At 52.7% G+C, this 53,243-nt stretch overlaps 3 protein-coding genes across 4 annotated transcripts; all 3 read right to left on the bottom strand.

Annotated features, from left to right (window-relative positions):
• Positions 1 to 9,110: 9,110 nt before the first annotated feature.
• On the bottom strand, positions 9,111 to 14,860 carry CNGA2 (cyclic nucleotide gated channel subunit alpha 2). The gene is given in 7 exon segments (XM_060001796.1): positions 9,111 to 9,655; positions 9,658 to 10,506; positions 10,806 to 10,906; positions 12,689 to 12,796; positions 13,770 to 13,940; positions 14,478 to 14,549; positions 14,751 to 14,860. Coding segments are annotated over 7 exon segments (1,956 nt in total).
• Positions 14,861 to 25,304: 10,444 nt separating this feature from the next.
• Positions 25,305 to 31,507, bottom strand: FATE1 (fetal and adult testis expressed 1). Its single transcript, XM_069540372.1, is given in 6 exon segments — positions 25,305 to 25,556; positions 26,330 to 26,398; positions 28,027 to 28,186; positions 30,341 to 30,464; positions 31,403 to 31,480; positions 31,483 to 31,507. Coding segments are annotated over 6 exon segments (708 nt in total).
• A 10,557-nt stretch (positions 31,508 to 42,064) lies between these two features.
• Positions 42,065 to 52,004, bottom strand: PRRG3 (proline rich and Gla domain 3). 2 transcript variants are annotated; one of them, XM_060001797.1, is made up of 4 exons: positions 51,821 to 52,004; positions 49,219 to 49,256; positions 47,963 to 48,123; positions 42,065 to 47,567 (listed from the first exon to the last, which is right to left on the bottom strand). In XM_060001797.1, the coding sequence occupies exons 2-4, from the start codon at positions 49,223 to 49,225 to the stop codon at positions 47,040 to 47,042; spliced, it is 696 nt and encodes a 231-aa protein (XP_059857780.1). In that variant the 5' UTR covers positions 49,226 to 49,256; positions 51,821 to 52,004; the 3' UTR covers positions 42,065 to 47,039. The 2 variants fall into 2 exon arrangements, with proteins under 2 accessions (XP_059857780.1, XP_059857781.1); XM_060001798.1 differs by lacking the exon at positions 51,821 to 52,004 and adding an exon at positions 51,552 to 51,625.
• Positions 52,005 to 53,243: the final 1,239 nt, after the last annotated feature.

The raw sequence follows: 53,243 nt of genomic DNA on the forward strand, positions 1-53,243 counted from the left end.
CTGCACAGAACTGGTTTATTTCCTGAAACCACTGCTGTGCTATGTATTCACTGGACACATACTTGTTTCCTAAAGGGCTGTCCTTTTATTTCCTAGGTTTAGTAGGAAACACAGACAAAGCCAAGCACGTTTAAAAAATAGAGAAATACACTGGTTTCCTCATTCTTACAACAAATATTTATTGGCATCTGCTCTGCACCGAGCACTGAACGGGGAGGAGATGGAGCCACAAGAGGTGACTCGATTCAGCAGGGCTGGGGGATCTCTGGAGCCCCCCAAATCAGGGTAGCTTTAGGAAAGGTCAATTTCAACTGGAAAACTGGGGAACTGGTCCCAGCCCTTGCAAAAGAGGGCCCAAGGAGGAGAAAGGACAAGGGCCATGGCTTCAGGGTCCAGTATGAGGAGGCAATGTTCCCAGGCCACTGTAGTGCACCCCAAATAGTTCCACTGTCTGGAGACAGGGCTCCAACTTGGCCTCTCTTTCTAAGCACATTGCATATCCAAGTGCTCCGCGATGAATCGATCGGCAGAGGTGACTCACAGGCAGACAGCCAGCGTGGTCACGGAGCCCTGTCTGCATTCCCAATTTGCCTGCTCGGGTTGTCACTTTGATAATGTTATTTACCAAGCCAGATGCCCCGAATGCCTGTCCCCGGCCCCTACTCGAGCCCTCCAGCCATTGTCTCTGTGCGCCTGTCACATCTTGTCACTGCCTCCCTGAATTCAACAGGTCTGGGCAGCCTGTCTACAGACTTGCCTGCTCACTTTTTCGGCCTCAGGAGCCAGAAAGGTGGCCTAGGGGCCCCAGCCCCACCCTTCTCAGAGCGGGTCCCAGAGGGGAACGTCCCACAGCTACACCCCGCCTGTCTTTCGTCGCGCAAGAAGGGGGAGTGCCAACAATGGCTCTGTAGCGTGGCACTGTGCCGCTGGCAGATGTGCTCAGGGACCTGGGCAGTGAGAGGAGGGGGCGAGGGGCGAGGCTCCGCTGGGGGGATGGGGATGGAGAGACCTAGGGCAGGTGTCCAAGAGCTTCCTCCTGTCATGCCCTGTGCCCACGGCTGCGCTTCTCTCCGCGCCCAAACCTCTTCTCGCCCGGAGACCTTGGGGTGCCCCCGCTCCCTGGAGTCCAGGTGGAGCAAAAGCGTTCCCGCGATGTGGAGGGTTGGCAAGGACTTGGAAAGCGCCGCGGCCCGCTCCACTGGCGGCGCGAGAGCGCCCCCGCTCTGCTTTGTGGCCGGAGGCGGAACAGCAGCTGGGCGAGCGGTCTTGAGCCCGAAGCAGCCTGGCCAGCGGGCACCTCTAAGATGCTGGCCCAAGCAGAGGCTGCCGTTCACCCGACCCCGGCCGCCTGCCCACCTCACTTCGCTGGGCCTCCAAGACCTGGGCCCCAAAGGCTGTCCCCTTCAGCACTGGACGGACCAGCTGTACCCTGGTGGGGCTGGGGCAGTTCCCACCTCCCCAGAAGTAGAGTGCCCCAAAAAGCCAGAACAGAAGGGTCTCCAGAGACCTTACCTGTCATACAGATAGGAAAACAGAGGCTGCAAATTCAAGGCAGGGCTTTGTTCGTGGGCAACGCTAAGAACTTCTGATTATTACCGTGTCACCACTGCTCCCATCCAACACTAGTCCCAAAGCCCCTCTAACCCAGCTTGACCTCTTAAACCAACAAAGAGAGTCGGGCTATGCCCTTGGGACTCAGACCCTCAAGAGTACTACAGATCCCAGGGATACCCACTCCTCCAGCTGGCTTCTGATTCTTCCACTCCGGGAAGAAGTTGGAAGGACTTGGATGTGGCACAAGCCCAGGTTACAAAACTGAGTTGGCATTTAAATGACCTAACAACAAATTGCCCAATTTAATTTGCTTACTCAATTCAATAAAAGAGAAAAAAGAAAACCCATCTAATTAAATACATTGATCCATAGAAACTGGCAACTCTGAAGTTCTGACTGGATGTTAGCGATTGGACAAACTTGAGTGATGCAAGGGTGTAAGTGGAAATAAGACAAATCAATTCTCCTCCCAACCCCAGAAGGGCTGCAAGGGGCCCTGAGAAAATCGTTCCTTACAATAAGTGGGAAACCAAGCCCAAAAGGGGAAGAAACTTGTCCAAGTTCCACCAGGGAGGCAAAGTTAATTCTAGGGTCTGCGGAGCCCAAGAGAGCACTGGGTTCATGCTCCACTCCAGCCACAGACTGGGACCCTTGGCCTTACTCTTCAGTATCTTTCCCCTATTGGCACCTTGAACCTGGACCTGGCATGCCACCTTGCTTGTCCAGACAGCTCTTCTGCATCCTTCAAGACCTTAGGCAACTATCAGTTTCTCCAGGACAAATCTGTCCATGGAGGACAAAACTGCAGCTTGCTCAGACCCCCCTTAGAGCACTGCCCAGTTTGAGTAATGTGAGTACAGCTAGGCGGAAGGTTCTGGAAACGAGCAGAGCCTCTCCAAGCCTGGAGGATCCAAGAAAGGATGATTTGATTGGAAATAACGATAATGTCTTCTTCCTCAACTTCCTCACTGTGCTGTACTGCAGGTCTCCAAAGGTAGAAATTTCCAAGTCCCCAGCAAGTTCCTGGGCTCCCAGGCCAGTGCCCATATCAGGACCTCCACATGACCCTAGTCCCAGCCACAGCACTGAGCCCCTTTGGACCTGTGCTTAGCAAACCTTTTAGCTCGAAATGCATCTTCGTCACCGTTCTGATTGGGGCTAGCTGTAGCAGGCTTGGTGTCGGGCCCTAACTCAGGACTGGCTTGTCCTTCTAGGGAAATGTCTGCCTTGGAAAGAAGCAAAATCACTTAGTCCTTGGCAGCTGTGTCTCTGCCGGGCGGAGGTGACCTGCAGCTGAACCCACAGCCAGTATGGCAAGCCGTTCCTCCCACTGGGACCAGATAGCACCCCATGCCTGCCTACGAGCACTCCCTGTTCAGCTGTGGAGCTCTGCCTTCAGCGGGGCCCTATGGGGCCAAGTCCCCACCCACACCCCCGGGCCCAAGTAGCCTCAGCTATGGGGAGGGCATTATGAATTCCACACAGACCTCTCCCCAAGGAGCAAGGAGGAGAAAAGACACAAATACAGATAAGCAATGGGGACAGGGGCATTACAACTGCTTGTAAGGGATCAGAGAAAGCTTTGGGGGGAAGTGGCATTAGGACTGACTTTGAAGGATGAGAAGGATGTTGCAGCAGAAATTTGAGGGAGGAAGTGGGTGTAAGCTGAATTCCCTCTGGGGCAGCTTCAGGTGGGTTATGAGTCCTATGTGGCCGCAGCATGCCCAGGGCATATGAGGGTTAGCAGAGAGAGAGGAAGGCTGAGGATATGTGATCTAATCCGAGAGAGAGAGAGAGAGAGAGAGAGAGAGAGAGAGAGAGAGAGAGAGGAGGGAGCCAGCCCCGCAGAGAGTTCCAGGCATTCAGCATGTAAATAGCACTGTGATGGCTAATGGCTGCTAGAGGTACTGGCGACAGGAGGGGGACCAGCAATAATGTCTGCCTCGGGGTGTGGACAGTCAAATGGGGTTTGAAACAGACAGTAAACAGGGAAACAAATATACAGAATGATGAGAGAGTGATGAATGCCCTGAAGAAAATCAAACAGGGTGATCAAATGGAACGTGACAGAGCAAGTGGGAGCTGTTTTCAATGTGGATCTCAGCAAGGGCCCCTTCAGAGCCCTGAAGACAAGGGCCCAGCCACAGCAAGGTCCAAAGGCAGAGGAATCAAGGCAGAGGAAAAGCAAGGGGCACAAAAACAGAAAGAAGCTGGGCATGAGTGTGCAAGGAATTAAAAGGAGACTGGAGGGCCTGGGGTAGAGCGAAGCGGGGGGAGACAGGAGTCGGCAAGGCCACAACACACGGGAACTGGAGACCATGTCTTGAGTTTGGATTTTATTATAAGAATAATAGAAAACCACTGGCAGGTTTTAAGCAGAGGAGTGATGTGATAGGATTTTCATTTTTTAAAAACCTCGATGGCTGGGTGGAGAGGATTGCAGGGAGGCGAGGTGGAAACAAGGATACCAGTCTGGAGATGACTGCAGCCATCCAGGAGAGAGCTGGTGGCAGCCTGGACCAGGGTGAGGCCAGTGGAGGCGGGAGAAGTGCATGGATTCTGATTTTATTTTGAAAGTTAAGTAGAGTGTTTCCTGGATGGTTGGATATGGTGGATGAAGCAAAGAGAGGAGTCCAGGATAACTCCAAGAGTTTGGCCTGAGCAACTGGAAAGGTGTACGTGCCATGGCTGACACGGGGAGGGTGGGAGGGAGCCGGTGTTCATGTCAGTTAGGTATTTGGATATCTCGCCATCATCCGTGCTCCACCTTCATGAGCCATTGGAATAGTTACTTACAGAATTCTTTTCTTTAAATCAACCTTAAATCGGCTCTCATTTTTCTTTAGCTCCATGCTGAGGAATAATAACCATAACATCAAGTGTTTTGTGGGTTAGTAGCATTTTTTCTGAATACAGATTAAAATAATAACCACCAGGTCCCCTTGCAGTTCAACCCTGACATTTCCTCCATACCCAGCCAAGTCTGGGCATCTAGCATACACAGACTTGAACTGAGCCATTTGGCTTTGACACGCAGGAACATCTGAGGGCATTTGAAGGGATCACAGCAGGGTATTCGGGAGAGAGACGTGGTCCCACAGCTCAGTGAGGCTCTGTAAGTAGCCACCGAACTGCCTCCATGGGCCCTTCTCAGCCCTCTGCTTGGGGATGGGGGGTTCACAGAGCAGAGCCCACCATCCTTTCCTTAGGTCCAAGCGCCCTCTGGTGGCCGGGTTCCGGTGCACCGGTGCACTGGGGGCTTCCCAGCTCCTGTTTCTGGAAGAGGGGGACCCTCTGCCTTGGCCTCTCCCTGGAGAAAGGGGCAAGAGGTCAGACTAGCTTTAGGCTCCAGACTGAGGGACAGATAGATGGTGCTGAGTCTGGGACTCAGGCGGGGCCAAGGTGGGGCCGGCAGTCTGCAAGCCAGGCAGGAGCCACCCAGGGTCAGACCGAAAGGGGAGGGAAAGTGGTGGGTGGGAGAAAGGGCTCTTGTTTCCTATAGAAGTTCACCAGTGCAGAGAAATGCAACTTGATGACCATATACAAATAGGGCAATTTACCTTCGGTGGGATTTTCAGAGGAAAAGAAAAAATATTCCAACGTAACCATTTTTAAATTAAGAGCAGGGAACATTAGACTGTGCTGAATAAATACTATAACCGGTAATGGAAAATGTACTTCTTATATTACAGCCAGTTACGGGAGAGAAGCGGGGTTGGCGGCCAGTGACAAGAGGGAGAGAGTCATGCTCTTGCCGAGAGAGCAACTGAGGAGGTGGCTGGACAGGCTGACGGGGGGTGCAGAGATAAGCACTGTCTGCTTAGGATGACACCCATGTGCTCACTCAGGCGTCCACGCTGCATCCACACAGGGGTTAACATTGGTGCACGCACACACGCATTCACACACTCACAGATATTCCTGCTGTTACTCCTTCATCCTCTTCTCAATGAACAAACTGTGCTTAGATGAGAAGAGACCAATTGCCAAACAGAGACTGGCAGTCCAGTGTGCAAGGGAGTCTCGCATAGAAGGCTGTGGTGGGGCTGAGAGAAGGAAGAACTGAGTCTTCGAGGAAGAAAAGGCAGAAAAGAGTGATCCATGCAGAGGGAACAGCATGAGGAAAATCCTAGAAGCCTAAGAGAACACAGGCATTCGAGGCACCACAAAAAATTAGCAGTGACTGAACTCGAGGATGTCTGGGGAAAGGGAAGCCAAGGAGAGAGTGGGAGCTGAGAACCCTAAAGTCTGCGTCTCAAACCGGTGGGCTCCCCATGTGACCCAGGTGTGTCACCTGCTTTGCCCTGGGGAAAACCAGATCCAAGATACAATGTTCACCTGACTGATGTGGACTAAAAGTCATGGACCCGTTGGTGCTGGACTGAGGGTGAAACAGGCTCCAGGGAGAAATGCTGCAGATTTCTTGCTGAAACCAAGGCAACATTCTTCAATGCAGTCATCCCTCTGCCTCTGGGCCCAGTGCCATCCTAGGGCTACAAAACTAACATCTACTTGCGGTCCTAGCCCATGGTGGAAACTGACGTCCTTAGCGCAGCCTTAGCCATGAGAGTCTGGGCAAGCAGCTGGCTGGTCTCCAAGGCTTCTACCTCTTAGTGGCTTAGCCTCTCTGGAAGTGAAGGAGATTAAAGCCTTTTCTTCCAGTGCCATACCAAAAGGGAGGGCATACACAGAACACTGGCCTATCACGAATGCTGCCTCCCTACCTCTGCCACTCTCAGGGATCAGGGCCTAGGCATGGGTAATGTTCCAGATCTCTCCAAGTAAGTCTTCCCCTGATTGAGATTTATTACTACAAGCTAGGGAAGAGGCCAAGAAATTACATTAAATTTAAAAAGAAGTCTGGCTAGAAGAATGAATCCCAATAAAAATGAATGGTGACACCAAAACTCAGGCAACAAAAGAAAAAAATAAATAAACTGGACTACAACAAAATTAGAATTTTCTGTGCATCAAAGGACACGATCAGCAGACTGAAAATGCAACCTATGGAATGGGGAGAATTTGCAAATAACATGTCTGTTTTGGGTTAATTTCCAGAATATATAAAGAACTCCTACTACTCAACAACTACAAAAAACAAATAATCCAATTGAAAATTGAGCAAAGAACTAAATAGACATTTCTCTAAAGAAGACAAACAAATGGCCAACAAGCATACAAAGAGATGCTCAACATCAATAATCATCAGGGAAATGAATCTCAAAACTGCAAAGAGATACCACCTCACACCCATTAAGATGACTACTGTCAAAAAAATGCAGTAAACAACAAGTGTTGGTGAGAGTGTGAGGAAATGGAACCCTTGTACACTGTTAGTGGGAATGTAAAATGGTGTAGTCACTGTGGAAAACAGTATGGCGTTTCCTCAAAAAGTCAAAAATAGAATTGCTATATGCTGCAGCAATTCCACTTCTAGGCATATACTCAAAAAAAGTGACAACAGGAACTTGAACAGACATTTGTACGCTCATGTGCATAGCAGCATTATTCATAGTAGCCAAATGATGGAAATAACCCAAGTGTCCATTGTCAGATGAGTAGATGAACAAAATGTGGTCTATCCATACAATGGAATATTATTCAGCCTTAAAAAGGAAGGAAATTCTGACAGCTTTTACAACACGATGAACTTTGAGGACATTATGCTAAGTGAAATCAGACAGTCACAAAAGGACCAATACTGTATGATTCCACTTATATAACATATCTAGAGACAAAAGGTAGGATGGTGATTGCCAGGGCTGGAGGGAGGGAGACTGAGGAGTTGTTACTTAATGGGGACAGAATTTCAGTTTCACAGTTTGAAGAGTTCTGCAGATTGGCTGCACAACAATGTAAATGTACTTAACACTACCAAACTGTGCATTTTAAAAATATTTAAGATAGTAAATTTTATGTGTACTGAACCACAATTAGTAGAGAGATAGAGAGAGAGAGAGAGAACTGGTATGCACAAAGGCATCGGAGTCTGCACCTGCCCACTAATTAGCACTTGTCCTTGGGGTTCCTGATCATCTGGTGGTACCCACTCAAGTATCTGAGCCTTCAGGAGAGCCTCCCCAAATCCACAGACATAGCCGGTGTTTCTGTAAAGACATGGCTTCTGGCAAATGGAAACATAGGAGTTTTGGTGTGTTCACTTATTGCCCCAGTGAATAAACATTCTCCAAATTCCTCCTCTGTGCCAGGCATGTCTCCAAGGCTACAGACAGAGCAGTGAAGGAGACTGCCTTGGCCCTGCCCTCAAAGAGCCCACAGTCTGGAAACTGGATCCATCAAAATGGACCACCCAGTGTGATAAAGAGCCAGGACAGAGACGCCTAGAGAGGGGGTGATTGACGGCCTCGTGTGGGAGCCCGTTCAGTCAAGGGAGCCTTCTCCAACAAGTTGTTACCTGAGCTGAGTCCAGAAGGACCAGTAGGGCTTAGGCAGGCAGCAGAAGACAGCAGAGGGGATTCCAGGCGGAGTGAGTCCTGAGTAAGGGAAAAAGAGAAATATGGGGAAAAGAGAGGGCTTGAGGTAAGAAGGGAGAGAACATTAGCAGCGTGGAGCAATAACCACAAATAGTTCAAAGGAATTTATTAACTCGTAAGTGTTTCTACTGCAGATGTTAACTTGAAGAGTCTTCCACCCACCACCAGCCTCAGGGCCTCTTCAGAAATGCTCTGCATAGAGGTGATGGCCAGAGCTCCTGCCCACCACCTTCTCCAGCATTGCCTGCTGGCCCACTGCTAGTTCCTCACTCCCTGCTCTGGAATGGACTTGAGACCAGGAGCATCATCATCCCCCTGGTCTAGAGAAGACCTCAGGGGTCGCAGTCCTGGTTGGCAGACAGGCAGATGGATCGACAGAGCAGGACTTGGAGTGAGCACCTCCTACCTGCCCCCCTCCATACTTTTGTCTGCCTTGGAAGACAGACACTGAGACCAGTGCTAAGCGTCTGCCGCCAGTGCTTGAACTACATACTCATGCAGGGAAATGGAGATATTCAGAAGACATATTAGAAAAGAACCAAGTGAACTGTATGTAAAATAGATAACCAACAATAACCTGCTGTACAGCACAAGGAACTCTACTCAATACTCTGTAATGGCCTATATGGGAAAAGAATCTAAAAAAGAGTGGATCTATGTATATGCATAACTGACACCTGAAACTAACACAACATTGCAAATCAACTATATTCCAGTAAAAATTTAAAAAGAAATTTTTTAAAAAGGAGAAGAACAAAGTGGGAGGTGACTAGGTACAAAGGAGCCCAGAGAGATGCTGCTCTCCTCTTCCTTCCTTAAACTTGGACAGGCTGAAGCTTCTGGAAGCCGAGCCAAACACGGTCTGCACTCTGCACAAGATGGGCTGTTAGTTGGACTTGGAGAAGGGCTTCTGGATGATTGAGTCAAAAACCTGCTGACATAGAGGCTTCTGGGAGAAATCAAGGGGACATGGGGGTAATGCATATATATGTGGGGACCTACACAACTCTTCTAGCCCCCGGGGTCAAGGCCAAGGCTGCAGAGGCAGCTGGGACCAAGGCATTATGGCTTCTCAGCAGCAGCTGGCTTGGGGCTATTCATTCCATCTGACAGGTAGTCATCCTCATTATTCTGCTTCATCTTGGTTTCCAAAACCATGATGCGCTGCCTGAGCTTCTGCTGGGCCCCTGGGTACTCAGCCAGCAGGCAGGGAAAGCGAGTGTACAAGGTCTCCATGTTGGTTTCCAGCTGTTCTAGCTTCTTCTGCACATCCGCCTCGATGCTGGCTGCCACCTCATTCTCATCCAGCAATCCCTCCTTCATCAAGATCTCCCGGCCTCTCTCCTCCAAGACCCTCTTGGCATCAGGGTACTCCATCACAGCTTCCATAAGATCATCCTTGGACAAGCAGAAGAGATCTGAGTAGCCAAGGCTTCGGATATTGGCTGTGCGTCGATTGCCCGTTTTGCTGCTTTTAATGTTAAGAATACTGATCTCTCCAAAGCAACTCCCAGCCAAGAGCAGGGCATACTGAGTGACACCATCATCAGCCACCACTGCCAATTTTCCTTCCTTGATTATGTACATCTCCTTCCCAATACCCCCTTGTAATCCCCAGGACTGAAGACCTGAGGATGGAGCTTTAATACCAGCTCCACCAGCAGGCCAGCCTCACAATCCTGAAAGATGCACACTTTCTTGAGTGTGGACAGGTGGACATTGATGGCTATCTCAGCCCTCAGCTTGGATGGCAGCTTCTTGAGAACTTCCCGCTCATCCACACTCTTCTTATTGGTCCAGAGGTAGTCAAACCACCTAATGACCTTGGCTTCCATCTCCTTGCTGACCTTTTGGAACTGCATATAGTGTTTGACGGCATCGATCTTGGCCTGGAACTCAGCCCGGGTGGCGTTCATGTTGGAGATCATGGAGCCCACGTTACCCACGATGGTGGCAAAGATGAGGACACCAATCGGGAAATCAAAGATGACAAATAGGTATTCCTCATCTTTTACGGGGGGTGGTGTCACCCCAATGGTGGTGAGGGTCAGTGTAGACCAGTAAAGGCAATAGATGCATTCCCTAGACAGGTAGCCATACTCAGGGTCAATGATGTTGGAGTAAACCCAGGTGTCGACCCCAAAACCAATGGACTTGGAGATGGCGTAGTAGATGCAGGCATTCCAGCAGATGATGACCAAGATGTAGAGGACCAGGTTGCTGATGTGGAAGATGTTGTGGTGGCTGGTGCGTGTCTCAGTGCGGTCAAAGAACTCAAACATCCGGGCAAAGTGTAGCAGGCGGTTGAAGCGCAGCTCAGGTCTGTGGATGCCCACAGCAAAATAGATCAGGTCTGTAGGGATGATGGAAGCCACATCCAGCTTGAACTGCAGGGTGTGGATGTAGTTGTCCCGCAACATCTTGGTATCTTTGACCAGCAGCCCCTGCTCCAGGAAACCTGATGGAGACACAGCCAACATATCACCTCTGCCTTCAGGCCTGTCCCTCCTGGTAGACTAATATTCAGCAAGGAACAAAGTGATCACTCAACTCTCTTTCCCAAGGAGGGGTATAGGAAACTCAGAGCATGGCTGGCCATAAGTACCCTAAGACATCGCCCCCAAATCACCACCAACCTGTGTCCCAGACAAACATTTGAGGCTAACACCATGCCAAGAGGGCTTCCTGAGAATGTGGATCCAAGCCTTTGGTCTCATGGGCCATGGTCCTGCCTGCACATCCCAGTTATCCACTTACCTGTGCGCAATCGGATGAAGAGGTCTGCGATGTAGACCACATCTGAGAAGTAGTCCAGCACCAGCCATACTATGCAGTAATCTTTCTGTAGGTCACAGGCTCTTCAGGAAGACAGGGCTGGGCTTCACCATAAAGCTAGCCAAGGCCCCCTGAAGTCCCCAAACTGTTTGCACACTGTGAGCAGGGCTTGGGATGGCCACCAGAGGCACTGATGAATCACAGTCAGTCTGCTGCCAAGAAGACATTCACAAGCAAGTACTACTCCAACCCTTATTATTATGTAGACATCACTACTGACGATTACTTGTCTGTCTTGCCCGCTGGACTATGAGCTCCAAGAAGACAGAGACCACCACCTCTTCGTCATTACTGCATGCCCCATATCTTAGCCCAGAGCACATCTTAGCCCAGGATTCAAGTGCTCAACAAGAGTGAGTTGACTGAAAAACGAGTTGTTGGAAGAATGCACACAATACACAGCTGAATAGCTTCCATGCTCGGCTCTTCGACACACACCTATTGAGAACCCAACGCAGAGTACTGGCCAACCCAGATGAGAGAGAGAGAGCAGTAGCTGGGCTTAGACTCGAAGCAGTGGGAATGAAGAGAGGTTGGAGATGGCAGGAGAGTTTTAGGAGGAATTGACGAGACTTGGTGACTGGATGGGTAGGTGCCTCGGGAGAGGGCAGAAGAAGGGACAGAACCCTGGATGATGACTCAGTGAGCATACAAGTCAAGGGAGGAGCACTGAGCTCTGATTACTTGGTTACACTTAGAATAAAACCCAGCCCCCTCCCCTGGCACACAAAGCCTGTCTGATGCTTCACCTGCAGTCCTCCAGCCACACTAGGCCATCCTGAAACAGGGGCTTGGCACCTTGTTGTTCCCTCCTCCCAGAATGTTCCCTCCACCAACCTGAAGCATCTAAATAGCCAACTTCCTCTCGTCACTCAGGTCTCAGCCAAGGTACCACCTCCTCAGAGAAGTCCACCCTGAATGCCCTTTCTCTAGTAGCTCCCTGCCTCTGGTTCTTGGACTCATCTCGGGCATTGGTTTGTTCATGTTCACTGTCAGTGTCCCCCACTAGCCTGAGAGCTCCAGAAGCACAGAGACCACGTGTGTCTTTTTCACCACATTGTCCCCAGCCCTGAGCACTAGGCCTAGCACCCAGTAGGTGCTCAGTCAAATCCTTGCTGAATGAATGACTGAGGTAGGGGATGGGGGGGCAACACTGTCAGGAAAAGCTACATGTGGAGAATGACTTCAGAACTGAGACTGCAAGAAGAATCTCCATAGGTTGAAAATGGGGAAAGGGAATTTTCTCTTGAGGAAACAGCATGTCCTGATCCAAGAATAGTGAGTGCTGGGGCTGGGGTATGTCCAGAAGGTGGAGCTAGAGAGAAAGGCCAGGTCCAGAGGGCCTTGAAGGCCACGCTGAGCGCTTGAACTTCATCCTGTGGGCAATGAGGGACCATTGAGAGGTTTGTGAGGAAGGCCTGACATCATCAAATCCCAGTTTCTATCAATCATGCTAGTTGCAAGTGTGGAAGATGCATTAGAGAGGGCAAGAGTGCCTGTAAGGAATGGCTGCAGGGCTTTTGTACTTGTCCCAGGGAGAGAGGGGGCCGGCCTCACCTAGGACAGTATCGGTTTGGATGAGGAAGTAGGAAGAGATTACAGACACCAGGAAAAGGATAGACATGAAGCTTTTGGCAGCATATTAAATCGGGTTGGGGTTGAAGGAGCTGGGGGTTAATAGGGAAGAGGGAGGGGCCACTGGTAAGCAGGGAATCCAGAAAGAGGGCTGGGTTGGGGTGAGCTCTGTGTTCACAACTGGGACTGGGTTGCTTTGGCCACACCCTCCCAGACCACCCCCTGCTCACCTGGCCACCAGAAGGCACCAGCTGTAGAGGACAGGCATGGCGATGACAAATAGCTAGTGGTAGTACCAGTCCCCAGCTGGGTCCAAGACAAATAGTTCACATTTCTTCCTGAGGAGACAGAGGCCAGGCTTGGGAACTGGCTCCCCAGTGTGGCCCCAGCCCAGCTTCCAGTAGCCAAGGGACCCTGAAAAAGCAACACCTAAGGGTATATGTGGTGTGAGGGACGGGTTGTCTTAGGGCCTCATTTTTCAGGAAGCCACAACCTGGCACTGTGCATCTGAGTAGAGCTTGGAGGGCGAAGAGACCCCACATGGGCCCACTGGCTCTTCTGTCCTCTGGAAGTCTCTTGCCCAGAGGGCGCATGAGGGGTAGTGCTTTCACTGAGGCAGGCTTCAGGCCCTGGGAAGGGACGTCCACAGCATGGTAATGAGGGCTCAGGGCCGGTTCCCACATCCCTCCGGGGAAGAGAGAGGAACTCCAAGCAAGGAAGCGTCACGTGCTTCCTGTCCCCGCCCCCGCCCCCACTCCCTGTTTAGTCCCCGGCCTCCAGCTCCCAAATCACTTTCCCAGATGCTGTGTCCTGCCTTGGCAAGAGCTCTTTTCCCCTACTGGCCAGACATCCACAGTCGCCTACTCATTCCTCAAAGAACAGACCCTCCAGCTCCGCCTTCTCTGGCCTCTCCGCTTGTTCTGTCTCGCTCAGTCGTTTCTGGGCCTTCTCCCACCAGGCAGCCCCCCAGCATGGCCTCTTCAGAGACCCACCCCTGTGCTCACATGGGCACCGGTACTGGCATCCCCTCCACAGCATTCCCTATATGCACCCTCCTCTGTAGTTATGGGGCTGGCGCACCATTGGCTGAGCCCTCTCCCTGCCCACATTCAGGTAAGCAGCAAGAGGACAGCCGGCAAGAGGCAGCTAAGGTGAGAAAAGCCAGCAGGGGCTCCTGTGGCAGGTGGGCCACTGGCTGGTAGAGAGGGCATAGGCCCTGGTCAGCCCCTGGCTGTGCTATGAGAAACCCCAGCACACCCTCCAACCGCATGCTTGGGAGTCCTTCCAGTCCCACAGGCCAGACAGCTATACTTGCTGCCCTTGCCCTCGCTGTCCTTGTCGCCTTTGCCATCTCCTTGCTGTGTCGTCACGGTCTGGAGCTCAGGCCCACAGAAACGCTCAAGGAACGAGTCAGGTCTGGGCTCCTCCTCGTGGAAATTCTTGTTGGCCCACTCTCTGATGACCCCCATGAGGCAGGCAATCCTAGAGAGGAGAGAAGAGAACCGCACTGTGGAGGGAGGACCTGCGCCGAGGACAGGGGGATGGTGCTCGGGTGTGACTCCCAACACAGCAGCCTGAGGGGTAAGGGGCTAATCTGGGAAGACTTCCTGTAGGAGGTGCCGTCTCTGTCGATTGTGAAGAACAAACAGGGGGTCTCTGGGGCAAGATGGAGATGATGCTAAGGGAGGACAGGTCAGGAGGAAGGTTGGCTCAAGCTTCCTGCGTTCCCCATGGGGCCTACAACTCTGGGCTGGAGACCTGGGAGCCCTCTACCTATACCCTTCTGCTGGGAAGCATCTCTCCTCCCAACAGTGCCACAGGCAAGTCTGAAGAGAAACCTGCACTGCCACTCCGAGCCTGCTCACAGGAACCTCCTCCCGAGAAAAAGTTGAGCTAGGACAGCGTTGACAGTACTTCCCAGAGGTCTTAATAGAGAGGCCCTGTGGGACGGAGAGGACCCCATGATCTGACAGGCCCCATGGGACGGAGGGGTTGCAGCAGGGCAGTGGTGAAACCCACCTGCAGAAGCCACCCCTCCTCTGCAGCCTCTGTAGTTGTAAGGAGGTGTCATCGTCGGCCGCAGACTGTGGCCTGCAGAGGAAGGAGCAGGGGTGACCAAGGGCTTGTTTGTTTCTTTGTTTTTTGTCTCCTATTAGCACTCTCCCCTCCCGTCGTCCTTTTAGAGGCTGTCCTTGAGCCAAAGATTATTTACTCTGTGACAATGAGGCACAGTTGGGAGAAAGTCGCAGCCTCAGGGCCACCTCTGCAATGATCCAGCCTCAGCAGACTCACCTGTTGCTGGTCCTGTGGTCATCTTCGCCATTGACCTTGATGGCAGGAGGTACATGATGGCTGTGGTTATTGGCTAGGGAGCTCTTCACTCCATTGGCTTTTTCTGTCATCTTCCATGCACAACCAGGACCCTCACCTGCCAGGGAGAGGCCCAAGAGGGAGGTCACAGAACACCCTGGCACCCATATAAGGCGGGAGGGCCTCAGGTGAGCACTGAGAACAGAGCCAGGGCCCACTTGGCAAACCCCAGCTCCCCTGGGTATTGCTGTGGCAGTGCAGGGCAAGGGTATCTGCATTGCCAGCATGGCAGGCTCCAGGCACCCAGGAGATGCTGCTCTTCCCACCCCCATAGGCAATTTCAAAGGCAAACAGTGCTAAACCGCGTGATGTGTTTTTTCTTTTACCTCAGTGAACTTCTTGACATATGAACTAACAGAGGGAAACCAAACCAAACGAGAAACTGTTTAAGCCATCTCCTGTTGTCCGGCACAGGCTGAAGCTGCTGAGCGCCTCCAAACTAGCCACTGACCCCAAATTCTTGCCCCCACCCCCAGCTCTCTGCTTCTCCTCAGGTGGGAGTCCTATCTCTCACTGACTTTTTCACCAGGGGCAGTGACTCTGCAGGTCCTTCTTTTCTGCTCTGATCACATTCTCTCCGGCACCTCCAAGCTGAGGAACAAACGGTAGCCCGGTGGATGGGGCAAGGAGTGCGGAAGAGAGAAGGGAGAGCTCCCATGGGCTCTGTAGGCAGTGGTCCAAACCAGGACTCTCTCCTTTGGGCTATGGGGAGCCTTGTAAGGGCTGAACAGGAGCATGACAAGGATGGCATTATATTCTAGAAAGATCCTTCTGACTGCTAGGTGGAGACTGGATTAGAGGGGAGCAAGAGGGGAGAAGTCTGGAGGAGATGGTGCCAGTGAAGGCCGAGACAAGGGGGAAGGGATTGGGCGTGTGGAGTGAGGGAGAACAAGTGGGTGAGGCCACGCAGGAAGGATCCTGGAGAACCCCAACATTTACGAATTGAGCAGAGGAGGAGTTATCCACAAAATGGACTGAGAAGAAGCATCCTGAGAGGGAAAAATCCAGAAGAGAGACAGGAGATGGTGTTCCACCGTGTGTTTTGCATGGGGTCAGGGAGGACGGGATGGCTCTTCCCTGCTGAGGCATGCCCCACCAGATTTGGTCAGAAATGATGAGCACACCCCGCGGATTACCTACTGCTAGAGCTCATCATCCCAACCCCCTCCCCAAGCTTGTTCCAGCTTCTGAAGTCATCACCATGGCGATGGCAGGCAAGTTGCGCTCTGCAGTGAGTGGTAATAACAAGCAGCTTCAGAGCCACTCACCTGTTGCTCTCTGTGGGACTGTGGCACCAGGATGCTAGCGAGGGAACCCAAGGGAGAGGAACCTGGATCGCTGAGTCCCTGCTTGGACCCTAGAGGTGGCTGACCATGGAGACAGAAAGTTCCAGGCAATGCAAACAAAGCTGGGGCCTCTTGCACTGATCAGGTTTCGGTGCTGGCCTCCTGGAAGCCTGAAGAGGAAGAGGGGCTGGAACTCAGGCCCAGAGTGGAACACATTAGAGCACTGTCCAGGGGATGAACGGCAGGGGCGGAAGAGGGGCAGTGAAGGTCAAGTTCACTGCAGGGATGGAGGGGACACTGGTGTGGGAGGGTGGACCCGGACTACAGAGTGAGCTATGCTTACAGCAATAGGGCAGAGGAGTCTAAGGCCACCCAGGGAGGCTGCAAACACCAGGCCGAGGACTTGGGACAGCCTCTTGCTGATAGAGAGCCAGCGTTGGCCCTGCCTGCCACCACTTGGACCCCTCCCCTCCTTACTGATCATCCCCAATAGCAGTGGCACTGAGCCCACAAGAGGGACAGCTCTGGGGGCACATGACAACATTTATGTCCTCAATAAGCTTCTGGCACCGAGACAGATTCCTCTCCCATGATCCCTGCTCCTTCTCTGCCAGGAAGAGGCTCTTCCCTCTGTCTGGCTGCCCTGCATGCTCTGCCACCCACGTGCCCCTTCACGAGAAATGCCCCCTCAGACCTCTCACCAGGGAACAAGGGCAGGCAGCTATCCCCAGCCCGCAGGCAGCTAGGCCACTGCTTCCCATCTGCGCGTTTGCTCTGGAAACTTCATCCAGTCCCAGACCTCGCTTACCATTATGTCCCCACCCAGGCGTCTCTTCCAAGCTGCCCACTCATATCTCCAGCTGCCTGCTGGACACCTCCTTCTTTGAGGTGCCTCAAACCCAACCTACCTAAAACTGACCTTGACATTTTTCACCTACAAATCAGCTTCTCCTCAAATTTCCCAACTCAGAAAGGGACCTGTCCTCTACGCAGTCACCCAAGCCAAAAACCTTCAGTCATCTGCTCCAAGCAGTCTCTGTTCTCAGTCCCCCCTACAAAGTGTCAAAAATCTTTCCATTCACTGCCCTCTGTCCCCAAGGCCCCGGCCTGGTCTCAAGCTTTCAGAGTCGCTCTCCAGGCCTGCTGCAGCATACTCTGACCAGCCCAGCACTCACTGGGGTCTGGACTGGAGGGGAGACATGGACACCACCTGGGTTGCTGGCAGTTAAAGCTCCGAGAGGGGATGAGCGTCACCCTTCACCCCACCACAGCATGAGAGCAAGGCTGAGGGGAGAGTCCTGAGGAGACTGCGGAGGACAGGCCCCCAGAGACGGAGTCTCAGGGAGGCAGGAGCCTGCAGGGTCACATCAGGAGAGCAGGGCTGCCGGCAGAGGCTTACCCTTCCTCCCACTGAGATGAGAGCTGGAGTGGCCCTGCTCGAACTCTAGGGGCCTCGCTGGTGACCTCATCAGGAGCAGCCTCAAGGAGTGCTGGTAGAGAGGACTGTTTGTAGGGTTTCAGACTCCTTTTACACAAAGGAGATAGTAAAGCAAGTGGAAGGGATTTTGAGGAGGGATGGTGAAAATATCTGTGCTTGTGACCAACCCCGGTTAGGGCTGCAGCTCATGAAAGATGGATAGAACGGGTGGGTCCAGGTACCAGAGTAGATGAGAGGTGACTTATGAAGAATGCAGAGGGGAGGGGTCCCTGATGAACAGGCCAGGAGGGGAAGGAGGTGATAGGCAGACATGTTAGATGGGGGTAGGGGAACAGTGAGAGACAGGGCAAGAAGCTCACTCATGCCAATCCCCAGCATTCTCAGCAAAATGGGAGGGGGTTTCATCTTCAGAGGCATCAGGCAGTGGTAGATGCGGACCTTGCAGGAGGCCAGAAAGTTTGCAATAGCCGCTGCAGGAAGGCACTGGAGAAACGAAGCAAGTGTGAGGGCAGGGCTAGGCTGCATGAGGAAGACAGCAGATGTGTAGTTGGCCAAGAGAAGAGAGATGATAGGAGGGAAGCTTACAAACCAAAGGTCAGGCACCTTAATTCTGTAAAAAGCCCAACAGCAATCGTAGTGCACTTCTGGGCCTCCCTTCTCGTCGTCCACTAGTTGATCAGCCAGCCCAAGAGTTTTCTAGAAACACCAGCCTGGTCCAGGGAGTCTCTTGGACCCTGGTTAGAAGCATTCTGATGACGATTCTTTCAGAGATGTTAAGGCCAGGAAGAGAAGGAGCAAGCTGGAACTACAACCAAGGCTCGAAGCCAGAGCTACTACCTTCCGGTCTGTGGCTCGTTCAAATCTCACCGCTGCCCAGTGCTTTTAGTCATTCGTCTATTCCATGCGTATGGTCAAGGCACCTGGTGTGCACCAGGTCTCCGCAAGGTGCTGAGCTGAGAAAGGTGAGTCTGGCAGAGTCTCTGACCTCAGTGTTGCTCCCAAAATAAAAGAGAAAACCAGGAACACAGGTCATCCTCAGAGTCAATTCTCTGTCCACATCTATTGTGTTTCTCAGCAGCATTTTTTTTTTTTTTTTTTTTTTGCAGTACGCGGGCCTCCCACTGCCGTGGCCTCTCCCGTTGCGGAGCACAGGCTCCGGACGCGCAGGCCCAGCGGCCATGGCTCACGGGCCCAGCCGCTCCGCGGCACGCGGGATCCTCCCGGACCGGGGCACGAACCCGTGTCCCCTGCGTCGGAAGGCGGACCCTCAACCACTGCGCCACCAGGGAAGTTCTCTCAGCAGCATTTGACACAAGTTAGGCGCTCTCTCCTTCTTGAAATAATGGGTTCCATGTTCTTGGTTCTGCTCCTGCCTCAGTGGCCACTTCTTATTAGTGTCCTCTGAAGAAACCTCCTCCTCTTTCCTAATTCTAAACTTTGGAGTGTCCTGAACTCAGTGACTGAGTAGATTCCTTATCTTTTCTCTCTTTGTCACTTCTTCATCCAGTCTTCTGGCTTTAAACACACCTGTATACTGATACTGTATACTGTATACTGTATACTTGCAAATTATAACAACTTCCCAGCCTCTCTCCTGAACTCCAGTTTGTCTCCCTGACGTTACCACTTGGATGTTGAATCTCAGGCTGAATATGTCAAAAACCGAGTACTTGATCTTCCCCTCAAAACCTTATCCTCCAGTACTCGTCAGCAGCTCAACAAAGGCAATCCTGTTCTCCCAGTTAGTCAAGTCAGAAGCCAACAAGGACCTACTATATAGCACAGGGAACTCTACTCAATATTCTGCGATAACCTGCATGGGAAAAGAATCTGAAAAAGAGTGGATATATGTATATGTATACCTGAATCACTTTGCTGTACACCCGAAACTAACACAACATTGTACATCAACGATAATCCAATAAAATTAAAAAAAAACTTAGAGTCATCCTTAACTCCTCCCTTTCATACTGCCACACATTGCAAATCATGTGCTAGTAGCAATTCTGGCCATTGCAGTAGAGAAAGTTCTGGGCAGCAGGCAAAGAACCGTGCCAAGGGGAGGGTTGTGCACGTCATGGGTGGCAGGGAGGTGGGCAGGCAGGCAGACACAGACAAGGAGAGCCAAGCGGAAGCTAGAATGGGGAGTGGGGATGTAGGGGGCAACTTCTCGTTCATTGAGCAGCTACCACTGCTGCTAACACTTGACCTAAGTTCACTCATTTAATTCTCACAAAACTCTGGCAAGCCTGATGCTATTACTAGCCCCATTCTACACAGTCACACCTAAGCAATCTGGCTCCACACTCGACCACAGGGCCAGCCTGGAAGGTGAACAGAGCCAGGGACTTGGGCATGAGTACCAAGAGGAGAAGTAGGTCAGCACTGCACCAGGCACAGCAGGCTCTCAGGGCTGACTTTGAGTGTGGAGCCGAAGCTGCAGTGACCCCTTGTGCCCCAGGCCTGGAGGGACAGTTGGAAGGGGCTCTGCAGGTGGAGTGAGGGCCTGGCACTCACTGGGCAGGCATGGCTCCTTGAGGCCAGTCCGCCTGTGGCCATCATCAGCCACCTTGAGGTCAGGCTCGAGGCTAGCACCTCCATGAAAAAGATGCTTGACCACTGTCTTTTGAATGAATGAAATCTCCAGTGGGACGTACGGGAAACGGGACTCTGCCCAAGAGGTCTGGCAGATCAGCGCGCTTCGTCACTCCTTTGACAAGGGGCTGGAGCCTCTAGCGTGGACACCATTAAATCAGAAACTTTCCAAGTTTGGGCTGCTTTTGCCACCAGAGGCTGTATTTGTTTACAGATAAAGATGGGACTGGGGCAGTGTATCTGACATCAGCCACAGTCGGCCCACACCCCAGGGGAGGCTCCTCCTAGGACAGACGACACCCTAGAGACAGCAGCCCATCCCCCCAGCCCCTGCTGTCCTCACTGAGAAGCCACTCCTGGACTCAACATGTCCCAAACTGACATGACCCTGTGACCCCAGCCCCAGCTCCTATCTCCCCAGTGCCTTACCTTGAGAAAGGCGTATCTCTCCCCACCTGCGCTCAATCCGGAAACCAAGGTAGGAGTAATCCTTGACACCCCCTCCCCATTCTCAAATCCTGTTGGTTGTACTGCTGAAATCTCTCTCCGGTACTTTCTTCTCTGTCTATGCTGACTGCTGCTGCCCTAGGCCTGGCCCCAGCCCGTCCTCTCCTCTTCCACACCACCAGGGTGAGTTCAGTCAGTCCACACCTGGATCTATCTGTCACTCCTGCTTCTAAAACCTGTGGACAGATGCCCTCACCCTAGAAATAAACTTCATCATGACAGGGACTTGTATGTTTCGCTTTCTCATTAATCCCCAGAGCCTAGCCCCACGGCAAGCACATATATATTTTAGATGTGTGAATGAATGAATGAATTCCCTAAACTTGCTCTGCACATTCCAAAATCCACACCTTGTTTCGTGTTCACTTTTTCATTCTTCATTTGTATCATAGATTTATCGTGTCTTCACAATGATTTACTTGCTTATTTTCTGTCCCCCACAAGATGATTACATCTATGTGAGCAGGGACCGGGAGCGCCTAGTTCCCTGCTGTGTCCCAGGACTAAGGATAGTGTCAGGTACTCGTTGAATGGATTGAAAGTTCATCTGTATAATAAATTTCAAACTCTGTATTTGGGCATTCAAACCCCTTCCGGATCTGAGCAGACCTATATTTTCAGCTTCATCTCCAGTGAGAGCATCTCATGTTGGAGCCTGGTGGGGGGTGGACACGGCTAGTCCTGGCAGTTCTGAGGCCACCATGGCACCCAAGCGCCCACCAGGTACACACCTTGTCAGTCACAGTTGGGACTCAACTCCAAGCACATGTGCCCAGTCCAAGCACCCAGTGACCCTCCCTCTGGAGAAGGCAGCCCGCACCCTGGAAGCCTCCCTTTGACAAGTGGTACTGAGGGCCACAGTCTGACATGGATGGAACTGCTACTTGCTGGTCTGGGCTCAAGCTGAGATGTGTGGCAAGCTCAGCTGGACAGCCAAAATGGGAAGCCTATCCCTGCCCCAGGCCTGCTGGCTGGCTCCGGAATCTTCCCTCAGCCAGAAGCTCTAATGGCTTCACTGCAGATGCATTTGTCAAAATGGCAAAAAGTAAATAAAATAAAATTCAAAAAATAAAAAAATAAAATATGGCAAAGGTGCTGGCCCCCAAAGCCTGAGAGGCGTGCAACAGGCGCTCTCCTTCGAGGCTGTCCTGAGGAGGTCAGGCTGCAGCTCGAAGGGCTGAAAGCAGAGGCTACAAGCCCAGCAGGGTTTATGGCAGAAGCACCATATATAACCCCACTCCTACATCCGTTACTCCTCATATGCAGGGATCCAAGGAGCTCCAAGTGGCACGGTCCTCGTGCTCTGAGGCTCGGGTGCCCAGAAATGTCCTGAACCAGGCAGGCAGTGGGGGCGGATGCAAGTGGTGAGGCCCACAGACTCCTCCCTCTCTCCCACCCACCCCTCCTGGCCAGGCAGGCTCTTGGCCCCTCCGTTGTCCCCTAGGAGGGTGGCAGGGAGGGTGGCTGGAAAAGTCTTGGAGCAAAGGCTCAGCTGCCTTGAGGCAAGCCTAGCATCACACTCAGTGCCTCCGTGCTCCTAAAGTCCCCAAGATTGCATTCGTGTACTTTGACAAGGGACAAAGTCTCCCCACACAGCCACTTTCGCTCAGCTCCCTGGCAAACCGGGCACACGAAGGCCCATGTCAAGCCCAGCTCTAGGACCTACACACGTTCACGGGCTCTAACCCTGACCCTGTGGAGGCCACCGGCCCTTCCTCACCAGTCAGATGGCTTCAGAGGCAAGATGTCTTGGCCACAGTCGGCATCTGTTGGTCCGTCCGAGAAGCTTCCAATCAGAGACGAGCCCTTGGGGACTCATCAGCACCTGCGGCCAGCAGAGACCTCCCAATGCTCCTGTCCCCAGGCCAGTGGGGTCCCCGAACCCCCAAGCAGCTCACAGCCTCTCAGCTCTCAGTCAAAGACCTGCCCACCCTGCCCGAGGCCAGCCGTGGCCCAGAGGAGGTCATGCCCACAGCTGAGGCAGAGTGGAGAGGCAAGTCCCAGAGCAGCTCTTGCCCACTGGAGAAGTTGTACTGCCCGCTGGCTGGACGCCTGACCTTCTCACTGTGGACCCTGCACAGCCCAGGCTGCCAGCAGGTGAGGGTTGGATGCCAGGCTGCCTTGTGTGGAAGCTGCTTGTCTGCCCAGACCCAAGAGGCAGCCCCTCCCAAGCTCCCCGAGGAGGCCTCCCTTACACAGAGCACATATTGCTCAGGGTTTTGTGTCTGGGGACCCAGAGTCACCTGCTCACCGCCCCCATTCACCTGCCTCCGGCCTCGTTCACAGTCCCAGCCTACCTCCCTGGCCAGAGGGCAAACTACGGGGGAAACCTGGGAGAGACAAGAGGTACCTGAGGTGGGGCAGGGTTGGGGGGAATCCATTCCTTCCCCTCCAGGGTTCCCTGGACTTGGCCTCCAAGAGGGGCCAGGGTTGGGGAAGGGAAAGGGGGCAAGACCCAGACCTCCCTTCAGGAGGCAATTAGGCCAGGATTGCTTGCTGGGACCCTGGGCAGAGGCCATCCCGCCAGCCGTGGAGCCCTGTGGAGGGGCCAGCAAGGAACAGCTCGGGCTCCGCCCTCTGGAGGCGTCTGGGCATGGAGCGGGCAGGCAGGGCTAGGAGCAGCGAGCAGTCACAGCACAGGGGTGGAGGGGCAGCCAGGGCCCAGGCCAGGGCTCCACCTTTGCTCACGGCCCGGGAGGCGGCGTTTCTCCAGCGGCCTCCACACTGTTTGTCTGCACCTCAGCTAAAGCGCTCCCAAGGGTGAACCTTTGTTTCACAACATATTTTCAAGCAGATTTTTCTGCAAACATGTCTGTGCTCGTTCACACACATGCACTCCCACGTCCCAGAGGGTAGACCTTGCCCAGCCCCTCAGAAGCCGTCCCTTCCTCTGAACACCCCTGCATGGCCGGGTTGGGGCAGAAGAAAGGAGCAGCTTCAGGAGAGGCACCCGAGGGCGGGGGGATGGACGGGTGGCCTGCAAAGAGGCAGCCCGGCCTTCCTCCAGGTCCTCAGGGGATTCCTGGGGCTCCAGGGCCCATTTGGCGGGGTCCTCCCTGGGCCTCTTGGCTCTCCTGACTAGAAGCGCTTGTGTCCGGGCACTGCCTTTTCCCCACTCTGCAGGGGTCTTCCTCTGGCACCCCAGTACCCTCTCTTCTCTGGGACCAGAGAGGGAATCTTCCAACTGTTTCTTCACCAAATGTTCTTGCTTCTGCTCTCAGCAGAGCCCGAGCTCCAGCAGCCATGTGCACTGGACGGCACAGGGCTGACAGGAGACCCACACCCTGCTCTCAGAAGTACCACAGGCCCCGGAGGCTCAGGAACTCCCTCATTGTGTGGAGCCCACTGAGGGCCAGAGAGGGGCGGGGCAGGGGCAGAGCAGGCTCAAGGACTCAAGTCTCTCTCCCTCTCACCATCCCTCCTTACGTGTGCTCTCTTTCTCTCTCTCTCTCTCTCTCTCTCTCTCTCTCTCTCTCTCTCACACACACACACACACACACACACACACACAGGGTCATGTTTATTTTATATCTAGTAACCAACACTCTCTCTCACCTTTATAGATGGAGAAGCCTTGACAGACACTTGGGGCCTTGGGTAAGGTCCGTTTAGCCGCTAAAGCCAATGACAATGTAATGATCTAGGTCCTTGCCCCTGAGAAATGTGTGTTTATCCTTTGGTCCCAGGGAAAGAGAAGCAGCTCTTCTGAAGGCCTCCTGCAGCCCAGTACATTCGCCCTGAGGCCAGGCCCCAAGCAGTGACACTCCTGCCCTCTTAGGTCAAGTCCCACTGCCCTACCCAGCAATCTGTCCTGTATGAGGTGAATGTTAAAGGGCTGTGGACACAGGGGAGAAGGGTTCAAAGGCCCTCTGTGTGGCCTCCCATCCAGCCTCCAGAGCCGAGTCGGGGCTGGTCCCCGACCAGTCTGTAGGAGGCAGGCTGAGCCCTAGACCCTAGATGGGTTCAGGAGACCCCATCCTAGACCCAACCCTGTCTCAGTCTTGCTAGATGACCCCGGGGCCATGTTTCCCCTCTCTGGGACTCAATTTCCTCCCGAACAAATGGAAAAGTTTCTGTTCCTGTTCAGGAGATTCCTCTGATTGAGTTCCTGTAACACCCGACCAGGACGAGCTACTGCTGCAGAACCGCTTCCCCATAAGCTGTCGCTGGTGGGAGCAGCACAGGAAGGACCTTGCCAAACCCTGCCCATAAGGAGGCCCCCGACTGGTCTGGCGACGGGGAGGGAGGAAGGGGCTGGGAAGAGGGAACCAAGGTCATTGTCTAGAGGGGCTGTTCCCACATGAGTCCCGGATGCAAGAAGCTCAGCCACCAGTGTTTGCTGCTATCACTGAACTTTTATTGAGAACATTCTCTGCGCAGAGTCCTGTGCACAACATTGAAGAAAACGGAGAAGACACAGCCCAGCCCCTGCCGAGGATGGAACAGAAGGGACGCTGAGGGCCCGGAGGCAAGGTCTAGCTCTAAGATGGTCACCATGGAGCCCTGACAGGCAAGCAGGAATTACCTGCCACTGGTGTTACTGTGGGGACAGGAAGCCACCCTCCTCGCCCTCCAAAGGGGCTGCATGTCAGCCCATTCAGACCTTTGGGATTCCACACTTCCTCCACCTTCCAGCAGCTAGGGCTTCTCTCAGGCAGAGTTGGGAAATGGCTGCTGAGAGCTGAAAGGAGGATGGGCAGGGGTGGCCGAGGGAGAGAAGAGAAGAAGGGGAGGGGGGAAGGGCTCCAGTTGCACGGCGGGTCGGCACGAAGCACCACTGTGCCTCCACAGCCAGAGGTTGGCGATGCGGGTAGCCAACAGCATGGCGAAGAACACGGCTTCCCTGTGGCGCCAGGCGGCACCCTGGTCCTCCACGGCGCGCAGACCGGTGATCACGTGCAGCTGCAGAGAGACCGGGGCCAGCTGGTGAGCAAGTCTCTTCTGGGGAGGCCCACAGCACACCAGTGGGGGGAAGAGTAGGACGTTAGCACAGGGAGGGCCTCTGCTGCCCTTCGGGAGGCCAAAGTGTCTCTGGGCAAGAAGAAAGCAGAGCATCTGAGACCAGGGGCTTGGGGTGGGCCCAGAGGGACCCGGGGGCGGGGCTGCCTCTGTTTTCAGGCCCGGCCGCCTCGCCCCGACCTTGGTGTCCTTCCCGTTGTCCGGAAGAAGCCAGCCCGTCCCAGCTGTGCCGGGGGGAGCCGGGAAAGGTGTGGGGAGAGCAGCCCCAGAGGGAGGGCCCCAGGATGGGGTGACACGCAGGGGCCAGAGAGGGCCACCAGGGAAGATGTCCCTCCATGCCCACACCCATGCCTGCTGGGGTCTCTTCCTGAGGAGACCTGGACTTGGCGTGAATGCAGGCGACCCCTCGCTCAGACCTCTTGGCCTGCTCTTTCTGCATAGACTTCTCTTATCCTCTGCCATCCCCTCTACCTCCTCCTTTTCTCCTCCCCTTCTCCCTTCCCACATCTCAGGGAGAGAGACAGGGTTGAGGCCGGGCATCAAAATCAGACACGAGCCAAGACGGCTGCGAGGAAGGGGAGGCGAGCCCGACTTCACCTCCAGTGCTAGACGGTAAGATGATTGGAGAGGCTGCGCACCCTCCAGGTGGGTGGCCCCAGCCACCCCAAGACACCATGATTCTGCCTCCACCCTCCAAGTGGGTCCTGGACACTCGCCTGTCTTCTCATGACCTCCATCTCCAGTCCATTTAGTTCTTCCAGGCCAATCTCAGCGACCATATCTGCCTACGGGTTGCTGGGAAGGAAGAAAATACAGAGACTCAGAGCTTCTAGTGGTCCCAGGCCGGGCCTGCCAGGATGCACAGGAGGGCCATGAAGGCAGGTGGGTAAGGTGGCGACAGTGTCCAGCTTCTCTGGACAGTGAGCCTGTCGGTCTGCAGTCCTTCCTTTCCCGGGTAGCTGTCCTCTGCCAGCACTGTGACATGCAGACATCAGCTGAGTCTGAGCAAGCACTGAAGGGGAGAGGAAAACCTCACTTTCAGAGCCAAGGGAATTGAGGCCTAGCGAGGTGACCACAGTTCCCAGGGGCACACAGGAAGCGCCGGAGCTCAGGAGAGAACCCTGGCTACTGGGAAACCAGGGTGAGCCCAGTCATCCCCTCAGCCTTTGTTTTGATCCATCTGCTAATGACTCCTGGGACTGGGGGGAGTGGTCTCTGGCCCAGAGCTCTGGGGTCAGAGGGGTCTCATGCCTTGAAGAGCCAGTGTGGGCCAGAGAAGCAGAATATGCCAGACCTGCCTGGGTTCAAATCTCAGCTCTAGGATTCCAGTGCAGGAGGAACTATTTCACCAGCTGCTTGTTTAACACACACTCACCACATGCCAGGGACCATCCTCTAAGCACTTGCCAATACCAAGTCATTAAATCGCCATCATGAGCCTTCGAAAGGGGTGTCACTATCACTTCATTTTGAAAGAGGAAAACTGAGACGCAGAGGGCAAATAACTTGCCCAAGTCACACAGCTGGTAAGTAGCAGAGCAGTCATTGAACCCAGGACGTTTCACTCCGGAGGTTGTGCTCTCAACCATGACACTATCATGCCTCTCCTTTTTGACACTGCTTCCACCTAAGACTCCATTAAAGTGACAGCAAAGACAGGAAAATAGTATAAACCCGTAAGAAACAAGATAACGGGAGAGGCAATGAAGAATGAAAGCGCTCAACAAGATTGTGGAATTCAGAAAGTGCCGATAAAGAAACCCAGCAAAGCAGGCCTCTGCTTGGCTCGTGGCTCTTGGAAGCAAATGGGGAGCAGCTGAGCAGGGAGCTCCCTTCCAGGCAGCCCTCCGAGAGGACCCAGACCTGGAGTCTGCAGGGCCGCTAGGGTGGAGGAGGACTGAGGTGGAAAACAGGGGCACTAACTGAAGGTCTGGACATGGAACAGTCACCCACTGCTCTCATCCCATCTGGTAGGCAGCCGGGCACTTACCCTCAAGCCCAAACCTGAACTAAATGAGTGGGAAAGCGGAGGTGATGGTGCCTCAAAGTAGGACCCTCTGAATCGCAGTGCTTAAGGATACTGGGCAGGACAGCCAAAGCAGAACCTGCCATCTGACAGGCCTCACCCAGACTCAGCGTTCTGGGCTGCCTCTTCTATTTGCCTCATTCTTAGAAGGAAATAGACAACTAAGGCTTACCTGTCACCTGAGAAAGACCTGCAGCCCTCCTCTGTTCCTTAGAAAATGTTAAAGTGCAAGGTGGAACATCTTCTGTCTAAAGGATTCCAAAGGATTTTCATAAGAACTTTGCCACCATGCTCCATTTGTTGTGGTAGGACAACATTTCTTTTTCTCAAAAGTGCACACAGATTTTTTTTGTGTGTGATTTTTTTTGTGTGTGTGAACAGTAGTACTTCAGAGCCATAGTATTTTATTTTCTTCTTCCCCCTCCTCTTCTTCTCCTCCTCTTCTTCTCCTCCTCCTCCTCCCCCTCCCCCCTCCCCCTCGTCCTCCTCCTCCTCCTTCTCCTTCTCCTCCTTCTTCTTCTTCTTCTTCTTCTTCTTCCTAAGATACCTCAAAAATAGCATTAAAAGGACAGTGTATGTTAACAAGACTCCAGGACTATAATGGGGAATTAGATGGAGAGTTTTCTCCTAGAACAATTTCCACACTATCCCCTTGATTTTCCTATATCTTGGGATCAGAAGGAGAAAAAGCTTTTTGAGAGAGTTGAAGGCAAAATAAGGATCAGTGACTGGGGTGTGCTGTTTGTTTGTTTGAGATAACATATTTTAACACATCAATATCATAAGAATTAATTTAACAACATCTGTAAGCTCAATGATAACTTATGATCACCCATCAGATGACAGGTCTAACTGTCCAAAAAGGGTTGCCTTTTTACTCTTTTGATTTTAATGTTAGAAACCCTCTATTTAGAATTATATACACTGTAAAACATCGGATTTTTATTTACATTTGATGGAGATTAGGAAAATCTATGAACTACAGCAAGTCCCAGCTTCCCTCTGTTAATTATTTCCAAAACTGTTATTTTTATCTTCATGCACTTTTTAAGGCACATTACATTTTTTCCCCCAATGAACAGAACAGTATTATGAATTTTTTGTTCTTTCAGGTTGTGGTTCTCTCAGAGGCAGTAAGAGTTCCATTAACTTTTTTACTCAAAAATAAATAATGAGTAAATAAGTAGAATTGAGAAATTTAACTCTAAATGTCTAAATTTAATTTCCAAATGCAATATAAGGACTTTAGTTTTTAAAGGTGTACTCCCCTGGTCCTAAGAGGTAACGTTAATTAATCCAGAAGTTAATTAAATCCCCCTATAGCACCTCCGCCTCCCGCGTCAGTGTCAGGGCATGAACCTGACCTGCTGGAGCATCTTGATTTGAGTTCAGCCTTAGGACACATGAATCCAGTTCAATAGTTCTGGCTTATTTTCATTCCCAGGAGGTCTGTGACCTGGGAGCTCTCTTTCTCTTTATTCATTGGGGATGGAATAATATCAGCATTTATTGTAACATTCCCTAGAACAGTCAGGTCTCCCTCCTCTCTGGTGGGGTTGCCTTTCCCCAGTAACCTTTGCAACAGTATAACAACCATGTTTCTGCAACTTGCCCTCATCCAAGGTGAATGTAGTTAACAGAATCAGCCACAGAACTACCAGACTCAAGTAGTTTCCTAGAACAGTCAGGTCTCCCTCCTCCCCAAGATGGCTGCCTTTCCACAGTATTTTATGCAACAACGTGGCCACCATTTTCTCTAGAACATTCCTTCAGATGGTGAGTGTAGCTTAAAAGATTCATTACAGAACAATGGAAGTCAGGTGATTTTCTAGAACATCAGTTCTCCCTCCTTTCCAACCTGGTTGCCTTTCCCCGGTAACCTTTCCAACAGTGTAGCCACCATGTTTCTACAACTTTCCCTCACCCAAATCAAACGTAGCTGAAAGGATTGGCTACAGAAGGACGGAACTCAGGGACTCATGTGATTCTCTAGAACAGTCAGGTCTTCCTCTTCTCCAAAATGGCTGCCTTTTCCCAGTATCCTTTGCAACAGTATAGCCACCATTTTTTCTAGAACATTCCCTCACTCAAATTGAATGTAGCTTAAAGAATTGGCCACAATATACTCAGATTCAATTGACTGGATTTCCTAATAACCAGGGAGCATATGAATTTCACTTGCCTTACCCTTGTCCCAGCCCTAAGATATAAATATAGATATATTTATATGTATATCTATATTTACATATTTATATATAGTTATATATAATTATTTTTATATTTTTATATATTTTATGTAGAAATACATAATTATATATAGAAATAGATAGATATAAAATATAGATATATAGAGAAAATATACATATATAGATGTACATATATAAACATAAATATATTTATTCATTTATTAATAAAAGAAAGTGTCATTTCACACACCCTGGACTTTTGTACAGTAAAGTATATATGTACTCCCGAAGCTATGTGTGCTTCAGGCATTCTGGGCTCTAGGCTGAACTGCCAGCCAAATAAATAATGGCCCTGACCTCTTGCTGGACCTTGCTGTCCTCGTTTGCCTGCCTAGTACACAGGAGCTTCATCCTTCCCCCAAAGTCAACATCTGGCCCTGCTCGACCTACTACCTTCAGACTAGAGCTGGTACTCCCAAACCCAACCCAGCCACCAAGTTTCAAGGGCCCCATACAGTACCACTTTCTTGGACCAGGTTGCAGGCATATTCCAAACTGCAGCAGAGCCAGCAGCCTTTAGATCCAATTTCTGTTGCTTCTGAGAAACACCCAGGGACTGGGAACCCTGCCCCTTCATTTCTAGGGTGAAGAACAGAGGACCCAGGAACAACCATAGAGGCTATACCAAGGCTTCATGGGCACAGAACACACCAGAAAAAGGATAGGATCTCCCAACTTCTTAGGAATCACTCAACACCCATTCACTGATGTCTACCAGCTCATCCCAGGTCTCAGTTTCTTCGTCTATTCAAAATGTAGCAAGTGTTTACTGAGTGTCAATATCTGGGCTAGGTTATTAAAAAGCCAGCAATGGCCAAGAGACAAGATGGCAGCAATCAAGAAACTGACCATCTGTGTGTGTAGAGAGAACGGGGGAGGGGCAGAAAATAGTCCACCAGTGTAGATTCAGATCAAGACGTACATGCTCCCAAAATGATAAAAACAGGATAACAGAAGGAAGGGATTACTTCTAGAAAAGTCAGAAACAATATTGAGGCAGAGACCTGAAAAAGAGTCCAGCCATGGAAAATCTGGGGAAAGAGCATTCCAGGCAGAGGGAATTCATTGCACAAAGGCTGTGAAGAAGAAACACTCTTGGGGTGTTATAAGGACAGGCATAAAGGCACAGTGGAGTGGGTCAGCAGGAAGTATATTGAGGAGATGACCTTGTTTGGATCTTGTAGATCATCGCAAGGAGTTTGGATTTTACTCTAAAGGGCAGAAGAAGGCTTTGCAGGGTTAGGAGAGAGAGTTGAGTTGATTGATCTCATAAATTGAGCTTTCTGAATGTTTTGCAATAGACACACTGGTGGCTTGGATGTGGGGCGGGGGGATGTTGTCACTCAAACCACAAATATATGTGTAGGCACACCAAGGCACAGACACACACATGTATCACACATGCAAACACACATGCATGCATATACGAGTGTCTGCCTAGCCACACCCACACGTTTCCCAACACACATGCACAGGTGCAGACACCCAAGGAAAGGGACATTACAGGGGATCCTCACCTGCTGGGATCACGTGCTCTTAGCTATGCCCTTGGCTTGCAGGAACCAGCTCTTCAGCCATGGACATTTCTATGTCTTCTTTGATGTTGGGGGTCCTCCTGCCATCATAACCAGTTGTCCACTTGTAAGCTGTGGCCAAGAATGCACAGGGAGCAAGGCACAGAGGAGACACTTGGCAAATCAGCTCTTTGAGGGGTAGGCGCTCAAGGAAGATACACCTGGACATGGGGGTGGAGCCAGACTCCCTCTATGGGCTTAAGCCTTGGACCCAGCACCTTCTGTTCCTGCTGTATCTTGCTGGCTGGGTTCGAGGCCTTCTCCCCTGCTACTCTGTAAGCAACTTAGGAGAAGTGACAAGGCTCGGAACCTTTGCCTGTGAGAACTGCCCTGGCTCTCGGGTCATCTGATTTGACCCCACTGGGGGGCAAGTAGGCTCCACCCGGCATCATTTCTAGATAGAGGCAGACTAGCACAGGACTCCAGAGTCAGTCAGTGGCCAAAGCAGGGTTAGATCCCATCATGGCTTCTGCAAGGCCAGCTCTGGCTAATAATCCAGGCCACAGCACACTTAAGAAAGCTCCTTCTGCAGAGCATCCCCTGCCTTCCCCAATCCAGAGTTCCCAGACAGGGGACATGGCTTTTTGATGCCCTGGGTCAGCTTGGACAAGAGCCATGAGAACCAAAGGAGGGACGGGCAGGAGAAGAAGGACCTGCCTACGGCCACCAAAGCCCCGAGTGTCCCCAGCCCTGCCCCCCCCCGGTCTAAGTTCAAATTCTCCCTCAGCTTCCCTACTGATGAAACCTCTGTGAGGGTCAGGCTTATGTGTCCACTTGGCTAGCCTAAGGCCCCCAGTTATTCCGAGCACTAGTCTAGGTGTTGTTATCAAGGCATTTTGTAGCTGTTGTTAATATCTACAATTGGTGGACTTTAAATAAAGGACATTATGAATCCTTGATAATGTGGGTGGGCCTCTTCCAATCAGTTGAAGGCATTAAGAGCAAAGACTGAGGTTTCCCAGAGAAGAAATTCTGCTCAAGACTGCAGCATCAACCCCTCCCCAAGATTCCAACCTGCTGAACTGCCCTGCAAATTTGGCCTTGCTAGCCTATGGTTCCATTTCTCTGGAGAACCCCGACTCATACACGCACCAAAGGTGAACCCTCAGCTCTTGGGAACAGCCCCAGAGCCCCTGGGGAAGAGGAGGTTATTTGCAAAAGAAAGCAAGCACAGCTGGGACCAGGTGGGAGGGAGAGGAGGAAAGGGGGGAGGGGAAGAGGAAGGGAGGAAGGAAAGGGGCAAAGGAGAGGAAGGGGAGGGGCCGGGCTCGCTTAGAGAGGGTGGCAAGATGTGGGCTGCCCGACCCCCTCCCTGGCCCCACCTGTCCAGCTCTGGGAACAAGCTGTCCGGAGCAGAGCTGACAAAGGCCCTGCCTGCATTCCTGAGGACCCTGGGAGAAGCCCTGTCCAGTTCCAGGAGAGCAGCTGCAATGAAATCCGAGCTTTCTGGAGGGCCACCTCAGGAGCAGAGAAGTGTGCTCTGTGGGACTCGGGAGCCTGGGAAGCAGGAGCCGCGCGTCTCTGGCAGGCCAGAGTTGCCAGATTGAACAGATAAAAATCTAGGATGCCAACTGAATTTCAATTTCAAATAAACAACAAATAATTTTTTAGTGTAAGTATGCAGTATTTGGGACTTACATACACTAAAAATTTATCCATGGTTTATCCGACATTCACATTTAACTGGGTACCCTGTATTTTAGCTGGCAACCCTATGCCCTGCCCATCCTCCACATGAGTTCAAGATTTGACCTTGGGCAAGTCTTTGGACCTCAGTCTCCCCATTGGACGATGGATGGAACTTACGGTCCCTTCCCTACAGGGTGGCTGATTGTGAGAGCAGTCAAGTCAGCTGGATAGGTATGGGCATGACCTTGCGCTATTGACCTCAGATCAGATTCCCCTCTGACTACCAACTGGCCTTGACCAGTGTGGGGCTTCCTGGGCCCTGGGTCACCGGGTCCAGGTGTATGCAGAAGAACTGACCCCTGGTGGCAAAGGACCCCACCACCTAAAGCCAAGCAGAGAGGGTGGGGAGACTTCCTTCCCAATCCCTAGGGCCCCCAGTGCCACCCAGAAACCCTGGTATTTCACCACCTTAGCCTGTCTGCCTCTCTTGAATTGGGTACCAAGGATGGCTGGGCTGTGGGAGACTAAATTTGCTGTGTGACTTTGAACTTGTCCCTTACCATGTCTCTCTAGCATGCTGAACTTTTCTCTCCAACAGCATAATTTCCTTCTGAAATTGCCCCAAACCCTTACTCCAAACACTCCCCAAATCCCCCACTGTCTGGTGTGACAACCTCAGGGGCCCGAAGAGCTAGAGAAGCGTGGGTACAGAGTGATCTTGCAAGTCTTGTGGGGGCCAGGAGGATGGTCCATGGCCAAGTGTGAGTGGAGGGCTGAACAGACCTAAACCCCAGTGGAAGGATCCCAGAGAAGAGAGCCAGGGAGCCCGAGGGTCTTCCCACATGGAGGTTAGACAGATGACTCTGGGAGTGGGGAGGAGGGGTGCAGAGAACATCTGGCTTAGATGTGTGTGTGTATATGTTTGCGGTGTTTTACATAAATGAGATCATACATCTGAGGTACGTGCTGTTCTGAAACTTACTTTTTGAAGTGAACAATGTGCCTTGGGGATCTCCCTTGTCAGAACAAATCTACCTCACGTCATTTGAACACAGTGCGGTATTTTGCTGCACGGCTGCACCCCTGTTTATTCACATGCTCGTGGACATCTGGGGGGTGTCTAGAGCCTTTTGCTTTTATAAACAATGTAGTGGGGAACATTCCTGGACATGCCTCTTTGCACATGTGTCTACATGTTTTTGTGGAGCTGGTGCCTAGAGGTGGAATTGTGGGGTTCTAGAGCACGTGTGCTGACAATTTTGACCAATATTGACAATGTCCCCTCTGAAGAGGCTGCACCAAGGGGCCCTCACCAAGGGGAAGAAAGTGCTGGTTTCTTCACAGACTTGTCAATAGAAGATATTATGAAACTTTCTAAAAGGCATCATTGCGATGGGTGAAACATGATCTCTATCTCGTTGTTGTTTTAATTTATATTGCTTTAATTATGAATAAACCTGAGCATTTTTTCATATGTTTATTGATCTTCTGTATTTCTTTCCTCTGAACTGTCTGCTGGAGGGCTTCAATCTTTATTAAAATAGGAGCTGTTTTATTAACAGAAAGGGATGGGGGCGAAAGCTCTCCCTCCCTTCGAGCTAAGCGTCTCCAAAGAAAACATATCATCTTTTTTCCCTGAAGGTGATGGTGAGCTTAGGGCCTTCACTGGGGACCAAACAAACCCAGATAATTGCATGCAAGTTTGTGATGAAATCTACAGGGCATCCAGCCCCCTCCTCCCCACAGAGCAAGTGTTCACCTCGGGCTGTTGCCTGCCTGTCTGCCTGTCTGCCCTCGTCTGTCTTGTGTCTGTCTGTCTGTCTGCCTGCCTGACCACTTGCCTCCACCAATACCTTCCAACCACTGGCCTCTCCCAGCTGTTCAGATAGCCACGCACTCCTCAGACTCCTGACCGGCTTGAGGTCTCATAGCCATGTCTGCTACCTGCTCCCACTTCCCTTGCAAGCAGAAGAGGGAGGTAGAGGGAACCCAGGCCCGGGGTCAGTACACCTGGGAGTGTCTCCTACCTCTGACACTGGGGCATCTTAAGCAAATTGCTTCCTCTGCTCTGAGGCTGTTTCCCATCTCACATGGAAGATTGGGCTAAAATCTTGTTTCCAATTGTTTCATGGTTTCAGGGAAGTGTGTTAGGGCTATTCCAGCCTCTCTTCACCCAGTGCAGTGCTGTTTTTTTTATCACTTTCTTATGTTGGGGTGCTATGGGAGAGGCCTTTCAAAGCTAGTGGGTGCGATGGTCTGCTGCCCCCAGCTCTGTTCACAGCACAGTCTCAGGCGGCTAGTCTCAAGCCCCAGTAAGTGAGCCTGATTTTGGCTGCAAACCCAGATCTTCCGAGCATCTGGGAGCTTCCTCTCTACTTGCTAATGAAACTTAGGAACCTGTAAACAATTCTGCTTCCTGCTTCTGGAAGCAGCTGGTACTGAGGTCATCCCTGGAGCCCCAGGGCCCTCCCCAAGACAGAGGGGAAAGGGAAGGGGGACTCACAGAGCCTGGCAGCTGTCCATCCATTCCTTAAAAAGACAGGAAGGACAGAAAGCAAACGTCAGGGACTATAGCTGGCCCAGGGAAAGAGGGCCACCTCATGAGCAGAGAGAAGGAAATAAGTGGCAGGGCCACCTGGGGAGCCCTTAGAACCCACCCCTCCTGGGGACAGGGCCATCAGCAGGAGGCTACAGGAAGCTCCTCGCTTTCCACATGTGGGCTTCTCTCATCCAGAGTGACCACCTTGAGTCAAGGCTGCTGGGTGCCAGGCACTGGGGCTAGGGACGAGGTCCCCGTCCTCGCGGAGCTCCTGCTCTCGAGGGCACATAGAAACAGATGGGCCAGAAGTCCATGGGTCTGTGGCGACAGTAGCACGGGGTTGTTTTGTGGCGGTCCTGCCCTTAATCCTGCCACCTTCTGCTTCCCTGGGAGTGTGGTGGGTGCTCCCTAGAGCTTTGCCTTCCCAGGGTACTCAGGTTGATAGAAAAGTCTTCCGTGCTTTGAGTGGAAATGCTGGTCACGCCTCCTGAACTCTGGTCCAGTCTGGGAGGGAGCAGCTCCAGCAGAAGTGAGTTAAAGACATTGACACAGCTCCAGATCCGGCTGACAAGCCTACCGGCAGAACCGTGCTGCTGAGATGCTCTGGGTCGCTTCAGATCAGCTACTAAAGTTTCCCCCTGTGAAGAGCAGCTGCCCGGACAAGGCAGGGGGAGCTGCAACCACCTAGTTTAGGGTGATTGTTCCTGGCTGATGGCCTGAGGGATAACTTTGGACTGCCCCACAGGTGGGGCAAGAGCAGGACCAAGAGCGAAGCATGATGACAGGAAACCTGCCCTCTGTCCCCAGACCCCACCCCACCTCGGTGTAGCAGCTGCTGCCCCCGCTGTTCCTTCTTCCTTCCTGTCTCTCCGTTGGCCCATGACTCCCTTCCACACAAAGCTGGCGGTAGATTCTGAAACCCGGAGGGCATAGGCACTTGCCTATTGGTCAGTTGTGCCTCTGGTGCAGGGAACCCTTGTCGTGGGTGGGGAAGGACCTCTCTCCTGATTCCCCAGGGATGGGGTTGGATAAGTTGAGCTTGCAGAGTCCTCGGCTTTGCCTGCCAGGTGATTCCTCATAGAGCACTGCATCTGCTTTCAATTGTCTCCATAACCAATGACTGAAATGTGACGTGTATGTAAAATTCAAGAGAGTCGGGGGCCAAAGGAAAATGTCCAACAATAACGAAGAGGTGGAAAAAGTTGCTGTAAAGGTGCAGATGCTGAGCGGCTCAAAAACACACGCAGCCACAGCGCCTCTGATCTGGGGGAAGACACAGAGAGGAGAGCCCTGCGTGAGTGAGAAACAGTCCCGGTAAACTAACGACAAGCTCTCCCATCCACGAAGCCGACCCTCTTCCCAGTATCCCCCATTTTACAGATCGACCATTTGGAGCCCATGGAGAGCCGGGATGTGAGCCAGTTCACTTAGCCAGTTCAGTGGCGGGGCTTAGATGCAAACCCATGTCTTCAGACTGGCCACCCAGGGTCTTTGTGGGAACAGGAGGAGGTCTGAGGGAGGAAATGGCTCAAGGGAGTTCCAGCAAACATCCTCTAGCCCCTGACCCACTCTGCCCTGTCCTTCACTCTTGGAAGACGGGGCCAGCAGTCTGGCTGCTCTCGGCCACCCCTCCCACCATGGCTTCTCATTTACTGGCTGTGTGGCCCTAGGCAATGTGACTTGCTGATCCCACCTGAAAACGATGGGGAAGGGGCCATGGAATGTGAGGCACTCAGCTCCTAGCAGAGTTCGAGCTTGAAGCTGGAGCTGTGGGATTTGCACACCGTTCTCAAGACCATCCTGCTTGTTCGTTTCAAAGGATGAACTGTCCACTGCTGGCAGAGCTGGTGGCCCTCGAGCTTGGGCCCCGGCTTCAGTTCTATCAGTGGCCTATCTCTGCATCCTCCTGGGCCTTCGGCTACTCCCCTCACGAGGGTGACTCTCTTCAGCCCAGAAACATTGCCACATCTTTCTCAGCTCTAGGATAGCAGTTCCATGAGGGCAGAGACCTTGTGGGCTTCGCTCACCTCTCTCTGTCGCCCCTGCACTTAGTGCACTGCCTGACTCGTGGTAGGAACTCATCAACTGTTGAACAAAAATGACCTGAATGGTAAACTAACAAACAAACATAAAAAATCCCAACTGTCCTCCCATGGTGTTCGTCTCCCTCATGCCACTGTCCTCCCATGGGGTTTGGTCTCACTCATGCTAATGTCCTTTCTCAACTCCTGGAAAGTGTTGCCCCCACCACAGACTCTGTCTCCACTCTCTTACCTCCCAGATATTCCTCTCCTCATTCGAGTCTGGCTTACTACTCAACTGAAAGTGCCCCAGGCCAAGGTCACCAATGACCTCCTAGCATCTCGATCCAATGGACCCACCTCACTCATCTTACTTGATTTCCTGGATGCATTTCATATCATTGTCTCGTCTCTTCTGCTAGAAACCCTCTCCTCCCCCGCTTTCCAGCACTCTATACTCCAGTGGGTTCCCCCTGCCTGTCTGTCATCTCTCGTGGCCCATTGGGCCCATACCCAGACTTCATTTAGCATCTTTGTGGTAACACAAATGACTCTGCTATCTGATGCTTCACCCTAGTCCTCCCTCTTTAGTCCCCCTCAGACACGCTCCACACCACATACTCAACATCCTCCCCGCAGCCTACTCTTCCTCCAGGGGAAGTGAACCTATTCTACCTTCGTGGAGAATGGTCCCACCATCTAACCCACTGTCTGAGCCCCCAAAGCTGAGAGTCATGTGGGACTCCTCCCAATCCCCTCCCAACCCAGTCAGTGACTATGCATGGTTCTGTTCCTTCTGCGATGGTTAATCTTTTGTGTCAACTTGACTGGACTACAGGGTGCCCCGATATTTAGCTAAACATGATTTCTAGATGTGTCTGTGATGGTGCTCTGGGTGATATCAACATCTGAATTGGTGAACTGAGTAATGCACATGGCCTTCCCCAATGTAAGTGGGCATCATACAACCCATTAAGGGCTATGAATAGAACCAAAGGCAGAAGAAGGGGAAATTTGCTTCCTCTGCCCCTCTCTCTGACTACTTCAGCTGGTACATTGATCTTCCCCTGCCTTTGAACTGGAACTCACACCACTGGCTTTCCTGGGACTCCAGCTAGCAGAGGGCATATTGTGGGACTTCCCAGGCTCCATAATTGCAATTGCCTGAGGCGATTCCTTACAATACATCAATCTCTTTCTATATCTATCTCTATATCTATATAGAGATAGATATCTATAGAGATATATATTTATATCTCTATATCTATCAATATATCTCATGTGGGTTCTGTGTCTGGAGAACCCTCATACAACCTCTTAAACATGTAATTCAGTGTTTGAAGAAACATCTTCTCCGTGGTTTACTTCTGTCCGTCTCCTCTCTCACCAACCTAGCCAATCCCATCACCATCTCTTGCCTGGATGACTGCCATAGCCTCCTACCTTATCTCTTTGATCGTGTTGAGCCCGTTCTCCACACGGCAGGCAGAGAGATTGTTGCCAATATAATAGGCGTGGTCATGGCCTCTTGCTCCCACTATCATTAAAGACTACAATACTGAGTGTGGCTTGGGGAGCCCTACATGGACTGACTTCCCTCTACCTTTTGCAGTCTCATCTGGCACAAGTCTTTCCCCTTCTGCTACCCTGGCTTCTCCTGTTGCCTTAAAAACATGATGGCCTTGCTGGCCTCCAGGTCTCTTCACATGTTCTCCCTCTGCCTGGTTTAATTGTCTTCTATTCTTTTTGCCTGACTGATTCCTACTCATCCTTCAAGCTTTAGGTTGGATATGGCTTCTTCAGGAAGGCTTTCTCTGGCAGCCCCCGGCTCCCACCTAGCAGAAAGTTCCACATGCTCTGTGGCTATGGCTTGCCTCATGCCTCCCCGACCAAGCTAGGCCCAGAGCTCCAAACAGGTAGGGCCCTCCCGGAGCCCCATGGCCTGGGTGGAAGCAGGGACACCCCCAGGTTGGGGGACACAGTGCTCTGCCAGCACCCCTCCCTCTATGCCCGGTCAGCCCCAGGACTCTGGGATGCTGGCATCAACCAGCCCACCCACTGTGCTTCTGTGATTAAGTGTAACCAGCCTGATATGAACGTTACCCAGCCTCTATAGCCTCTATTTTTATAGCACATAAAGCCCGGTGAAACTGAATCCATTACACAGTTTGAGCTCTTCAGAGAAATTGTTGAAAGCCACTGTTACTGGAGCTGCTAGGCTTGTGATTCATGAAAACAACATGTTTTGTCTATTAAAAAAATTTGAGAGGGCACAAATATTTTGTCTATGCTTCAGGCTTTGGGTTCTCCCATCACTCTCCACAGAGAGACCCTGGGAAAACCATTCTGAAGCCCACTTCGCCTCTCCCAACCCCACCTGCCCTGTGGGGGCCTTCAGCAGCTGTCCCAGGCCCATCCATCTGTGGCAAGTAAGAATCTGCCCTGGGGCACGGTTTGAGAATGGCAAGGTGCCCCTGTCTTTGTCGGCATCTCAGAGAAGTCATGATGTCCACCCCCAAGCTTTTCCAGAGTGTGTATGATGTGCTCAGGGTTGGGAGAAGGGGCAACAAAGACTCCCCCTGCCATGAATAGAGTGGTATGGGCTGAACTGTGTCCCCCCTCCACAAGTTCATATGTTGAAATACTGACCTCCAGTACCTCAGAATGCGATTACATTGAGAGGAAGGGTCTTTAAAGAGGTAATTAAAGTTAATGAGGTCAATAGGGTGGTCCCTGATCCAATATGACTGGTATCCTTATAAGAAGAGGAGATTAAGATACAGACATGTACACGGGGAAGACCCCATGAAAACACAGGGAGAAGACGGCCATCTACAAGCCAAGGAGAGAGGCCTCAGGAGAAACCAACCCTGCCGACACCTTGATCTCAGACTTCCAGCCTCTAGAAATGGGAAACAATACACTTCTGTCATTTAAGCCATCCAGTCTGCAGGCCTTTGTGCTGAGTTCTGGGGAAGAAGTGGTGAGAAAAAAGAAGTTATACATGGTCTCTGCCCTTGCGGAATTAACAGGTGGGCAGGAAGCGGCGGGGGGTGTGCTGGGAGGATGAACAGTCAACAAGAAAACAAAGCAAAGTGATCTCCAAAGGAGACCAGCCATGCCATATGAGTGGCCTGCGCTGGGACAATCTGGACAGACTGGGGTTCACATGATGAGGCCGGCAATTCTTCCCTGGGAGGCCTTGGTCGAATGGCATGCCTTTCGGGCCTTGCTTCCCTCAGATGTCACGGGTTTATTGGGAGGATCATCTCAGTTAATGCATCTACAGGGCCTGGCGTACACTAAGTGCTCAATAAATTCTGGCTTTGATCATTTCCAAGCACAGCTCATGGCTCCTCTCCACTGCCCTTCAGTCCCTTCATTCTGCGAGATCTCAAGCCAACTGCTGTAAGGGTGTGGCCATGGTACAGGATGGGGTCTGGGGGAAGGGTGAAAAGAGGGGTCCCACCTTCCCAAGACCTCATGTATTAGCTCCCTTGCATGGACTAGGCTGGGACCCTAAGCGGCTGCCTAGAGTGCTAGTTTCTAACAAAAAGAGCCTAAAGTTCAAAACCCATGTTCATAACATGATCCCATCTGTGTGCACTGGAGTCTGCCTGAAGAGTCTTCCTTTGACTTTCCAGCATCTCCAGAAGCTTGGCATCACTCAATAAGCCAGCTCGGGATAAGAATAGAACCTAAGGCCTCTGGCTGTCATTCTTGGCATTGAGCCTCCACGTTCAATCCTTGAAAGAGGCCCTGAATTTCACTGCCATTGTCTCCTCACTGCCATGACTTTTCCTATTAAAGGGTGGATTACTTTCATTACTGGGGATGGGCACAACTTTCACCAACAACTTCCCATGGCCATACCTCACTCCACTGCAACAGCTGGGAGTGCTCGGGGCTAAGACCACACTTCCTCCAAGGGGAGGCTAAGGCATCATCGCCCTCTGGACAGTCTTGTACTCCTGCCATCCTCAGAATTCAGGAAGCTGAGCCAGGGCAAAACTTGAGTCTTATGTCCCCCCTATGTAGGGCACAGAGAAATTTCTCCTTTCCACCCCTCCCCCAGCGCTGAAAGCAAGCAGGACATCTTTTCTAGTAAAGGACACCTCTATTAGTAACCAGGGATCAGGTGACAGGGAACTTGTTAACATGATTTGTGACAGACCTTACTAACCTCATCCCAGCGGGATGGGTCAGCAGATCATCTTACACGTATGGGTCAAACTTTAGGAACCAGGACTTCTCTGCTTCCTGCTTCTAAACTGGTTTGGGCTGTTTCCTTATCTACAGCCTGACTTTCGGAAAAACAAGTTTGGCCCACAACCATCCATGCCCCATGGAAGTCTGAGAGTCAGCAGGGATCCAAGATGGGTGAGGACAGAACACAAATGAATACCATTTGCTCTTTATTATTATTCATTATCTTCTGGTACAGAAAGAGACAAACTTAACAGCTAAACCCAACAATTACAAAAAGAGAGAGAGAGAAAGAAATCAGAAGTGCGTTTGTTTGTTGCCCCCAGGCTCCAGTGAAATCCTGACATATTACTGAATGTACAGATTTCCCAGCTGACATGGGTCAACACATGAATTACGAGCACAGTTTAAAGTGGTACCAAAATTAATGCATTTCACAGTAATCTTGTCTATAAGCTCAGCTGCACATATCAGGGTTTCCACTGTCACAAATTCACGACCACAGAGTGAAAGAGCAGGTGTGTTCAGGCCTGGGAAAGTGGCATCCGTAAGGGGAGACAGATTGGGAGGCATAAGCAGCTGTGGGATTTGTCCCAATCTTGAATATCTGTGTTAATACTTGGGCTGGGGGCGGGCGAAGGGCAGGCACTGGGCAACGGTCACACAGCTCAGTACAGTGGGACAACTGTTGAGGCACTGAGCCCGAGGGGGTGTGCTGCGCTGTTAGGATATCTTTGTCAGGAAAATTCTTGCTCCAGAGAGACTCACCGCCCACAGCCTGTGAAAGGAAAAGCTCGATATGTTTGAATATTTGGGGCGAATGATGGGAGCGGCCGGTCTTATAGCGAAACATCTGCTTTACAGACTATTTAGCAAGATATACAGTTATATTACTTTAAATTGCAGTTTAGTTCACAAACTATTTTATTCGTAGAGCAAATAAAGGAGGAGAATGAAAAGCCGCCATACCCAACATTCCCACAGTAGACAGAGAACCAGAGTTCATCCTGTACGCGAAGAGCCCGACAAATGAGAACTGCCGAAGGCACGGTCAAGGGATCCGTACTATCTTGAGCCTTTTATTTGAAAAAGGTACTCGTTTTAAACTAGATCCCTCTTACACATATGACCCTGAAAACGACCTGAAGGGAAGAATATCTTGAATATTTCTACGGAGTGAGAATCGCAGATACCACGAATTATCTTAAGTTGTGATTTTCTCTAAGTTTTGAATTAGTGGGCTTCGAATTAATGGGCTTTTACCATAGTTGCAGGCAGTCTGATTCAAGTACTTTTAAATTAGCTAATTATACTGATTAGAATGAGTAGAGTTCAGTGGGGAGGATGTGCTTGTTTCTGAATCGGTGCAATCCTGAGATGGGGCTGCGTTCTTGTCAGCTCTCCATCTCAGCCTTGAACGTGAGGGCACACGCATGACACAAAGCACACACACGCACACTCCTAGAAACAGACAGTGTAGGTAAGAGTTTCTCTTAATAATCTCCCTCTCTCCCTCCCCCCACCCCGACAAAGGAACAATCTAGAGGCAGTGTTGTTTTCAGTTCTTCTTGTGGGATGCCATTTGGTTGTGAAAAGATCAACCCCCCAGCCAGAGAAGAACCATGTGGCTCTAACTCCTTAGCAAAAAGATGCTTTCCTGACCCGGATCCGTCATCTTCAAGCTACCAAAAACACAGAGTCCAACAAATTGGGCAGATTCCTATTTTCCGAAGCACCCTAAGGAACTCACACTAGTGGCAGTGGGATTCGCAAGTAGAAGAGGAGGGCCCCGGCCTCCGGGTCAGACGGCGCAGTGTTCCGTGTCCGTCAGCCAGGGCACGTCACAGCTGTGCAGGGCTGCACACACTGGGCACCTGCGCACTCCACTTCCTGTTGTGCTTTTGTTTTGAAAACCCCCGGGTGATGGGGAGTAGCAGGGGAGGGACAAGATTGTGATGCTTGTTTGGAAAAGTCTTTAAAAGATTTTGGTTGAAAACATGTGACAGTCACATTCCAAGGAATTTGTCAAAGGCTTTTCTGTTTTCTTTTAAGTGAAAATTATCTAAATAACCAGCCCTGCCATTCCCAAAGTCAACAGTCACACATCTTTCCACCAAAAATAAAAATAAAAAACAAAAAGGCCCAGGAGTGCTCAGATTTCCTTCAGCTGCTGATACCCACAGAACAGAAGCCAAGGCTGGGGGCACTGCTCCAAAAGGGCGTGTGGGGGGGGGGTCCCACAGTGGGGAGGCCCACAGGATAGAGCTGCTTCATCTTCATCCAAAACCTTTTGTGAAGGAGGGCAGAAGGCGGCAACTCTGGCGGGCTTGCTCCAACAGCTAATCTTGGCTTTCCTGACTCAGGGTCCTGTCCTCAGGCTGCCTAGCCCTGGGAGGTGACATTCCTCCCTTCAGACCGGAACCCTCCTGGTACAAATATAGCCACACGCCGGCTATTGTGAGAAAAGGCAACGTTCACACGTGTACACACACACACACACACACACACGCAAAGTCCAAAAACAATGAAAATGTGGCTACCGCAGATGAAGCGTTGTATCAAATCAACAACCATACAAAGACAGAGTTTGAAAAGATATGTACAGGGCATTCGTAAAAGCCAAATGTGCACCGCGAGGAGTTATGACCATGGTACAATCTTTTTTTCTATGATATACTGCGAAAAACGTCCCAGAGACCACGGTGGCAACCCCACGTGGAAGAACGCTGCAAAGCACCTGGACCGGAGAGCTCGGCGCCTGCAGGATGCAGGCCGCCCTCCAACGGGCCGGGCTCCTGCATCCCACCCGCTCCCACCTCCAGCCAGCTGCAAACAGCAAGCAGCTCAGCAGGGAGGGGCTCGACGGGGGCCAAAGGGAGCAGGCAGTCCCGGGCAACCTCCCTCTGGCTCTGGTGAGTGGGGCCCACGCCTGGCTCTCTCCCGTGCTCCCGGGTCACACGCAGGCACGGCCCCCGAGGAAAGGCTGGGATGGCAGGGACCGGCCCCGGAGCCTCAGGCTGCCCCGGGTCCTCCAACATGGCTGAATAGGATGGACCCCAGCATCCCTCATGGACAAAGCAGGGGCTTTCTAGGCCCCAAATGCCTTCGTGAGAAAGGGCAGGAGTGCGGTGCTGGAGGCCCAGAGGGAGGAAAAGAGGAAGGAAGGAAAGGTGGAATGCCACCTGGTCAGCACCTCTGGCATCAGGGAGCTCTCGCGGAAGGGAAGCAGGGGTGCGGAACGGTCCAACTCGCAGGAGACTGACTCCCCAGGTTGAGACTCGACTTCAGAGTCCTACAAAGGCCTCCACTAGAACTGGTCCCTTACAACCTACATATTTCTAGAAGAACCTTCCTAAGGGCAAACTGCACTGGCTTCCCGGTGTCTCAAGCACTACACAGGCATTAGCTCAGTCAGCCTCCAGGAGGCCTGTGAGGTAGGGGTAAGGATGGAAAACCCCGGCCACAGGGTTGTGTTGTCCAAGCTGGTGGCCTCGCTGGGGTAAGAACACTAAGCCTCCTCGTTTGAAGCGTGTTCCTGGGTGAGTGCCCAGGACTGGAGGGGCCTCCAGAAGTCATCTGTGGCCTCTAGGCAGGGCCGCATTCAAAGAACGAGGCCTGAGGCCTGCCTTGGAGAGCGGGTTAGACAGAGAGAAGCTTGTCTTCTCAGTGGGTTTTAAACTGCCTTGGTTGCCAATAGACCCTGGCTGTGCACTCTTTGGGGCCCCACAAAAATTTGCTACATTTTTTAAAGCACCACAGAGGAAAAACGGTTTGGTGCTGAGGCCAGGAGGATGAAGATGGAAGGGTAGGGAGGCAGTGTTGACAGTGTCTCTTGCGCGGTCACTGACAGTTAAAGGGCGGGCCACCTCTGCCCCGCTGCGGCCCGAAGCCTCACTGAAATGGAGAGGTGGGCAGCTCCTGGGCCACAGAAAGGGGTTACTAACAGTGGACCAGCATCTGCTAATGACAGAGCAAATCATTGATGGGCCGTCAACCCCAGGTCACGAGCTTCCCCATCTCCCCCACAGAGAAATTTCTAAAAAGGGACACTTTTGGATCTTCTCCCCAGGTGGGCCCCATCATTAAGAAGAAATCAGCCATCTGAAATTCAAGTTCATCTCAACACACCCACTCACGAAAAGGGCAGTAGCCTAAAAGTTCACAGCCAGAGAGCACAGTGCCGAGGAAGCCCAGTTTGTGGGTTTAATCATCCTACGGGCCAACCTCACAAGGAGAAAACTTCAGCTCTCTGCCCTAGCCTGGACCCCGCCCGTTCAAAGGCCATGGGCTCCACAGGCAGGGTCAGCAGCGCCCGTTTTCCCGAGGCTCTGATAGGGCTCGTGCCAATGGGTAGCGGCTTTAGCACAGCTGGTACACGTGCCTGGAGAGCCAGGGTCTAGGGGAGGCCAAGCACAGTAGGATCAGAGCTGCCCTCCAGATGGCAACGTCCCCAGTCTGAAGGAGGCAGCTCTGTCGGCCAGGCCCTGTCCCTCGTCCTTCACGCACCCCGTCATCCTTCCAGGTGACTCCAGACACTCCTTTGAACCTGGTCGGGAGTGTGGGGTGAGTGTCGGGGGAGGGGAGTGTCACAGATGACCTGCGTGACTGATTTCCCTTGAACCCCTATGAGTGGCCCAGGTGATATCGTTTTGTTTTATTGTGTCTCGTTGCGTTATTACTCTTTTCGTTTCTGTTCTGTCCTTGTCCTTGCCAAACGTGAGCAAGGACAGAAAGCACAGGGCTAGTGAGGGAAAAGGGCGCTGAAGGGCTGGCTTCTCTCCCTCATCTCTGTGGCGAGGCTTCAGACAAGCAGGTCTTTGGCCAGCTGCGTGGCCCCCGGGCCCGAGCCTGTGGACGTTCTGGCCACAATCAATTCAACAGGGTGATTCCTTTGGCATAAGAGAAGCCAGTCCCTGACAGGAGGACAGGATGGCAGGGGCGTGAGGGCTTCTGGAGGAGCTGGGCTCTCTGGCCTGCGGCTCTCCTCAGAGGTGATATATATGCTTATGATCCCTACCCCCTCCACCTGTCTTTGACAACCGACTTCCTACAAATCCACGGATAGGAAATTATTTGGCAACAAGGAGGCTAAGGCTGTTTTGTGGTGGCACAGTCTTAAAAAAGTTAAAAAGAAAACAGGAGGCCCCTGAACGAGACTTTCACACTGGACAGGACACGAGTCCTACTACTTGTCTGAGTCAGGGTTGGCGGCTACTATCTCCTCATACTTTGGGGGCGGGTCACTGTAAGAGACGCTCGCTTCCTCGCTGCTGCTCTCCTGGGGAGCAGTCACCTCCTCATAGGACGGGGGAGGGGTGGCACTGGACAGCCTGGAGAGGGACAGCTCGGGAAGGTAGAGGGTGCTCTCGAGGCGGACCGTGGTTCTACCCCCGCGACTAGGCCCCAGCACCACCTGCGGGGGGCTCCCTGCCTCCCGGTGCCCAGAGGCCTCCCCCTGGCTGTGCACGGTGCCCCGGTAGACCATGACCCGGGGCAGGCTGTGCCCCGCGCGACTCGCTAAGTACCGGTTCTGAGCATATGAGGGGTGATGACGGGTGGCCTTCTGCAGCTGACACCGCCAGATGATGAACAAGGCAATGACGATCAGCAACGCCACCCCCAGAAGGGGCACCACCACGTACATGGCATCTGAGCTCTGCGCAGGGTCTCGGACTGAATAGACTGCATTCGGGTACCCTTTCCAGAACTCCATCTGCAAACGAAGGAGGAAGGCAGCTGACACTTACACGTAAGCGCTCGGATCCCAGATGGAGCTCAGAGCCCTTCAGCAGGTCTGGGTTTACGTTCAGCGGGGTCTGCGGCTGCCCCCGCCCCGCCCTGTCTCACTAGCCTCTGAGAGCCATCAAAGAGGCTGTGGAATGCCCCGAGGACAAAGGACACCACTCACAAGTCAGGAGCCCCCCAGAGTCAGGCAGATGGGACTCTAAGGACAGGTGATCTGTTCTTCTGTGGTCCCAGTGGCCCTGGCCTGGACTCGGCTGGATTCCCTTCATTGCTTCCAATTCGTCTGAGATCCCCAGGGCCCACTCTGCTTAATCCTGAGGCTATATCTGTGCTCCCGGCACCCAGCCCCAGGGTGGTACATGCCGTTTTCTCCTTGTCCTCAAACACCTCCTTGACCTCCTCGTAGCTGCAGATCTCCTCCATGCACTCCCGCTCGATGGTCCCCTGGCGCAGCTCCTCCAGGAATTCATTGGCACGAGGGAACCGTTTCAGGACCGAATGGGCATTCTTGGCCTCCAGAAACACTGAGGAGAGAGTCACACTGAGGTCTGGAATGGGGAGGGGCCCAGAGGCTCCTGCCGACCAGACTCAGCCCAGGCACAGAGGCACCATTACGGAGGGAAGCAAGACAGAGCCAGCAGGCAGGACACCACCCCAGACACGTAAAAGGGATGGAAGGGCTGACTTTCTGTGACGCCACAGTGTATCTGCCTAGAATACCATGGACCCGACAAGACTCTGGAGGAGAATGGGGCCCTTCTGAGAGTGAAGTGCATGTTGCATGGGAACCATGGACATGACAGATTTTGAGTGTTTCGGTGAAAAAGTACCTAGTATCTTCTGCCTTGCCTCAAAAAGAGACAATCAGGGCCCTTATCATAAGAATGTATTCCCCTTTGAGGCTGACGCTGTAGCCAACACCAAAGAGCCCTAGAAGACGCTGCCAGGGTGGTGTCCCTCCAGCTGAATGGACACCTGTGCCGTCAGGTGGCCTGGCATCGATAGTCTTGCCCCAGACAGTCTGGTACAAACCCAGGCTGCGGTAGATCGGAAGGCTGGATGCATGTGAACCGGAGAACGCCTCTGGGAAGCGGGGTAGCAGGGTCTAGATGGAGAATCTAGGCTTTTGGAGACTGGGCACAGATGCATCCATCAGAAATGTCATGGAGTGGGAACCGTATCTACTTATTCTCAAGGGGAACCCCAGCTCCAACTGAGCCGACTGGCACCCCCATGAGCCTGAGCTGAGACTTTAGAGGATGAAAGAAGAGGTGACATCTGCTCCTGGTACTCCCCTCGAGGTGGGACTTCCTAGTCCTCCTGTCAAGCAGCCCCTCTTGGTGCCCAGGCAGGCACCCCTCCCCAGGCTCCATGGCCTGCCATATTAGTTTCTCTCAGAGTGGCCTGGGGAGCTGCGCATCTCCAAGGGAGCACGTGCTCCAGAAGGGAGCCAAAGAGTTGAGAGGGTAAAGATGTGAGCCAGCCAACTGGACAGGGGCCACAGGAAAACCCCCAGGGAGAGGAAAGCTGGAAAGGACTTGATAGTTAGACTCGCCCCTTTCCCATGAGCCCCTAGGCATGGCTCTTCTCCCCGCCAGCCTGGGCCCGGAAAAACTCACCTGCCATGGCGCTCCCTCAGATCCAGTGTCTCACTTCCCTGACAAAGGAGAAAAGCAGAGTCATGGTGAAATCACACCCCGAAACCTACAGGGCACCCTCTTGGTCCTGGGATGTGACTCCCACCCACACTGGCCGGGTCAAAGGGCAAAGCAGCGCCCCATGGAGCACATCATCCTCTGCGCAGCCACTTACAGCCCTGCCGCTCTCATCCTTTTCCAAGAACACACTCAGAGTCTAGACCTAAGGGTTGAGGGTTTCTTTTCAAAAAAGAAAAACTCCTACAGGCTGAGGTTCCGCCTTCCTCACTCTCCTCGATGAATCTCTGCACTTTTGAGCTGGAAAAGACCTCAGAGACAAGGGGCAACAACAACCATCTCCAAAGTCATGGCCCAAGCCCAGATGACCCGCTGTGTTCGTCTTCCACAGACAGGGTGGCAAGGATCTCCTGAAACAGACTCATCTCTCTTCTCTTTGCATTAAACAACACGGCAGCAACGTACACTCCCACTCATGCACATATTCCAGAGCACTGGCCAAGCCGTCCACATCTGGGAGCAATCACCCCACTGCTCCCCTCCCAAGCAGAAGCTCTGGTTTTATGACTAACTGGATGTAAGACACAGGAACGGTGTAACCCTTTTTGCCTAGGCTGCCAGGAAGTTCAGTATTAACATTAACCGTGAAGGACAGGCGCCCTGGAAGCCCAGCTGTTAAACACTTATGCGTTCTCCCCTGTGACACAGTATCCACTTTTCTACTTATGCTTTCAATCTTATGTATATTTAAACTATACCCTCTAATCCTTTTGGCAAACAGGTAGAATAGTAATCATAAATAAAATTAAAACTCAAGGAAAACTAGCAAACGTAGCATCTGTCTATGGAAACACTGTGTTAAGGGAGCCTTTCTCTTTTGCACCCCACAACTATCCCACCCGAAACTATCAGCGTGGGAATTTGTCAACAGATGGGCCTGCCATTGTGAGAAAAGTTGACCCCAAGTGTTTGTTTATGAGAGAGAAGATGTAATATTATCTCAAAATCCTGCTTCAATTATGGATCTCTGAGGTTCCCCTAAGGCCAATGCCAGTCACGTGTCTAGGGGGTGGGTGTGGCATGCCTGACAGCAAGGTTTTTGATTGAAGAAAAATGGAGCTGTTGTGTCAGGGTTTGAAAAGAATGAGCAAAGGCTTTAATAATAAGTGATGACAGAAAAATACATGTGTCATTGCTTATCAATGAGAACTGCATTTAGATTTTTTCTGTGGAGAAATTACGTAACAGCTTCCCTATAGCTTTGTCTTATCCCAAACACACCCGACTGTGGTGCATACACACCCACACGTATCATAGGCCAGACTGTGTTATCCTGACACCTGCATAAGTCATTAGTTCATTTTTAAGCTTCAGACATGCCAGGAACTCCTCCAAACAGCTCCCAGGCATGGCCCACTCCATTAACAATTCTGTGGCCACCCTCACTACTGCTGCTGCCCTAAGGCCTCCTCCCCTCCTTCCCCAAAATTTAGCGCCTGCTTCTTCCCCTATAAATACACCATCAATAGGCCGTTACTATGGCAACAGTGAGGAAGCGCGAGGGCTCCACGACAGAGAATACTGCTGCAGTCACGCATGTATATGTCCCTCCTGCCCCTGGTGGATACTGTAAGGCTGAGTGGAGGCCGGAGGAATTTTTAACCCACTCCCCACAGGAACACAGCTGAATCCTGACGGCCTGGAAAGGAAGGAAGGCAGGGACTGGCCACCACAAAGACCTTCCTTAACCCCCACCCCCACCCCCGCCAGGCTGCAGCTGACCTGTCCCACCACTCTGGGACATCACTCCCAAAGTCCCTCGCATGGGGACTGGCAGCCATCTGAGCATCTAGTGTCCCAAGACGTGGCCTCAGAAACGTTTCTCCAAATCCCAGCCCTTTTCATTTCCCTCACTCAGAACTGATCACTAGGAAAGGCTTCTGTGATCTCCAAATCTCATGACTCATCAACCCACCCGATGACACGGTACTCCCAAATTACGCTCCAACTCAAACTCTGGGCCCTCCTCGTCCCCCTTCCACTCATGCCAGCCCTGAAAGTGCCCGTGCTCGCCCACCGTCGCCCGCCACCAGTGCCCGCCACCAGTGCCCGCCACCAGAGCCCTGCCCAAGAACTCCTGCTTCTGGCCCAGCAACTGGGTCTGCTGGTGAACCCCCAGCGCCCTGGCCCGACCGGGCCTCCAGATCCTCCCCCAACAGGGCCCAGCGCCCAGCTCAGTGGCCCTGGACGCGGCACCGTGCCCTCGGGGCTGGGGCGCCCAACCCCAGCGGCCTCACCGTTCTCCGGGCCCAGGAGGCGGCAGCCCTGTTTGCGCACGCAGCCCGCCACCTCGCTGCTGCGCCTCTTCCAGCAGGGCCCCTGTCCCCGCCCACCTGCTCCCCGTCGGCCAAGCCCCCCGGCCCGGCCCAGCCGTCTCCTCCCACCCTCCCTCCCCGCCCCGCTGCCCTCCCACCGCCCCGGGCGCCCCGTGGCTCAGCCCGGCCAGGGCCGAAATGCGCCTGGAGCTCCCGCCCCTCGCAGCCGGACGCCCAGGCCCTACCCATACCTCGGTACCCCCCTGGCCCTGCTCTCCTCTGGGGGCTCCGCCGCTGCCCGCCCCCCACACCCCGCCGCGCCAGGTCTGGCCTCGCGCCCCGCGCCTTGCGCGCCACCCTCGAGCGCCACGACCACCGCGCCCCGGGCGCCAGGCCGCGATCGTCGCGCCGCACCGCGCGCCGGGCCGCCGGGCCGAGGAGAGTAGAAGGAGTAGGGGGCGACGAGAGCGGGCCGAGGGGGTAGGGAGGGCGGGCCGGCGAGCTGGGCCGGAGGGGCGGTGGCGCGCACCGAGCACCGCGCGCCCGCGCCCCACTCCGCCAGCGCCGCCCCTGCCCCCGCCCTTGCCGCCGGGGGGCGGGGCCTGGCCGGCGGGCCCGGGGCGATCCCGGGACCCTCGGCCGAAGGCGCGGGCCCCGTCGTGCCCCCGGGCGTGGGCCCTCGGAAGCCCGGCGCTGCAGCGGGCTCGGGCAGCCGCACCCAAAGCCAGCGCGCCAGGCGTCCCCGCGCAGCCCAACCCCCCAACTGTCCCCCACCCCGGCTCACCTGTCATTCCGGCGGGCCCGCCCCCGACTACCAGCCGAGAAAAGAGGGGCGGGGGCCCGCAGCCCGGGCCTTCCTCGTCAGCGTGCCAGCGGGCCTGCAGAAGAAGGGCCGGGTCGAGGCCGCGTTCAGCCAATGACTGGGTGACCTTGGCTTCGTCACTTACCTCCCCCCGACCCTGTCCCAGGACGGCAGTCTTTTCTCTGGTCAAATCTGGGAAATGGGGAGCATCCTGCCGCCCTCGCGGGGCTGCAGCGAAGTAGTGGAAGAAATGGGCTTGGGAAACTCTTGACGCGTAGAAATGGGAGAGGATGGAATCTTCTGGGCCTGCAAGGGGAGCGCTGGGTGGGGGTGGGGCCCTCAGGAGGCCGCGATGTGGGAGGTTCAGCATGACAGGACAAGACGCTGGTAGCAGAAGGATGACACTAGTCGTGGGAGAACCGCGGGAAGAGGTGGACTGCTAAGAGAGGGCAGGACGGTTCCAGGGGAGCTCAGGGTCTCGGTCTGCCAAAGCCTCCCACGAGGGGCCCTGTGCGGCCTGCTGGGTTTTCGGGGCTCTTTTTGTTCTCTGCGCTTCTGGAGCCCAGCCCAGCATGGGAGTTGACAAGCCCACCCCCCTAATTTGGTGTTTTGGGGCAGAATGAGCCTGGAAGGCGTCACCTGAACTACCTCCACCCCCCATTCCAGGCAGAGAAATAGCAACTTGCCCACCACCCTTGGTTTGGTGAAAATAGGGAGGGAAAGCTTCCATCACCCCAGCAGCTTCCAGTTCAGCTCTGGGCTGGCAGAAAGCAGCCTTGGCCAGGGCCCAGCTCCCCATCTTCCTCCCCTTTCCCCACTCCCAGTGGTGCTTTCCTCTCCACCCCTGCCTCCTGTTCGCAGAGTCCTCCCCT

Source organism: Delphinus delphis, chromosome X (assembly GCF_949987515.2).
Source record: "Delphinus delphis chromosome X, mDelDel1.2, whole genome shotgun sequence".
NCBI classification, from domain to species: Eukaryota; Metazoa; Chordata; class Mammalia; order Artiodactyla; family Delphinidae; genus Delphinus; species Delphinus delphis.

Bases quoted from the DNA above. Each gene is read 5' to 3' on its own strand.
- PRRG3 (XM_060001797.1), bottom strand. The intron at 47,568-47,962 runs GCATGTACCACC...CTTCGTTTGCAG, and splicing joins TTGAGGACAAGGAGAAAACG to ATGGAGTTCTGGAAAGGGTA.